Source organism: Vigna unguiculata, chromosome 6, assembly GCF_037176805.1.
Source record: "Vigna unguiculata cultivar grain cowpea cultivar isolate G323 ecotype 2 chromosome 6, ASM3717680v1, whole genome shotgun sequence".
Taxonomy (NCBI): Eukaryota; Viridiplantae; Streptophyta; class Magnoliopsida; order Fabales; family Fabaceae; genus Vigna; species Vigna unguiculata.
In genome coordinates, this window is record NC_140797.1 from 47,013,033 (window position 1) to 47,066,877 (window position 53,845).

At 35.0% G+C, this 53,845-nt stretch overlaps 8 protein-coding genes, 1 long non-coding RNA gene and 1 other non-coding gene across 14 annotated transcripts; 6 read left to right on the top strand and 4 right to left on the bottom strand.

Moving 5' to 3' along the window:
• The first annotated feature begins 396 nt into the window (after positions 1-396).
• Positions 397-7,097, top strand: LOC114187912 (putative ubiquitin-conjugating enzyme E2 24). Of its 2 annotated transcripts, XM_085674443.1 has the most exons (11): positions 397-754; positions 1,468-1,900; positions 1,982-2,091; positions 2,234-2,347; positions 2,492-3,939; positions 4,396-4,533; positions 4,827-5,246; positions 5,338-5,401; positions 5,772-5,911; positions 6,008-6,319; positions 6,626-7,097. In XM_085674443.1, the coding sequence occupies exons 5-11, from the start codon at positions 2,503-2,505 to the stop codon at positions 6,869-6,871; spliced, it is 2,757 nt and encodes a 918-aa protein (XP_085530569.1). In that variant the 5' UTR covers positions 397-754; positions 1,468-1,900; positions 1,982-2,091; positions 2,234-2,347; positions 2,492-2,502; the 3' UTR covers positions 6,872-7,097. The 2 variants fall into 2 exon arrangements, with proteins under 2 accessions (XP_085530569.1, XP_027932122.2); XM_028076321.2 differs by having other exon boundaries at positions 2,025-2,347.
• Positions 7,098-7,680: 583 nt separating this feature from the next.
• Positions 7,681-10,910, top strand: LOC114188619 (DUF2921 family protein, putative (DUF2921)). Its single transcript, XM_028077188.2, has one exon. The coding sequence runs from the start codon at positions 7,888-7,890 to the stop codon at positions 10,669-10,671; it is 2,784 nt and encodes a 927-aa protein (XP_027932989.2). The 5' UTR covers positions 7,681-7,887; the 3' UTR covers positions 10,672-10,910.
• A 1,218-nt stretch (positions 10,911-12,128) lies between these two features.
• On the bottom strand, positions 12,129-18,738 carry LOC114188199 (callose synthase 11-like). 2 transcript variants are annotated; one of them, XR_003605386.2, is made up of 3 exons: positions 13,227-18,738; positions 12,814-13,008; positions 12,129-12,392 (listed from the first exon to the last, which is right to left on the bottom strand). XR_003605386.2 is itself a non-coding variant. In XM_028076758.2 (2 exons), the coding sequence occupies exon 1, from the start codon at positions 18,545-18,547 to the stop codon at positions 13,241-13,243; it is 5,307 nt and encodes a 1,768-aa protein (XP_027932559.2). In that variant the 5' UTR covers positions 18,548-18,738; the 3' UTR covers positions 12,739-13,008; positions 13,227-13,240. The 2 variants fall into 2 exon arrangements, 1 of the variants encoding a protein (XP_027932559.2); XM_028076758.2 differs by lacking the exon at positions 12,129-12,392 and having other exon boundaries at positions 12,739-13,008.
• Positions 15,525-15,603, bottom strand: LOC114189318 (small nucleolar RNA J33). The gene has a single exon (XR_003605622.2). It is a non-coding gene; the product is annotated as a small nucleolar RNA J33 (small nucleolar RNA).
• Positions 18,739-20,110: 1,372 nt separating the features above from the next.
• Positions 20,111-24,259, bottom strand: LOC114187431 (putative 2-carboxy-D-arabinitol-1-phosphatase). The gene is made up of 7 exons (XM_028075691.2): positions 23,986-24,259; positions 23,181-23,335; positions 22,812-22,931; positions 22,632-22,731; positions 22,005-22,144; positions 21,845-21,924; positions 20,111-20,633 (listed from the first exon to the last, which is right to left on the bottom strand). Exons 1-7 carry the CDS (start codon positions 24,176-24,178, stop codon positions 20,507-20,509), a joined length of 915 nt encoding a protein of 304 aa, XP_027931492.2. The 5' UTR covers positions 24,179-24,259; the 3' UTR covers positions 20,111-20,506.
• LOC146885932 (uncharacterized) lies at positions 20,549-21,440 on the top strand. The gene is made up of 2 exons (XR_014995593.1): positions 20,549-20,667; positions 20,847-21,440. It is a non-coding gene; the product is annotated as an uncharacterized LOC146885932 (long non-coding RNA).
• A 1,197-nt stretch (positions 24,260-25,456) lies between the features above and the next one.
• LOC114187501 (DNA-directed RNA polymerase II subunit RPB2) lies at positions 25,457-32,934 on the top strand. Its single transcript, XM_028075764.2, has 25 exons — positions 25,457-25,849; positions 25,941-26,162; positions 26,276-26,566; positions 26,666-26,863; positions 27,277-27,341; positions 27,431-27,517; positions 27,597-27,717; positions 28,053-28,097; positions 28,177-28,314; positions 28,413-28,485; positions 28,698-28,774; positions 28,869-28,976; positions 29,059-29,175; positions 29,634-29,789; positions 29,871-29,975; positions 30,080-30,205; positions 30,290-30,367; positions 30,480-30,575; positions 30,660-30,775; positions 30,860-30,929; positions 31,037-31,090; positions 31,168-31,311; positions 31,518-31,817; positions 32,121-32,543; positions 32,632-32,934. The coding sequence occupies exons 1-25, from the start codon at positions 25,595-25,597 to the stop codon at positions 32,749-32,751; spliced, it is 3,585 nt and encodes a 1,194-aa protein (XP_027931565.1). The 5' UTR covers positions 25,457-25,594; the 3' UTR covers positions 32,752-32,934.
• Positions 32,935-36,184: 3,250 nt separating this feature from the next.
• On the top strand, positions 36,185-38,277 carry LOC114188981 (E3 ubiquitin-protein ligase RMA1H1-like). Of its 3 annotated transcripts, none has more exons than XM_028077671.2 (2): positions 36,185-36,343; positions 37,311-38,277. In XM_028077671.2, the coding sequence occupies exon 2, from the start codon at positions 37,363-37,365 to the stop codon at positions 38,053-38,055; it is 693 nt and encodes a 230-aa protein (XP_027933472.1). In that variant the 5' UTR covers positions 36,185-36,343; positions 37,311-37,362; the 3' UTR covers positions 38,056-38,277. The 3 variants fall into 3 exon arrangements, with proteins under 3 accessions (XP_027933472.1, XP_027933473.1, XP_027933474.1); XM_028077672.2 differs by lacking the exon at positions 36,185-36,343 and adding an exon at positions 36,364-36,876; XM_028077673.2 differs by lacking the exon at positions 36,185-36,343 and adding an exon at positions 36,364-36,613.
• Positions 38,278-44,238: 5,961 nt separating this feature from the next.
• Positions 44,239-50,058, top strand: LOC114186886 (S-adenosyl-L-methionine-dependent methyltransferases superfamily protein). The gene is made up of 12 exons (XM_028074949.2): positions 44,239-44,471; positions 44,812-44,884; positions 44,959-45,052; positions 45,161-45,210; positions 45,352-45,401; positions 46,127-46,235; positions 47,127-47,187; positions 47,446-47,498; positions 47,855-47,947; positions 48,619-48,682; positions 49,332-49,439; positions 49,636-50,058. Exons 2-12 carry the CDS (start codon positions 44,858-44,860, stop codon positions 49,875-49,877), a joined length of 951 nt encoding a protein of 316 aa, XP_027930750.1. The 5' UTR covers positions 44,239-44,471; positions 44,812-44,857; the 3' UTR covers positions 49,878-50,058.
• Positions 50,059-51,186: 1,128 nt separating this feature from the next.
• LOC146885933 (josephin-like protein) lies at positions 51,187-52,710 on the bottom strand. The gene has a single exon (XM_085674680.1). It carries the CDS (start codon positions 51,820-51,822, stop codon positions 51,463-51,465), a length of 360 nt encoding a protein of 119 aa, XP_085530806.1. The 5' UTR covers positions 51,823-52,710; the 3' UTR covers positions 51,187-51,462.
• Positions 52,711-53,845: the final 1,135 nt, after the last annotated feature.

The window sequence follows — 53,845 nt, forward strand, 5'->3', positions numbered from 1 at the left end:
CGTCTTTTTTCCCAATAACGGAGTCCTTTTGCTAAACTGGGAAAGGTTTTGGTACCTCTCTGTCGAAATGAAATATGCTTTAATTAAAATGTCAGATTATACCCTTTAACGTAATTTAATATTAAGAAAATATTTTTATTTACATTTCACAATTTAATATTAACTCCATTCAGTCGAATATAGACTTTTTAGAAAGATTATTGTGTTAATTTACGTTCAATTGAGTATATTTAGTTATCAAAATGTTAATATTTTATTATGGAAAGGTTTTTATTTAATTATTCCAGTAAAACATGGCAAAATGTAGCTTATTTTGTACGATAACAGTATCTATGTCTGACACTGTTTGTTCTGGTGTATTATTTTGCCATGGTTCGGTTAAATGATAAGCACTGCTATTGGTTAAAAGAAAAAAGGCATCAAGTACCACCCAAATCTAAACTAGTTCCCACATCCTCTGGAACCAAAGCATTTCCCAAGAGAAAAAGCATGTGCATGTGTCCCTGAAAAATGGTTCCAAAACTTGGTGGTGGAGTGGATGATGGAGGGACTGGCCGAGGAACAAGGCCTATCTGAACATCACCCACCTTTTCAAACTCAAACCAAGATTTGGGAGTGACCCTTTTCAGCTTGCTATGTTCACGATTCTGTTTCTTCATTTTGGAGTTTAGAGGCATGGTGTTTATTGGTCTTGGATCTTCTCTATGTGTGATATCTCATAATATGGGTTCAACCTTTCTGTGTAGTGCAAATGGTATGGTACTGCTCCTTGCATCTTCAAACTCACCGTTTTTTCTCTTATTACGCTTGGGTTGGATTACTTATTTATTGGGGTTAATAGATCAGGTGTTTCTCTGTCAATTTCTAAACTCATTCTAATGCTTGAACTTCGGTTTCTGATCGTGTTGGATTCGTATTGCTGTTTTTCATGTAACATGATTAAGTTAGTGAATCCTTTCATATTTTGAAGTGATGTTTTGTATCGTTTTTCCAATTAATAGAAGCAATAAAGTTGTGCTTTATCTGTTCTCCAAAAAATATCAATTGTTTTGATGAACATACCCTTTATTTGTCAATTTTTCATTTCTTTGCTTGCGTGTGATAGTCACCTTACATTTGACTTTTATGTTTGATGCTGGTGCTTACGCAGAAAAACTGACTTGCACGCACCTTATGTCTGTGAACCAATCTTCAGAAAATTATCAGTCATCATTTTTTGTAATAACTTATAGTCTTATTTAGTCAAAACACAACGATCCCTTTAGATTTCACTTCTTTCAGACGCAGTTAAGGATATTGATTCTTCAAAAGCAGTTCATTAATTTAATGTAAATCTCACATTTTTTTCTTGCCTCGTGAATTAGCATGATTTAATTCAAAATGTTGTCATCTTATTATATAGTTTTTTCCATTCTCTTTTTATATTGAAAGTGATTGGAGAAAGTACTCATTAGTCTACTTGTGCAGGTTTGAAATAAATTATCTGGCAATGTCTAGTGTCTTTCAAATCCGATGTTGTTCTTTCGGACGAGTCATCTGATAGCATCACCTTGTGGTAATCAAGTAGCAGAAAGTATGTGGTGATGCAACAAAATAAACATGTATTGATTGATTCTTCTTTGGAAAAGCATCCTTGTTAGACCAGACCCGTTGTTTTTAGCTTCACTGTTTGGGCAAATCTCCTTTGGCAGTATAGCTTCCAAGTTCCAAACTTGACGAGGCCAATTTATTAATAATCTGGAATTTATTTATGTTTGAAGACTCAAATATATTGGGCAACTCTCCTTTGGCAAGTTACTTAATTTCCTTTGGTTGGATTCCTGGCAGTAAACTTATTTTTCACTAGGAACTCCTCACTTTCACCAGGGAAAATCTACTTTGACATCTTTTAAATATCTTGGTAAGCATCCTCCTACTACCTTGATTTTTCATCCATACAATCACAAAGAAAGATCTGATAGCGGTTGTTTCTTGATACTAGTTTTGAAAAGCCTTTTCGAAAGTTCTTTCTGTGGAAATTGCAGTTCAACTGGGCAAATCTCCTTTGGCATTTTAGAGTCTTGGATAGACTCTTGTTACCCTAACTATCAGGTAAATCTCCATTGGCATTTTGGAGTTTTTGATCGACTCCTGTTATCATATCAGGCAAATCTCCTTTGCCATCAACTTTCCGGTTTCAGTGGTGAAGAAAACATTTTAAAGAAACTGGCTTACTATCTGTGACAAACATCAGTATCAATCACACACATTTTGCATTGTACACAATTATCCTTCGAAGTCAGTATTGACAAATCTGTCGTGGATCACAATAGCCCCTGGATTTCAATGTTTCTGTTTGTTTGAGAAGGTAAGGACCCTCTTAGCTCCTTATTTATTGTAAATGTTCCTTCATAGGTTCTGGTCGATTGACCAACAATTATTTCTCTGTTGTGCTTTGAAGTTATTTTTCTGCAATTATGTTATTGATGTTACCATGCACACACAATGACAGGCATCTAGTTGATGGATGCTCACGTTACTGATTTGGAGTGGGAAACTTCCAGTGACAGCAGCAGCAGCAGTGAGGATCAAGAGGATACTGATTTTCAATATGGTGGACAAGCCCGGAGCATATTATCGAGTTTAGAGGAAAGCATCGGAAAGATTGATGACTTTCTCTCATTTGAGAGAACATTTGTCCATGGGGATGTGGTCTGTGCCTCCTCAGACCCATCCGGACAGATGGGGAGGGTCACAAGTGTTGATATGTCAGTGGACTTGGAAAGTGTTCAAGGAAAGAAATTGAAAAATGTGAACTCCAAGAAACTTATGAAGATTCGCTCCATTTCAGAAGGTGATTATGTAATTAAGGGGCCATGGATTGGTCAGGTTCAAAGGGTAGTAGACAGAGTGACTATATTGTTTGACAATGGAACTAAATGTGAGGTCATTACCTTGGAAAAAGATCAGATTTTACCACTGACTCATAATCTTCTTGAAGATTCACAGTATCCGTACTATCCAGGGCTGAGAGTAAAGGTTAAGACCTCCACAGCTTCTAAACCAGCTAGATGGCTATGTGGCACCTGGAAAGGCAATCATGGTGAAGGAACTGTTTGTGCTGTGGAAGCAGGTTTGGTGTACGTTAATTGGCTTGCCTCTGTTCTCTTCGGTTCCAATTTGAATGTAAATGTTCCTCTATGCTGGCAAGATTCAAAAAACATGACCTTGTTGTCCTGTTTTTCACACACAAACTGGCAACTTGGTGATTGGTGCATGCTTCCACATGTGGACCAGAAGGAACAGATGATTCAAGATGCATCTCCATGTGATCCTCAAAACGAGCATAGTAAGGATAGAGGATGTAAGACGAGTAACATTGGGGAATTATTTATAATTGAGAAGATAAAGACAGAAGTTGATGTTATTTGGCAAAATGGTGAACATACTTTGGGATTGGATCCGCTTAACTTAATCCCAGCGAATGTCATAAACAGTCATGAATTTTGGCCCCAGCAGTTTGTGCTGGAAAAAGGTGCTTCTGATGATCCTCTCAAACCTAGCAATCAAAGATGGGGTGTTGTTCTTTCCATGGATGCAAAAGAGCATACTGTAATGGTTCAATGGAGAACTTCTCCCACATCCGGGACTGATAATTTCACTGGAGATGCAATGATGGAAACTGTGAGTGCCTACGAACTACTCGAGCATCCAGATTATTCTTGTTGTTTTGGCGATATTGTGTTCAAGGTGGCTCAAAAACAGCTTGGTGACCAAGCTGACAAAAATAATGTGAACTCGGCGACTGATGTAATTGTAGAGGCTCCTCTGATAAACCGGGACCAAATCAGTTATCAGAATGAATCTGTAGATAGCAGTTACCTCTCCTGCATTGGCAATGTTACTGGTTTCATAGATGGTGATGTGGAGGTCAAATGGGCTACTGGTTTAACAACAAAGGTGTGACATAATTCTTCTTGTATTCAATATATTGTAGTTAACGATGATAATGAGTATGCATGGAAATGTAAAACTCTTGAGGTCAACTTTTCCCTTATCTGCATTATCTATATAAACTGTTTAATGATACTGTCCTCTCCCCCAATCATGCTTCTACATGTAAATGCTTGGGGATAAAATCTTTCTTAGCTGAAAACAGGGTTTGTTTGTGGCAGCAGTTTTGTTTTGGGTAGTTAAGGTTGATAGAGAATGACCCTTTGTGGGATACAATAGGAAATTATTTCCTTTCTGTCAAAATCTTAATGTAGAGATAATTGGTAAATAGCTGTTAGTTATGACCACTAAACTTGAACTAAATAGTAGATAGTTGATTATCCTACTTTCTGTTGTAATTATACGCTACTTGGTTACCTTCATCTAAAGGAAGTTATGACAAACTTATTTGTGCCCCAACAGGTTGCACCTTATGAAATTTTCCGAATTGATAAGCACGAAGGTTCAACTGCAACCCCTGTTCCTTATGAAGCAAATGTTGAGCCGTTCTCCCAAGAGATGATTGATCATAGAAGTCTTCAATCAGACCAGAAGGGAAAGGTGAGGGCAATAAATTCTATGTATGTCTTGTATTTATGTACATCCACATGTTTCCAATGTGTATATTCGTATAGGAATCTAATATTTATTATGAGAATTATTTCTTGGGACGTTGAAATACAAAGGTCTCATCTTGGAAATTGTAGTGAAAAGTCAGGTAGCTAGTAGCAAGAGAAAATAGAATAGAACTTTTAAACTGTTCAAAATTATGGATCTATTATTGTCATCATAAAACTGCATTTTTGAATGACAATATAGTTCTAGTCATCAGCTGAATATCATTTTGATGACAGACCTTGTTAGATTGTAATGGCGATAGAGACAATTGTGAAAAGCATCCAGGAGAGAGCAGTTCCTCATCCCTTCCTCAAGCTGCCTTTGAACTTTTCTCCAGCATTAAGGCCAGCATACTCAAAACACTTTCTGTGGCATCACTTTCTGGAAAATTCTCCCCAATCCCTAGGTTTGAAGAGGGAAATGAATCTATCTGTCTTGATAAAAAAGATTTAGACACTTGTGACCCTGACACTGAATCATATTTGGCGAGGAAGCTGCAGTCTTCTTCTGATGAAGTTGTTGGGATTCATGAGAGGAAACAATTTCCAGTTTCTTTAGACAACGAAAGTTCAGATCAGTTGAAGCAGTTTGATGTAATTGATAATTGCTCAGACCACCACTTTTTTGATGAGGGGAAAGGGTTTTCGTTATCTCAGGTTAGAAATTGACACATCGTACTAACGGTAAATTCTACTTGCATTGAAAGGATTGGGGCTAATTTATTTTCCTATGTTTGTCCTTTGTTAGGTAAAAAAGGATTGGGTGAAGAAGGTACAACAAGAATGGAGCATCCTGGAAAAAAGTCTCCCTGGTGCACACTTCATCTTATTTATTTTGAGCCATATTATTCTGTATGCTTTGCAGCATACACTGTTATCTAATGGTTAAACTCAGGCTAGAAAATTATATTTGGACTGGGATTGATAGTGCTTTTATTTTGATGTGGAAGAAAAACACCAAAGTTTTAGGAAGACCAGTACCTTTAGATTGAGTATATTCTTTAAAATGGGAATTAAATTGGTGGTTGCTATATAGATGAACAAAAAGTTGTAAGAATTCCATTTTTCATAAGCTGGAATCCGAAAATGACTAGTATTTACTTGACAAGAAATCCTTATAACTGTTAATTTTCATGACACCCTTCTGCAGAATTCACTTACAATCTTTATTTGCACAAACAGAAACTATTTATGTCCGTGTCTTTGAAGAAAGAATGGATCTCATGCGAGCAGCCATTGTGGGTGTGTCTGGGACACCTTATCATGATGGATTGTTTTTCTTTGATATACATTTCCCTTCACAGTTTCCCAGCCAACCCCCGGTAAGCTTTTTGAATGTAGTTTTGGTGTGCTTCAACATAGCATTTACATTCTTACAGAGAAAGCTTCATATTTATGACTTGTGCAATCCCATGCAGATGGTGCATTACATTTCTGGTGGACTACGATTGAATCCTAATTTGTATGAATCGGGTAAAGTCTGTTTGAGTCTCCTAAATACGTGGACCGGTACAGCTGCCGAAGTTTGGAACCCTGGAACTTCAACAATTCTTCAAGTCCTTCTTTCCCTGCAGGCCCTTGTCCTTAATGAGAAGCCTTATTTCAATGAGGCTGGATATGATGAACAAATTGGTAGAGCTGAAGGGGAGAGAAACTCAGTTAGTTACAATGAGAATGCTTTCCTTGTCACCTGCAAATCCATTTTGTATCTATTAAGAAAGCCTCCCAAGGTAACATGACTGCTTCTCTACTTTGGTTTCTCTCTGATTTATTAGACTGGACTTAGTTATCACCAATACTGTTAGAAATTTCACATCGACTAGAAATAAAGTGAGTTTCTAACATATAGATTGGTGCAAACCTCATTTACAAGCCGGTTTTGTAAAAATGAGTTAGATTTAAAGTTCACTTTTTAACATAGTCTCAGAGTTATGGTTGGATGATATAGCTGTTAAGAAAATGGTGGCATCTGAATCTTTAGAATATATAGCTATGTAGATGGAACATTGACTAACTAAAAACGACTCTTGGTGCAGCATTTTGAGGCTTTGGTGGAGGAGCACTTTAGACAACGTTCCAAACATATACTTCTGGCTTGTAAGGCATATCTTGAAGGAGCTCCTATTGGATGTGCTTTTGGTGGTGGAAATACTGAGAATGAAAACCAAAAGGGAACTTCTACTGGATTTAAGATCATGCTTGCTAAGCTTTTCCCCAAGCTTGTGGAGGCATTTTCTGACAAGGGAATTGATTGCAGCCAGTTCGTTGAGATGCAAAAGTAACTGCTCTACCTTGTGTCAAAGATATCATCTAAATCTTATGTGTGATATTAAATTGTTTTCACTTATCTGTATAATATAAAATGTATGCTTGGTAAAAACAGCAATATCCTCTTGTAAACCAGCCCCTTCCCAAAATAAAACAAGTGTGAAGATGTATTGATAATAAATACCCTGTGGGGTACGATGATGTGAAACTGTGAAATAAGAACTTCTGTGATTGGAGTAATTTTCTTGATGTGCCCTTTGGTCCATTTGATAATGATTTCTAACGTATTTTGGAGAATATGGAGTTTGGTGAAGGTATCATTGATCACTTTACTAAATTAGTTTGTGTGGCTTTCAGAGGGTTGAAAATGTTTCTTTCAAATTTACAATGAATACTTTGTTTAGACTGACACGATGATGACTAGGAAGTCAATAGCAATGCAATATACATCACCTCAATTGGATGTTGCGTATGGTATATGAAATGTTAACCTACAATGGCTCAGTTTTAAAACCACGGTTTAGAGGATGTGATCATTTAAATCTAAAAGGGTTGGCAAATAAGTATTCATAGTTTTAACTTCGGCATATTATAATTATAATTTGTAGACAATTTATAGAATCACGTTAACTTTAGCATGTTATTACATTTTTAAAAAGTTTCGATAATTAGTCGGTTTTTTAGAAAATAGAATGAATAAATAAATAGTAGTAGTAAATAGATAATTAAGTCTAAATTTGAACCCGTGCAATTCACACGGAAACTTTTCCTAAGTATATTCTCTTACATAGAAAGAGTGTATACTATGAACAAGAGATTATTTTTGTTGAAGAAAAAAAAATAGTTACGTACAAAAAAGGCTAACAGACGTGAAAAACAGGAACGTGGTAATCATGTATGTCCTCGTTCTGAAGTGCTCCGTTCCTTCTACTCATCCAATTCAGATTCTTTCTTTACACGTAAATCCCAATTTGAATTTCTAAAACCCTAGAATTCGAATTCTCCATCCAAATGTGACGCAGATTCAGAAATGGAAACTGTATCACTCAATCCTCTCTTCATCTTCTTTCTTTTCTTCGGCCTTTTCTATTCCTCTGTTTCTATTAATCCTTCAGATTTAGCATTCAAGTCCACCTACAGCCGTCTCTGCAGCCACCTTGTCCCTGAACCGGCGGTGCATTCGGACGCCGGAAGCGTCCCCGGCGTTGCCGACGATCTCCGGTTCCAATCCGGATATTTCTCCGGCGGCGATCGTATCTTTAACCGATCCACCGCTTCGATGCACGCGTCGTTCCGCGTGAGCTCCGTTCGCCGAAGCGGGAGCGACGGCGTTTTCGAATTGCACGGGCAAATGCTTCTCCAGCAGCGTAGAGGAGCGACGCCGGCGTCGGGAAGGATGCTCCGGCGAGTTTTTTCGTCCGGGAAAGTGACGCATTGGATGCGCGTTTCCCTGAGTGGATTTTGGTCTCAATTTTCCGGTAACCTTTGTATGTTCGGAACAGGATCTCATGCTAACCTGCGGAATGCTAATGTTGTTCTTAAGCTACGTTACCCTAGAGATTTGAGCCTTTTGAATTGTTTGATTCGTGGAACACTAGAAAGTTTTGATGACAAGAATAGTTCGCAGTACTTTGAGCCTATTTCGATATTGGCTTTGTCTCAGAGTTCGAAATTCAAGTTTACAGTGGCTGGGAATGAAAGAGAGAAAGTTTGTGGAGGTGGAGGTGGATCAGATAGGGAGGGTTTGTCCCTTAGAAACCTAAACCGGGGTGCTTGCACTGCTTTTCTTGGACACACGAATAGGTTTGAATTGGAATATGGGAGTCAATGTAGTAATGTTACTTGCAATCCTGTCAGTGGTGATGGTGAAGAGCTGCCTGGTTATATGTTTTTTCACGGCACTCTTTGTGCGGAGAGGGAGAAGGTTCAGATGCTGTTGGGGTTTTCTGATTCCGGCTACCGGGATGCTATATTTCCGTTTCATCCGAATACCACTTTGGTTTCTGAGGGGAAGTGGGATGAGAAGGAGAATCAGCTATGTGCGGTTGCTTGCCGGATCTTGAACTTCACAGAATCTTGGCTTAGTCCTTATGTTGGAGATTGCAACATTAGGCTCACTTTAAGGTTTCCTGCAATTTTATCTTTGAGGAACAGAAGTACAGTTTTGGGGCAAATTTGGAGTGACAAAGCGGTTGATGAACCTGGCTACTTCAATAAAGTTGGATTTCAGGGTTCATCGAGGGTATCAAAAAACCTCCATGGTTTCCAATACAAGTATACTGAAACTGAGAAGGTGAGAAAATCTTGTGTGCAGATGATGAATGCTGGAGGGAAGGGAAATACATATCCGAGTGGATATTCATCTGATATGGCATTTAGCATGTTACTGACGAACAGCAAAGGGCAAGTGGCTCATGGTTACACATCACCACTATCTGTAAATGATCAAATTTATAATGGACAGTCGTATGGGGCTCCAATTGTGTTGACAGCTGAAAATTCAAAAGCACATGGAGTTCAATCAGAAAATTACAATAATTTGTTGAATATCAGCTATACGATGAGTTTTAAACCCCCTCCTGATTTCAAGTTTGGTGGAGGTGTCTTGTCAACCGAAGTCAAAATTGGTGCTGAAGGGATTTACAATAAGAATACTGGAGTTCTTTGTATGATAGGATGTAGGCGTTTGAGATCAACGGAAAAAGTACTGATAAAGAATGAGTCTCTGGACTGTGAAATCATGGTTAATGTTCAGTTTCCTCCTTTGAACTCAAAAGGAGGTGAAGCTCTCAAAGGAACTATAGAAAGCACACGACAAAAGTCAGAGCCTTATTATTTTGATCCCCTTCAGTTATCTTCGTATTTCATTTACACAACCCAAGCAGATGCTTCCATTTGGAGAATGGATTTTGAGTTAATTATGGTGTTGATATCGGACACACTTGCTTGTGTTTGTGTAGGATTGCAACTCCTCCACGTGAAAAAACACCCAGATGTGCTTCCTTACATTTCTGTTGTGATGCTTGCTGTTATTACTCTAGGTCACCTGATTCCCCTGATATTGAATTTTGAAGCTTTATTGACGGGGAAACGTAGCGTGCAGAATACTTTTCTGGGGACTGGAGGCTGGCTTGAAGTGAATGAGGTATTTGTGAGGATAGTGACAATGGTAGCCTTTCTTCTAGAGTTGCGCCTCATACAATTGACCTGGTCCTCAAGACAGGGTGAGGGAAGCCATCGAGGTCTATGGGGTTCTGATAAAATGGTCCTTTATATGATTCTACCGTTGTACATTGGTGGTGGATTGACTGCTTGGTCGGTGCACATATGGAAGACTTCTTACCAGAAAAAATTTAAACCATTTCGGCTTTCTCGGCACAAGTTTAAGCTTCCTCGTGGGTTCGTATACCGACCTCCTTCCCTCTGGGAAGCCTTCAAATCTTACACTGGTCTGCTCCTTGATGTTTTTCTGCTCCCACAGATTCTGTTTAACATAATTTTTAACTCAGAAGAGAAAGCTCTGGCCTCTTCCTTTTACGTTGGGACAACAATTGTTCGTACACTGCCCCATGTATATGATCTTTTTAGAGCTCACATTTCTGCATGGTACCTTGATTTGTCATACATATATGCAAACCATAGAATGGATTTTTATTCCACAGCCTGGGACATTATAATCCCTAGTGGTGCTATTTTATTTGCTCTTCTTGTATACTTCCAGCAGAAATTTGGCAGTCGGTGCATTCTTCCAAAGAGGTTCAGAGAAAGTTCTGCCTATGAGAAAGTACCTGTTATTGGCAATGAGGATTTATGAAGGCCTCATTGGTTGCGTTTTGTAAAATGATTTTTTATTTAGTTTTGGAATGCATAACTTGCAATAGAATGTATACACTTCAGGATCTAGCAGTAAAGGAGGATTTTGCTGATATCAAGAAACCGTCTGAACCTCCTTTCATAGCTGATATATATATATATATATATCATCTTTTTGTTTTCTTTGGGAACTTTTGTTGAGACACAAACACATGTTGAACAGCTGAGGACTTGTTATCATTTTGCTTAAAGTACATAAGTTTTGGCCGAGGTTTTTTCCTCCAAACATCACATTTTATGACTAGACAAGACAAATTCCTGCATAGCCGGTGTTATTTTTCACTAAGTTATATTTTACTTTAGTTAATTTGAATTAATGCTAAAAATCTTTTTTAATTTTTTAGTCATTAACTATAGCTGCTCTTTATTCTACAAATTAAATCTACCAAGCTAAATCATCCTTCAGGTATATTATTATTTGGTTATAACTATATCTTCAGCCTTCGTTTATTGAGAAATTGGTCTACAAAATTTCCAGACTCTTCATCCTGAAAAAGTATTTTCTAAGAGTGGCAGATTTATACAGAAAAAAAAAAGTCGAGAGAATAAATTTACGTAAATCTGGTCGAAAATAACAAGAAAAATTGATGAATTTCTCGGGAACAGTAGTTTTGAAAAAGAATATAATTTTCATACTCTATAAAAAAAATCAATCAATAGAAAATTTTCCTCTAACATAATTTTAAAAATAATGTATACCATTATATATATATATATATATATATATATATATATATATATATATAAAATACAAGTAACATTCTTTAATATCATCTCTCAGTTAGACAATTTTACATTTTGATGAACAAAAAATAATTTACTTAATTATATGATCAAATAAATAATTAAGTAATTTCTCCTTATTTTAAATTAACTAAATACCACTGCATAATTCTTTTAGTACTATTTATATAATATATATATATATATATATATATATATATATATATATATATATATATAATTGTACTATTTTTCTATTATTCAATTAGTTATTCATAAAAGTAATAAAATTATATATTTTTTAAGGTAATAAAAATATAAATGCACTTATGATTATCCGCTAGTTATTATAAAATTAAACAATCATATTCAGGACAGTTTATAAGTAAATAACACCATTCAAACTTAAACTATTAATATATCTAAATTAAGTTCTTTAGAAATGATTTTCCTTTTCTAATCTATTGGTAATTACGAACTATAATATGCGACATGGAATGAACTCTGTCAAAGTAAGTAGTTTTTTTTCTTAAAGGGAAAATCTGCCCGATCGCCAGAAGTAATTGAAGAAAAAGTGTAATAAGTTTTCCACTTAAGAGTCTCTCTTAGGTTATTTCCCATTTATATGGTCTAATTGTAAAATTTAAATTTAAAATCAGAACAGTGCTAGATAACTGACAATGTTAAGTCTTAAATATGGTTGATTCAGTGGCAATGTCATGTTCTGTTAGAGTAGGTTGCACTACATATGAACAGGATGTACAGCAAACGATAGACAGGCATAACATCTGATAATCCTCTAATATTAAACTACAGAGACTCAACCTGTGTTGCAGCAAAATTACAAGGCAACAATCCGACCCCTTCCTTAATAGATTGTGTCATGGAGTGTCACCGAAAGAAAACTAAACCTACTTTTACGTTTTCACATAACAATACCTGAAAATAAAAACACCAATTTGAATTAGAAAGAATTAAAAAGAATTCTATGAAGCATAAATATGAGTATTAAGACTATGGTAAAAGATAGTGATACTGATATATCCAACTAAAATAATTAAGATTAACATTAATCTGTATACGTGTCTTTAGGTAATGTGAAAGGCATGTGCATATTTTGTCTAACTTTCACAAATATTTGCGGCATGCAAAAGAAAAAAAACACTTTATAGTAATTAGCAAAGAGAGAACTTGGATGACCCAAAATGAACAACTTTTGACACACTCGATACAATATTGACCTTGTTAAAACAATAAAAACGTGACTCATCAAATATTTAAAGAGTTACATGGATGCAGCTTTAAAATTGTATTGTAATTGAGTCAAGAAACAAGTGTTCTGTTTTTTATGTGTACATACACGACATTATCTGTAGGCATCCATTTGCCACTGCATACAACGAGCTTTGACTTGCCATTAGTGGTTGGTCCTCAATCTTGTGTTAGATAATGGTAAGTTATACGGGTTCACTATCAATGTTGATACTACCACCTGGGAATATACAGAAACACATCTCAGCAACTCGGCATAGTAGCCCTTTTATTTTAGGTCAACCTGCACATGCGTGGAATGCATGGGTTAACTCAATAGCAAACTGTTTCAAGCATCAATTTCCCAATCTCTCTATACATACACCAGAGTAAATTGTAGTTTACTGGGTAAAATTCAGCTTCAGTGTTACTAATTACACAGCAACTACAAACACCCTGGTTTCTTCATATTCAGTACGGACTAAAATATTATAAAGAAAAAGAACATGATGTAAAAGTTACCTCCAATCACCACCTTAAACAGACTTCTTGCCACTAACTATTCGAGATATCTGGAGACCTCTGCTGAAAGCTTCATTAAAGAGAATTCTAGTTTGCATTGATTGGAATCCAGGTAACCATGAGAATATAGCCATTGGAGCCATAACAATTATGCCAAACAACAAATCATATAGACGAGCCAAAGAAACAACAGTCTCCCACACTTTGGTTGTCTGTAGAAATGGCCTAAGCACCTGGGCTATTAAAATCATTCCCCATCCTGTTGGAACGAATGCTAACAAGCTTGATAGGAGATCAACAAATTTTAAATGAGCGAATTCCAGTAGGAGGAAAACTACAAGAACTGTGACTAGGATCACAAGAAGCTGAACTGATCGGTAATATATGTGCTCCTTTGTAGCATATTTATCCCTGGCATATGCTATGGTAATATAAATGGCAACAATCACAACCATGACTATCCAAGACAACAAGTAAACAGCTATACTAGTATTTCCACCTGCAATACCTAGCTGATAAACAATGCCATACTGAAAGAAGAAGAATCGAAGGTCTAAAATGATTTCTAACAGCTTTCCCCATATACCGGTTGTTTTTAAATGATCTTGCTCCTCGTACCACCACGTTTCCCAGCTATATTCTGCCTTTTTGAAGGGCCCACCTGGATACCATATCCAATTCATAAAATCTTCAAAGTCGTATACAGTCTTCAACCAATCAAATCCAGAGGGGTTAAAGACAAAAGGAGACATTATCCATGAAAGGACAAGAAACCAGCATGAGATTGTCATAGCTATGTACACAAAAGTATCCTTAGCCAAGGGACTATGAGCAGCATACACAATTAAAATAACCCCAAGTTCAATACCCTTCACAAAATGGCTTCGAGCATATAGTCTATAGTTCTCAGCAAAACTCTTGTGTGCCACAACAAAACCACGACCAGTGGCTCGGTACTTAGCGCCACCATGAAGTATAGTCCGACCAAAGAAATGTGTGCGAGTTCCCAAAGAGAATGTGTAAAATAGTGATGCAAGCTGCAATTGCATCGTCAAGTAGTCCCAAAGAGCTGAAAGGAAACCGTGCTCCAGAGAGTTTTCAACGATCATTGGGAGTGCAGTGAAAATACCAACCTGGATTGCAAACTGTTGATTTAGAACTGCACCAAGGGCTTCATTGTTTGTTGCATTATCCGAGGCCGCACCCTCAATTCCACTGAGAGCCATATAAAGGCGGCCCCAGAGGAAGGCATAAACCATCAGTACAATAACCATTGAGTTAAAATAAAATCCAATGGTCGTGTAGAACACTGAAAGCATGCGAAAGAAGTCTAATCTATGGCCTAGACGGTACACATCTCGGCTCAGAACCTGCTCACCGTTGCCACTAGAAATCTTAGCCTCAAACATGGATATTTGATTCAAACCAACATCTCTTCCTTTGCCTACCTGTATATATTCGTGGTGTGTAACATTGCCACCTCGCAGGGTACAATTGAAACCAGCAAAAATATCTTCACTGATATTGATCACTCTGGAGGCCTTGCTAACTCCACCACGACCCAAGAACCAGAATCTGTCAAACACATCTGGATGGCCATAGTGCATTCGTACTTTCAAAGGGTTTGCCAGAACACGCTGACCTAGTGTCACAAAGCTTGTCTCTTGAGCTGACATGAACCATGCAAGCGACGAAACTGATCCTGTGAAGACATTTTCTCGGACCCCTAAAATGGTTGGTTTGCTAACACCATAGTTCGTATTGAACTCCTCTAGCAGATTCCGCATTTTGAGAGCTTCCTCAAAATAATTGTCTTGATTCATATCAATGGTCTGAACTGCATCACCCCGTGTAAAGATTATGGCATGATTCTGATTTTCTGGTTTCCCTTCTCCAAGTTTTAAAGGACCGGGCAACCGGATCCGGTAAATCTCAACCTCCCTCTGCAACTGCTGATCATACTTCACAAGAACAGAGTAATATTCAGTTCCCTCCCTCCCTAAAGAAACCTCATCAACATAAGCCACTCTAAGGGCCTCATTATTTTGCATCAAATACAATATTTCATCAGCACGGGGATTCTTGTCTGCCTTGTGGTGCCCATACATTTGGCATGCCACCACATACGAGAATTTCATCAGTGCACTCCCATATTCATGTCCCTTGAATAACGTGGACACACTGCTATCTGCTGGCCTGAGATTTGTCCGTAAAGATGAAGGCCCATTTGCGGATAGGCCATTTAAGCTGTTGTTTTGGTTTGTTGAACTATGTGAAACAGTATGTTCTGATTCATGTCTCACGTCCATTTCAGAGGCGGAGTCAAGGAACGCCAGCATCTTCAGGGCCCGATAATAATACATCATTCCTCTAACTGTGCGAGACAAAGTTTGACCTCTATGAGATACCCAAAGGCGGAGATCCCTGGCCTTTTCTGTAGTCCAGATATCATCCTCATCTTTCAACCCTTCTCTTTGCATCCTTTCCATAAAATTTTTCCATTCATCTTCATAAATCTTTTGCAGATAAAATAAGGTAGTAATACCATCCTCATTCTCCTTTCGGAGAGACTCTTTGCTATACAAAACTTCCTCATCATAATATGGGGTCAAAACACTGAAAGCCATCATTTTCTCAACCAGCGGAGCACGGGGCATGTTCATGAACAAAGAATTGGTAAAGAAGGCAATTCGTCGTCTTGCCTCAATATTCAATGGGACATTGTGCATAGAGTCTCTAGAAGTAAGAATTGTATCCAATCGTCTGAGCTGCTCAGAAAAGACTGCATCTCCAGCATCAGGAAAAGTTATAGCATTCTCAAAGAGCAATCCTTCATTAGTTGTTGAACTTTGTCGTGCCAAACCATCCTGACGTAGCTTTGCCTTTGGGAATTCTCGAACAAATAATTCATACAAAGCTTGCAATATATTTACAGCCTTATTCATGTCTCTATCTGGTTGTATCAAAAGGTGAACAAATTCACTCACCTTAGCATGAATCTGAGGTAGCCGAGACATCTTGAATGATTCTGTTAATTTCCCCATCTGAATGTAGTGGTCTATGACCCTGAATATATTAGTCACAATGTAATACTCTTCTTTTTTAGCTTTAAGAACCATGGGGAACAAATATTTAATGCTGTCATAAGCTTCAATAACCGCACACCTACGATACTCATTCTTGCATATTTTCAACCAAAGAGAAGAATCAGATTCATTTTCTAGCTCTTTAGCTTGACTGACAGCAAGCAGTAGCTCATTGCAAAGAAGGGAACATGGCCATCGAATAACTCTAATATTCCAGCAATTTGGCGGCAGTTTCAAGAGCTCAAGTTCTCGATAGCTGATGATATCTTCCTCCCTAAAAGTTATCATAATCTCATTCCATATTAAGGCAAATCTGGTAGCATCCACTTGGCTTGATTCAATCTTTTTGAAGGGCTGACCAAGTCCGTACCGCAGTTTCAACCTATGGATGGCTTCATAAAGCTTTTTTAACAGTGTAGCTTGTGGAGTTAGCAGTTTCTCCTCTGGCATCAGATTGAATTGCATAGCACTGGCAAAGAACTGAAATCTAAGTCTGAGTTGTGTTATATTCCGAATTTCACCCAAATGCGAGAACAGACCAATTATTGCACCATAAAAGGCAGAGAAAATCGAATACCATATTTGCAAATCCATGAAGTATACGAGCACAACTGGCAACCATAGGAAGACAACTGCTACCCTGTTGGTGTTGTTGAAAAACTCATGCCATTTATAAGGAATGTTCCTAAGATTCAAAAGAGCCTTTGTTGGAGCAACTAGAGGCTTGATCTGAACAAAATAACTGAATGAAAACTTCGAAGCTAATACTGCCACCCAGAATACAGTATACTTAACATTATCTACAAGTGATTGTCTCACACCCCGGCCCACGAAAATCCGAGAATGAAACCACCACGTCAACAAATATACTATACTCCAGTCTGATTCCTCAATGGCGTTCCGCAACCATGGTACCACGAACAGCACCAATGCCAACAACTCGGGAATAAGAAAGAAAAGGACAACTTTAAGAAATGTAATAATCCTCTGATTGGCTGCATCAGACCAGATTGAACTCGAACCCTTCTCGATCCAAATCATTCCATAAAACACCGAAAACAAAACAGTCCACGTTATGGCAACCATGCTCTTCAGCGCCATCCTCACTCCAAGCCAAGTGGTCTCTCTAGTAACCAAGCTATACTGTGTCCCGGCATCAAGCACAGATTGAAGTAACCTCAGAGCACTCCAAGTGATAAACACAGTCAACATCTTCACCTGCACATCCCTTCTCTCCAAGGCCTGCCACGGATAAGTGGTACCCTCCCAAGAGACAATAACCGCTGCCTGAAAGAACAAAATCAGCATCACCCAAAGCCTATCAAAACTCTTGTAAACATTCCAAAACGACCTCTGCTCCACAAAACCAGTCTTGCCTACTCGCTTCTCCTTCGGAGTAGTCCCGAAGAAATTACTCTCAAAATTCAAAGGCCACCCCAGCCTCTTCAAACACCTCCTACTCCAAAAATACTCATTGATGTCATCATAATTTCTCCATGCAGAGTGCGGAGCCTTTCCATTTCTGCTACTATCAACCTCAACCTTAATAGTATTATAAATTGGCATAATTACAGACTTCAAGAACCCTAATTCACCAGAAACCGTAGGCATAAAAGGACGACCAGTATCAGGATCAATGTGTTCATCGATAACATGATTAACTTCCTTCGCCATGAAATGGTAAATATAACATATGCACTCGGGAGTGAAACGAAGGTTACCGGCCTCTCCCCAGACCAGAAGGTACAGCGCAACGTACACCAACTCGCGGCGGAGATCGGTCGGGTCGCGACGGCGCGAGAGCAGCACGTTTGACTTCAGTCCGAGGAACGAGCACCACGCGGAGTAGTTGTGTAGCAGCTTCCGCCGAAAGCGCCGCAGCACGCCGGCGTCGAGCGCGTCGGCGATCGCTGGCGGCGGCTCGAGGCGCATCTGCGAGTTCGCGAGGTGGAGAACCAGGTGCTCCCTCTGGTTTCGAGCGTTGTCTATTTGGAACCCGAACAGCAACCGGAGCCAGTCCAGAAGGTCCATCTCCGGCTCCCACCGCATGAATTGATGCTTCGGGAGGTCTCCGACGGCGCGTAGTGCCGCCGCCGCCGCGCGTACCTCTGGATATCGGAGCGATGGGTGGTCGTTCCAGAGGTCGTGTACGGGAATAATGTTGTAGACAGAGTTTAACGGCGGAAGGTTACTAGTGCCGCCGCGCCCAGCGACCGGACGCTGTCTTAAACTCATGGTGACAGAAGCGGAAATGAAAACGACGGAGTTGAGATTAAACGGTTAGTCACTTACTAAACCGTTTTCAGAGCCATTCAGTTTCTTGAGGTAATCGCGTTTTATTGCTTTGACATCCATTTGCTCTTCAATTTCTCGTTGGGTTTTGCTATGTAAACAACTAGGTTCGGTTTCAGTTTGAGTACACTCCGAGGAGTTGGAGCGTGGAGGGGATGCAAACGAAGACGAGAAAGAACTGAAACTTTTAATCTCACTGTTTCTCTTTTTGGCTCTACGCGATTTGGAGCCGCGTGTGGCGCACGCCCCAATGATAGTGCTTTTAGCGGTGGATTCAAATGTCTGACCCACAGTACTAATGTTATGCATACTATAATATGCAGTTAATTACCATGAAACGACGCGCCTGGGTCTGGTGGGTCCCACACTGCGTTCGGGTCCCTTTTTGTGATGATGAAAAGACGACGGCTGTGATGTGTCCCACGTGGATTTTGAATTTATCTGGATTCTAGTAAAACGACACGGCTCTGAGAATCTCTGCTTGCAACTTTTTTTATTGAGATGCTGGCTAAGAATGTATTACTATTTGTGTTCTGCACACTGGCACGTGCAGCACGTGGACTGCTTTTAGCTCAAATGGATTGTGTTGTGTCCCTTATGCTATTCCCACTTTCTTTCATTTCCTTTATGTCAATCATTTATTACAACTTAGGTCTTAATCAGACTCAAAAGCAATAGAATAACATTTGCCATTTTCTAATTAAGAATCTTGTTTTCATTCTTATTAAGTTTTCTTCTTTTTCTGTAACTCAGGACCTACCACATCTCACTTAATCTAATCATAAGGCAAACAAGTTAAATTATGTACATCTCCCTTATAAGTATCTGAGTCTGAATTTGAAAAATCTTAGCATGCCATATCACACACTATTAATAAGACTTTAAAAAAAATATGCAATCACCAATTATAAAATTAGCAACTATCTTAGAAGTTACTAAACTTGTTACTATATTTACTCTTATAGAATAAATCCAAGCTCTTACGATTAGGGCATAAAAACCAAACAATGATGGTGTTCCATTCCTAGGGCCAAAGTTGCTCTTGTCTCATTCTGGTAATGCGCATAATGCAAATAAGATACTAAGAAACGTTATCTTGAGTTGGCCCACATGCTCCAATTTAAAGTTGCACACATTGAATACCGTTTGATTGAATAACAAACATTACAGCTGCGTACGCAACCATATGATGTATGTAGTCCCCCACATACACATTAATTCAATCTAAAACTAAAACGGCTGTATCTGCTCATTTTACCTTATCCGCACGCCAAAATTAATTAACATCACCACCCATGTTTATTCTTATTCTGCCACCAGATGTTATAAAAAAATAGCTTCAAATCAATTGCAGAAATTCAATCATTGCAAATATCACCCCCATCAATAAATCTTCATTATTAACCCTACTGCAACACAAACATTGCTTGCAGTTCAACATTCATTTTGATCCCCATACAAGATATCTTTATACAACCCAAAACATAAATCTTCATGCAAAATATATTATAGAGCATTAAACAGTACTCCTCGTAAAAAATGATGAGTTCCCTAGATTTGCACATCGTGACATCAGATAATATTTATTGAAAAATGAGGAGATTGAATAGACTCCATACATACAACGAAGGTTGGAAATCGCGTAATTAGTTTTCTCAAATTATACTTCAAGTTCCATTCCTATATGTCTATATATCAAAGGGAGAGAGGGCTGTGTGAAAATTCAAACCCCCTACTATAAAATCAACCTGCTTTCTGGTTGGATCCACCCACTTGCCAAAGATTCGGAATTTCAGATAATTAAAACTAAAAATTCCACATCAGATCTTCACTGTTGTTGTTCCATGGTACATTCCAGTTACCGATAAAAATGGCAAGTGTTGTTTTCGCATGTAGGTTGAACTAACCAGGATAGACATGATCACTGTACATGTGAGCTGTCATATTTAAACCCTTAAGCATTGCTTCTCCTCTGACATTGAAGTTGAAGACACATAATCCGCCATTGTTGATATCAATTGAACGAAACCTGAACATTATGAGCAATGTTAATATTTTCTAAGGTATGGTTAATATCTTTTATCGCCTATTACATTTATGATTTTCTGTTTTATGTTGCTTCTGTTTTCCTTTTTTTATGGGTTGAATATTTCTAAATTTCAATACCTCTCTTTTGTAAAGATGCAAAAAACTCTCATTCTCATACTTTCAATAAAGTATTTCTTTTCTAACTTTCTCTCAGTTGTGTTTTATCAAACACCAACAGTCATGCCCGTGAACTAAAGCAGGAAGCAATGAACCAAGACAAGAACACCTGGACAAAATGTAAATAAAGAGTAGCACACCTTAATGTGACTCAAGTTTTTGAAGGAAACTGCAATACCCCAGCATGAAAGAAGGGACACATGAGACACCAGGATAGAGCATGGAGCAATGACAAACGTTGATGACCATGGTAAAATCACACGACGAAAGCAAGACTAATAAAATGACTGGTAAGAAAGCTTGTGGTTGATGGAATGTATATGACAGGGAGATTGGAAAACTTGTCTGAAAAGAAAGTTATACAAGACTGGTATTGCCCCGGTGGAAAAATAGTGTTTGCAAAAAAAGAATGTATAATACAACTTGATGAAGGGTTTGAACCTCAAAATGTCTTATGTGTGCCAAAGTTCAAATGCAACCTGATGTATGTGTCACAGTTAACAGATGAAGCACAATGTTTGACAATGTTTACTGATAAACTGCATTTTGCACAGGTCCTCTTTTGGAGGATGATGATTAGAGTGTGTGAATGAAAATATGAGTTCTATGTATATTGTGGCCAACAGCAATACCATAATAAAATTACCAATGAACTCATCAAGCCTAACGAAAGTCATCAAAACAGAAAGCTTAACTAGAAGAATAGCCGGTAAAATCAAAATCATGAGTACTTTTTTATATTTCATAATCAACACTTGACATATCAAGCAAGCTATACATGGCTGAGAATTAATGTCAACACAGTATTGACAGTGAATAGATTTTTATATTGCCATCAAATCACTGACCATTGTTATGTATAGTAAGTTTGTTGACTTTTATAATAGTTATGTAAAAGTCATACTGAAGATTTTTTTTTATTGGTTAATAACTAGTAACAATGCATGTTAATGGAACTAAATTAGAATCAAAGTACATTTTTTACTAAATGGGTCCAAAATCAGTTTAAATATTTAATTGCTTAGCCAACATTACCTCTCTGGGGTAAGGCCTAAAGCAGTGCAGATTAATGCCCTCAATATAGATTTGTGAGTCACAACCAGAAAACTTTCACCCTGAGGAATAAGATAAATATTGTACTTCACTTCCAAATCATTACTAGCCAAACTATGTATCAGCTGCAAAGAAATCTTACAGGCGACAACAACATTTCCTTCCAACAATCTCTCGCAGTTATCCAGAGATCTCGTGCAGGATATCTACCATTCATGACGAAATTGGCTGGATCTTCTCTCCAAATTGTATACTCTTTGGGATATATTCGCTTAGCATCCACTGCCTCCAAATGAGGAACATACTGATTTAGTTTAATTATAAAGAATGGTGGGAAAGATACAAATAGAAACATGATGTAAAATAAAAACAATTTCAAAACTCGGTAGCATTAACTTTGACAAGTGCAAAGTTATTTTTCCTATAGAAAGAAACAAAAATTAACAGCAAATAATAATTATAGTGATCAACTGAAGCATCTCAAGTTCTAAACAGTCAACGTTGATATGAGAAATGCAATGTGAAATATAGATTTTACTCCTTTAAATTGAAATGTGTAAAATGAATAGTAAAGGTGCATCCACTTTTGATTTAAAGTGGCTTAAGTTTATGTAGGACTTCAATTTAGATCAAGGATAGATATACCAATATTTTTACTTTCTCATTGCTTTAGACATGCCAAATCCATGTCCCTATAATATATATTAGATCCACAAAATATTAAAAGATACTTTATTAGAATTTTCAAGTTGAGCCGAGGCAGTCTCACCATTTGTCATGCCTTCAAGGTGATATAGAGGTATCTCTCGGAGAGAATCAAGATAAACCAATGGCTTTTCCCTGCCTCGCCATACAATTTCAGCAGTTTGCTACATCAAACAACCCAAACCATTTTAATAAAATGATGAGCGGTATTAGCCAGCAACATTAAAATTTTACTGGCGCCAACCTTGGCACGAGAGATTGGACTTGCAAAACACTGGTCAAAGTATATATTTTCCAAGGCTTTCTTGCACCTTTCTGCTTGCTCTTTTCCAACTTCAGTTAATACAGACAAATCTGAGCTTCCCTGAGCACATATAATCAATTTAATGACAGTGGATAGCAGATGCAATAAATGATGTTGAATGCAAACATCTAAACAACAAACAAAAACTTCAGTCCTATGAAACAAGGAGCTCTCAGCACCAGTTTAATGACCAACAAGGCATTTCAGAATGAGAACATAAAAGAGAGAATAATCACCCATGCATTTACAAACCAAGCCCACCATTCCCCCAAACCTCAAAAGCAAATGAATTAAAAGTAGAATGCGAACCTGAATCCTACTTTCTGCATTCCAAGTGCTAAGACCGTGCCTTAAAAGAATCACTTTCTTTGGTGAAGAGATTAACTCATTCGTTAGTGATGTTGTTGCTTTTTCGAAATCATATGCACCACCAGTTACAGAAGAATCAATTGTCGGAAGTTTATCTGCACGAAGGCAGCAGAAAATCAACTCTAATCAAGTTGGAGTAAATGTCTAGAAAGCTTTCTGGGGATATTTTAGCCACACACTTGATATCCAAGAGAGTTATTGAAAGTTACATCTAGAATTTTTTTTACTCTTGATACCAAGTTCCAAGGAAGGATAATTTAGAAGAAAGGTTTATTTTTTTAAATAATTAATAGATTAAATGTCATTAACTTACTTTCTTAATGAACATAAAGTTAGTTAAATATTCTAACATTTGGGTGGTAAGACTACAAACTAATAACATAATCATTCTGCACATTCCCCTCGTAATAGTTCCCCGTGCCTCTCCTTCACCCTCTTATGCCTCACACTGCTAAGATTCTCAAGATGGCATGAGCCATTGAGTTATAGGCAAAGCAAATCCAACTTGTAGAAATACAGAGAGAATAACTAAGCGAACGCCCCTCTTCCTCTTCCTAACCGCGTCCTATCATATAATAGAAATGTGAGAAACACCCAATTTCACAAAAAGAGGCAAAACTGAACTGAACCCGTTATACATTAGCAAGTATAAAACTTGGCAAAGACCCGCCATTCTGTTTGGTGGGTTTTGATGTATTAGTACGTGGACACATTATAAGAAGTTGAAAACTCATAATTCCTTCACCTGGGGTAAGCTCTGAAGTAGTGGTAGTAGTAGTAGAAGATGAAACTGAGGAGCGAATTCGGGTAAGAGGAAGAGCACGTGACGAAGTCCGAAGGTGAGGGAGAAGTGGCCATGGACATGGGCTAAGGAAGGAAATAGAATTGGAAGGTGAGCACAAATGTGTGGTCAAGAAGATAATCCCTGAAGTACCCATTTTCCCTTAACTGACACAACACAAAGCAGGGAACGGTATATAGTGTGAGTAGGAGTTTGAGGTTGTGGTTGTGGTTTTCTTTAGTGGAGATACTATTGTAAATAAATCATGCAGTTCCACTCTATTCTCCTCCTATACTCCTTCAATTCAAGGTGTTAAAGGATTCGGCTTGGTTATTGCTTAAGCCACCCCCAACAATTACTAATTGTACTCCCACAGTAAGAGAAAAATATTAAACCATCTTTCATCGTCGTGACAGGAAATCTCATTTTAAAATTTCCGAAAAACTTATTTCATAAAATTTTCTAAACATAGAATTGAAGTCAGCCAACCATTTTGAAAATTTAGAGGTGCATGAAGAAACTGTAGGAGTGCAGGAAGTAAAAACTAAGACTCGGCTTAAATGCACTATCTTTGGACTCAGGCCATCAATTTCCGGCCCATATGCGTCGTGATAGAGCTGTCAAAGTAGATTGGAACCCGCGAGCCAATCCAGCTCATCACGAGTTTGAGTTGAAATTTTTTTACAAATTTTAATACGCAAATAAAAGGGTCACACAAGTATTTTTTTTATTAAGTTGAGCTTTACATTTGGATCATGTTAAGTTTTTTTTAGCCAACACATAAATAATTTGTATCTTTTTTATTTTGGTTTGTATTTTGATTGTATTAAAGTTTATTTAGATTTTAATTATAATTATAATTTTATTTTGACTAAAAAAATAAAAAAATTGTATTTTTTTTAATTAAGTGAATCCGTGAGCCAACCTGTTTAACCCGTCAATCCGTAGTGGGTCAGGTCGGATTCAAATTTTGTTGACTCGCTAAAAAGTGAGCCAAGTTGGATTGGCTCACTAAATTATCAACTTCTTGATAAGTTGAACCGGGTCAGCCGGATTACCCATTTTTATAGCTCTATTTTTGTTTTGAATTCTCTTTTTTGTGGTTGATGATATAAATTTTATTTAAAGAAAATAGGTCCACAATAATCTAATAATATGCATGCAACCAGTGTCATTCATGGGTTGGATTGAAGTGATGTTGGACATGGTATTACTAGACTTTTACTATAATATAAAACTTATTTGAATTTAATTTTTTTAGAAAAACTGAATTTGTTTAGATAATTTTGTTATGATTTATTTGAATTACATTTTAAAATTAATTTTGTATTTGAGTACATTTTAAAAGTTATTTTTAAGTAATTTTATTAAAAAAAAAAAAAATCTTTTAGCCGCTCCTCTCCCTTATATAAGACCACACCCTACCCTTTTTCTCGTTTGTTCAACCCAAATCCCCTCAGCTAGGGCTTTCACTCTCCGCTTCTTTCATTCTCTTTGATTCCAACGAAAAAAACGAAACTTCAAAAGCTTAATTAAACGTTAATCTTTGGAGAGTGAGTGACAGAGAAGAAACATGGATTTGGAAGAGGAACAAGAGTACGATCAGCAAATGATGGAGGAAGACGACGACGAAGACGATATCACGCAAGAGGATGCGTGGGCTGTCATCTCCGCCTACTTCGAAGAGAAAGGCCTCGTTCGTCAGCAACTCGATTCCTTCGACGAGTTCATCCAAAACACTATGCAGGAAATCGTCGACGAATCCGCCGACATAGAAATTCGACCCGAGTCGCAGCATAATCCCGGTCACCAATCTGATTTCGCCGAGGTACCTTTAGTTCTGTTTTACCTTCCTACTGCTGTTCTCTCTTATACTCTGTACTGTTTTTAGGTTAACGAGTTGGTTGCGTTTTTCGCAGACTATTTACAGAATCAGCTTCGGCCAGATTTACTTGAGTAAGCCCATGATGACGGAGTCTGATGGAGAAACCGCTACGTTGTTTCCCAAGGCTGCTAGGTTAAGGAACCTCACCTATTCAGCTCCTTTGTATGTTGATGTTTCCAAAAGGGTCATCAAGAAGGGGCACGATGGTGAAGAAGTCACCGAGACTCAAGATTTCACTAAAGTTTTCATTGGCAAGGTGTGTCTCTTGATTGTTCTTGATAAGGCTAAGTTTAATTTTGTTATCGATTCTTAAACCCGATGACTAACTAATTAGTGATTGCTCTTGTTTTTTGTTGCTGTTATTTGTAGGTTCCTATAATGCTTCGGTCTAGTTATTGCACGTTGTACCAGAATTCGGAGAAGGATTTGACTGAACTTGGAGAGTGTCCATATGATCAAGGCGGGTATTTCATTATTAATGGGAGTGAGAAGGTTCTGATTGCTCAGGAGAAGATGAGCACCAACCATGTCTATGTTTTCAAGAAGAGGCAGCCCAACAAGTATGCCTATGTGGCTGAAGTTAGGTCAATGGCCGAGTCTCAGAACAGACCGCCCAGTACTATGTTTGTGCGGATGCTCTCTCGGACTAGTTCCAAAGGGGTAAAATGCTAATTCTGCAACGTGGCTTTCCTTGGGGCAAGTTGTTTTTCATGGTTATATGTTGCATGCAATGTCTAAGTTTATGATTTCCTCCTTCAGGGTTCTTCAGGACAATATATACGTGCCACACTTCCTTATATTCGAACTGAAATTCCCATCATTATTGTGTTTCGAGCGTTGGGGTTTGTTGCTGACAAAGATATACTTGAACATATATGCTACGATTTCTCAGATACTCAAATGATGGAGTTGCTTCGTCCTTCCCTAGAAGAAGCGTTTGTTATTCAAAATCAACAAGTGGGTTATGCTAATTTTGTATATTACATGATTGCAGCCACCGTGATCCTGGAATTTATAATATTTTTTATGAGAGCATTTTACTATCTCCCAGCCCATTTCAGAGTCTGACTTGTTTACTTGCTCGGGCTCAAATTATACGGCTTTTCTTCTTTTTCACTTTTTGTCATCCAATTTGGTGGAGCCTTCTGTTTCCATATTCTACCATAAATTTCTCCCTTTTATATATGTTACATTATTTTTTTTTCTTACTGTACTCAATTTCATATTCTGTCATCTATTTTGCAGTAGAATGTTTATTTCTTTTTAATTTCAGATATTTCAAACTTTTGTTATTAGTGAAATATGGTGTGAATCGATAAGTTTGTTAATTATACTCTATGCACTTAGATTTAACTCAATCTCAACTGCAGGTTGCACTTGACTATATTGGGAAAAGAGGTGCAACTGTTGGTGTAACCAAGGAAAAGAGAATTAAGTGAGTTGAATTAGATTTCTATAAAACATGAGGATGATCTGTGTTCAACCTTTATTGAGTTAGGGTTACACTTGTATCATAATCTGCAGGTATGCTAAGGAGATCCTCCAAAAGGAGATGCTCCCTCATGTGGGTGTTGGAGAGTATTGTGAGACCAAGAAAGCATACTATTTTGGGTTAGTTTACTTTTTTTAGATCCTATGTTTTCTTGCTGATGACTTAGTAAGTAATTATTATATTATCATTGTCCCACAGTTATATCATTCACCGGCTACTTCTTTGTGCACTTGGGCGGAGGGCTGAGGATGATAGGGATCATTACGGCAACAAAAGGCTGGATCTGGCTGGCCCTCTACTTGGGGGTCTTTTTAGAATGGTTTGTATCTCTAAACATTTATATAATTGATACTAATTGTAAAAGAGGCACTTGTTGCCTTGCCTTTGTAGTTGTGTGTTTTTTTTTAATTAGATGTGAAAATTGGTGAAGAGATGTAAATAACTACCATGATTAATAGGAACATTTTATAATGATTGGTGTAGTTGAAGGTTAGGTTTTAGAAATAAATTGTTGGATAAACTTGTCCAAAAGATGTGTACATGGATACATATCCCCTTTATTATTAGTTTAGATTACCTAATTTTGTATGTCCTTTTACGTAGTTAGTAACTTTCTAATTAGTCAATTACAGGCTACTGTAACTTGTGATGCAGTTATTCAGAAAGCTAACGAGAGATGTCAGGGGATATGTACAGAAGGTTTGTGCCGACTTCAAGTTACATCTATTGCTGCAGTCATTTTGCGTTGGCTAAATCCTTGTACCCTGTGAATGTGTAGTGTGTTGATAATGGGAAAGATGTTAATCTACAATTTGCTATCAAAGCAAAAACCATCACAAGTGGACTTAAATACTCACTAGCTACCGGTAATTGGGGACAAGCAAATGCGGCAGGGACCAGAGCGGGAGTTTCACAGGTATGAATATAAATTATTGCATTATGATTGAAGAAAAAACTTTTTGCTATATCTTCCATAGAAGAAATGTGGCAGATCATTTTGATATTGTGCTTCAGGTGCTGAATCGTTTAACTTTTGCGTCAACTTTATCTCACTTGCGAAGACTAAATTCCCCAATAGGACGTGAAGGTAAAATTCCATGGCTATTCAAGCATTATCCATTCTTCAATCTTACCCTCCCCACTTGTACATTGCTTGCATAAGTTAATATCTTTAAGGCAATATGGTGATGTATTCTCAGTTATTTATTTATATTCACTCAGGTTATGCAATGTTGCAATATTGTTTATTTGTCTAAGTTGTAATTTTTAACGTTTTCTTCCTTCCCCATTTTATTCCAGGGAAGTTAGCTAAACCAAGACAGCTGCATAATTCTCAATGGGGAATGATGTGTCCAGCAGAAACACCTGAAGGACAAGTGTGTATTTTGCTTTCCAAGCACTCTGCTATTAGTACTTGTTAAGAACTTGTCTTTCTCTATGGTACTTATGAGTGTGATTGGGCTTATATAGGCTTGTGGACTTGTGAAGAATCTGGCATTGATGGTCTACATAACAGTTGGTTCAGCAGCATATCCTATTCTGGAGTTTTTGGAAGAATGGGGCACTGAGAATTTTGAGGTTAATGGCTTTCCTGTTAAGTTATCTTGTTTCCCTATATGATATCCATCTTTAAGTTTGTGTTCATTTTCTTTCCACATAGGAAATTTCTCCTGCTGTGATTCCCCAAGCTACTAAGATTTTTGTAAACGGTTGCTGGATGGGTATCCATCGTGACCCTGATATGTTGGTGAGAACTTTGAGGAAGTTGAGACGTCGGGTAACTATCATTTTGCTTTTTGATTTTGTTTGAGAACCAATTCTTTTATTGTTTGAATGAATCTGTCAGTAAACGGCCAATGGTAGATATCTCTCATATAGGGATGAATCACTTGACAGATGAGATAAATGATGATGGTGGTTGATATGAAAATCCAGAAGCATTATTTTCCATTTTACTATAATTGTGGCACTGCAATTTGTTACTAACAACACCAGATCTGCCTGCTTGTTATGAAATCCCACACATGTTTAAGGTTATTCATATTATATGATTTTGGAGACCATAGGATGGGTCAATTTTCAAATATATGCTTTCTTGATAACCTCATTATAGAGCCATCTGAATAGTCATTGTTTATTATCTTTTGGGATTTGATTGGTTCAAGTTGGTTAGATGTAATGTTGTTTTGATTATGGTGCAGTTTCAATGCCTGATGGGCTCTTCATGTGATGTAGGTTGATGTTAATACTGAAGTTGGGGTTGTCAGAGATATTCGTCTTAAAGAATTGCGAATATATACTGATTATGGTCGCTGCAGTCGTCCTTTATTCATTGTGGATAAGCAAAGGCTTCTCATAAAGAAGAGGGACATTCATGCTTTACAACAGAGGGTGAGACAGTAGTAACTATAGTTTCTCTTAGGAGCTGGTATTGTTTAAGTAATTGCTTGACTTGCTCTTCAATTGGTTCAGGAATCCCCTGAAGATGGTGGATGGCATGACCTAGTGTCCAAGGGCTTTATAGAATATATTGACACAGAAGAAGAAGAGACTACAATGATTTCCATGACAATTAATGTTAGTACTATAATTCTTGTTTTGAAAAGTATACCCTTTATATACCTCAATGAAAATAAAAGGTTATAAAGCAACGGAAATTGATTCTTGAATAAATGTTACAGGATCTTGTTCAAGCTAGGCTCAACCCAGAAGAGGCATATTCTGATACATACACTCATTGTGAAATCCACCCATCTCTGATTTTGGGTGTGTGTGCCTCTATCATACCATTTCCCGATCACAATCAGGTAAATATGGTGGTCTTGCTTTTTTGTACTCATTCTGATTAATAGACCCTATTCATCTCATTTACCTTTGCTTGGTGTAATCAGTCCCCACGTAATACTTATCAGTCTGCAATGGGAAAACAAGCAATGGGAATATATGTTACCAACTACCAGTTTCGAATGGTACTTCTGTTATTAATGTTTGCTTTTTTGTTATTAATGTGTGCTTGCTTTTCTGTTTGTGTATTTGACTTGACACTGGATTTGACTTTATGGTTTTTTCTCCATTATGTAGGATACCTTGGCCTATGTTTTATATTATCCACAAAAGCCACTTGTCACTACAAGAGCGATGGAACATCTTCATTTCCGCCAACTCCCTGCTGGAATTGTAAATTCTTGCTTCTTTATTTATATCTTCTATCATTATGTGGATAATTAAAACATTCTAACATATTTATGCTTTGTGTATTAGAATGCCATTGTGGCCATTTCCTGTTATTCTGGTTACAATCAAGAAGATTCTGTCATCATGAACCAATCATCAATAGACCGTGGGTTCTTTCGATCTCTTTTTTTCCGATCATATAGGTATGTTTGTTGCCCATAATTTAGACATTTTTTCCATTTATGTGTTTCTGGATTTATGATACGCTGCATTCCTCACTTTTATAGAGATGAAGAGAAGAAGATGGGAACCCTAGTCAAAGAAGACTTTGGCCGACCAGATAGAACTAGCACCATGGTTAGAAATTTTGCCTTGGTGGAGAATGATTCTTCTCGTTTTGCAGTTTTTATTTGACAAAAGATATTGGTTATTTTTGTGGTTTCTTACCAAGTTTCATTTCGCAGGGCATGAGACATGGTTCTTATGATAAGCTGGATGATGATGGTCTTGCACCACCAGTAAGCATATCTAAGTTTATGCTTTGTTGCCTGTCCCCAAGATATTTAACAAGAACTAATTTATTGTTACGAAACAGGGCACACGAGTATCTGGTGAGGATGTTATTATTGGGAAAACCACCCCAATATCTCAGGAAGAGGCACAGGGGCAGGCTTTACGTTACACGAGGCGTGATCACAGCATAAGCTTACGTCACAGTGAAACTGGAATGGTTGATCAAGTATGTTTATCGTATCCATATAATTTAGTGTGCTACATGTTGAGTTGTGTGAATGCTTAACGATTGGAGGTTTTAAATTTTAATTACTGAAAAATTAGGAGTTGTTATGCCAAAATCCGGAGATTTGAGCATTTTTTTTTCATTGGTGGATTTTTGTTTTTTTTTTTCTTTCATTGGTGGATGATAATATTTTTCCTATTTTGTAGGTTCTGCTGACTACAAATGCTGATGGATTGAGATTTGTGAAAGTAAGAGTGAGATCTGTTCGCATACCACAGATTGGTGACAAATTCAGTAGTAGACATGGTCAGAAGGGGACAGTTGGTATGACTTATACACAAGAGGACATGCCCTGGACTGTGGAAGGCATCACCCCTGATATTATTGTCAATCCACATGCTATTCCATCCCGAATGACAATTGGTCAGCTTATTGAGTGTATCATGGGTAAGGTGGCCGCTCACATGGGAAAGGAAGGAGATGCAACTCCTTTTACAGATGTTACTGTAAGTAGCATTCTTCCATCCAATTTTCTCTCGTCTAACAATTAATACTTGCTAGAAATTGGAAGTGCTCTCATAAGTAAGCTCCTTCCAGTTGCTCCTATCCGATCTTGTAACCGATCCATTTACACCATAATAACTTTATGACTGTTTTTTATTTGTGGTATGTATTGTGAGTAAGCTGTCATACATGAAGAGCATTCTGCTCAGAATCAAGCAATTTGCCATTCAGTATTTAACTATGTACTAAATGTGATTGATATATATTGTCTATGTTTAAATTTGATCTTTACTACTGTAACTCAGGTGGACAATATCAGCAAAGCTCTGCACAAATGTGGGTACCAAATGCGTGGTTTTGAGACTATGTACAATGGTCATACAGGGAGACGTCTGAGTGCAATGATTTTCCTTGGTCCTACATATTACCAAAGACTGAAGCATATGGTTGATGACAAGATCCATTCTCGTGGACGTGGTCCTGTGCAGATCCTCACAAGGCAACCTGCTGAGGGACGCTCACGCGATGGAGGTCTCCGATTTGGAGAGATGGAACGAGACTGCATGATTGCTCATGGAGCTGCTCATTTCCTAAAGGAGAGATTGTTTGATCAAAGTGATGCATACAGGGTCCATGTGTGTGAGCGCTGTGGGTTGATAGCCATTGCAAATCTCAAGAAGAATTCTTTCGAGTGCAGGGGGTGCAAGAACAAAACGGACATTGTTCAGGTGAATGATCATTATCTTATCTGTTACTACAGTCAAAGTCCAAGGTTTTCCTTGTGCTGAATTCTTTGCCTTTCTATTGTCCATACAGGTTTACATCCCTTACGCATGTAAGTTGCTTTTCCAAGAGTTAATGGCCATGGCCATAGCGCCAAGAATGCTTACGAAGGAGATCAAATCTACAAAAGACCAAAAGAAGAAAGGAGCCTGATTAACATGTTTAGCATGAGCCACTACTATTATATCCTCACTTGAACATCTCTAGAATATGGAACACGTTCATGATTTCTGAATATACCAATTTTATTTTATTCCATTTTCCAAATCTGAAATTAGAGAGATCTTTCAATGTTGGATTCTTCAATTCATTGATTAGTGTGTTTTTTATTTACCATTTTTGCTTTATATAAAGCTCAATTCTTGTACCATTTTGACCAACATCGTTTAGATACATAAGTTACGTTTTGTATCAAATTATTTGTTATTTTATTTTCTGTTAAAAGTCAAGTATCAGTTGCTTATGAGCTCACATGAGTTTTCAATGTACCAATAGACATCCATTGCAAGTTAGGGTTTTATAACGATATTTGTTCGATAAAAAGATCATTTGAGTTCTTTTAAATTTCAAATTCAGTCATCCTAAAAGTAATAAACATTTCTTATGCATATTTCTATACTTACTTTTATATCTGCTGGTTACTTCTCTCGGTACTAGTTATGTCTATCAACTCATATCCTTGTCCGCTATATATAAACAATTTTATTTTTTTCTTAAATATTCAAATTTCTGATGAAATTTAAGCAAATCATGGTATTTTTTTATGCGACCATGAGCATGGTTTGCAAACATGTTTCTGGTGCTGCTGGTTACTTACCATGATGGGTTTCTCTTGGTTTTTCCACATTAGTAAGTGGTGCAAGTAAAGAACACATTTTTATCATGGCTTCCAGACTTTCGTTGAAACTTTTAAGATAAAAATAAGTTTTTTAATCTTTATTGGGGATAAGATCACTTCTTCACTTTATTCCGTGAAATCACACATCGGAATCATTTCCATATCTTTATTGATCTGCCTTTCTTTTCATGCTAAACAGATACGTTAGATCACATTATTTTATTTTGTTTTGTTGGCAGGTTCAAACTCCTTAAATTAATTTATTACTTGAACCATATCTTAATAATTTACCTACTCAATATTTAACTTAATTACTCTTTAAAAATTTAAATCATGCATAATTTAAAAAATAAAATTGAGACTTTCAGATCTTGGGTTGAATAACTCTTTACATTCCTTTTTCATTCTCTCATTAAGCCCTAAATAAAAAATCCTATTAATTTATAACATAACATTCTATATTCTCACTGTAAACATTCTATGAAAAAAATTCAGATAAACAAAGGGGCAAAGTTGGCACTTAGTTCGAACTAAATTCAGGTAAACAAAGATTTAATTTAGCATACTTAAAAAATATTAATTCAAAATTACCTTTTAACGAAAATAATCCAAAATTAAGTTTATTTTGTTAAAACTAACTAGAGAAATTTCTATGAGAAACTTGAAAAGGGTAGGGTTTCGTCTAAATTATTTAAATTTTCTGTTCTTTAAAGAAAAAAAAAATGGATAAAATGGAACATTAAAATTAAATTTTATAAAAACAGTTTTCAAAATATAAAACTTAAAAAAAAATTAAATTTGACTAAGTTGAAGGTCGAGCTGAATGTCTAACCAGGTTGGTCCGAGCCGAAGATCGAACTAAGTCAGTTTGAGTCAAAGGTTGAGTTGAGTCGGCTCTATCTAAATGTTGAACCTAGTCAATCCCGATCAAATATTTATCTCAGTCGACCCAAATCAAAAATAAGTCGAGTCGAATCGAATTGAATGTTGAGATAAGTCAACTCATCTTTAACCGTGGAATTGAATTTATCTTAAATTAGAAATTAAATTACTTTATCTAGACAAGAAAATTAAAATCCAATATATTTTAATTATTCAATCTAAACAAACAATTTAAAAAATAAAGATAAGTTCATTTTAAGACCTTTATTTATTGTTCTTCTTTCTCCTTTATTTCAAACTTTATGATACTAAACATTTTATAAACTTAAACTATATAAATCCAATACTTTTAATGTTAAAAGCAAAGTTTCTATTTTTGAACTTTAACATTAATATCCTTGCTAAAGTCTAAAAAATTAAACCTTCATGTTTGGGATGTTCCACTAAGCCAATGGACAATCACTTGAATTGGTGGATTGTAATTGAAGACATAATCATGTAACTTTAATATCTTTATTTGCGTGACCAACTTTTTATTCATATTGTCGTGTGAATATAGTCATAAAAAGTTCATATAATTAACTTTAAATTAATGTTTGTTCTTGAAATTATTCTAATGCAGTTACAGTGATGCCTATGTAGGGCAAGTAATAAGTTATGATTTATTATCTTCTATAATAAGATAAAAAAAGTTATCAGATAAAGCATAGGATAAGAATGTCACTAGTTAATAGCAATGCTTAAAGTGTCTTGCACAAAAATACAAAGCAACTTTGAATTTTGATAAGGTGTTAGTAGGGATGTGAATCAAGTGGATAGGATACTCGTAGTAGCTCTCCCGTATCTTATTTGCTGGATAAATATTTGTCTTGTATCCGTATTTATATCGGTCGGGTATTTGTTATGTAGGTATATGCATAATTTTTTAATATCTATAAATATACACGGGTACCCGTAGATATTTACAAAAAAAATAAAATAAATATTTAATAACATATTTTAATCTTAAATTCAAATAAAATACAATTCATAACATTCATAAATTTTAGATAAAGTTCAAATAACTTATGTAAATAATGTTGAATGATAATTTACAAAGAAATGAAATTTGTTAAAACTAATTGATAAAAAATAACACATTTAAAGTTAATATGTTAATATTTTAATCATAATTTTTTATGTTTTAAAGTCTATGATATTTGTACCCATTCTGTTAACATACAAATATTAAAAACACATGTACTCATTATCCGTGAGTATTTATTTACATTATTTATTTTCTAATCGTAATAAGTTTTATCCGCAGATACTTGCAGATATGAATTTTCTTTAATGTTATGCATTTTAAGTTAATTATTGAGTGTTTAAAACCAGGTATATTCAATTTCATGGTAATTGTAATAATTACTTTATATAAATGTTAACGCATATGTGTATTTTCACTTGAAATTATTATGTAATAATAATAATAATAATAATAATAATAATATACTGTCTCTTTAGAGTAGATGTGGTGCACACTTATTTTTTATAGTATTTCCTTATCATAACTATTTTTCTAAAATAATTTACAATTATTATTTTAATTATCTAATAAATTAAATGTATGTTTATATATTTATAGTCTATTTTATTCCTATAATTACCACCTTCAATATTATTTTTCTTTACAATCTTTTTTACAGTATTTAAATCATTCATATTCCTAGTTACATACCATATCAATGTCAATGGACGATTAATTATTTATTATTCAACTTTCATAGTCAATTTTTTGTTTTATTTTAAAAGAATTATAAAAGCCACCGAGTTCTTTTTTTTTTGTAGTTATAATACTAAAGATAATAAAAGAAGCTTCCCACTAGAATAGTTTTTGAAGAAAAATATCTCAAGTTTTTGACTTTTTGATCGAAGAAAAGCATATACATATAGTACTTCTTCCAAACCGGCGTACGCACTTACACGCGGTCTACATCTCCATCCAAACGTCCCACAGAACCAAAGCTGCTTTCTTTGAACTTCTGGGTATGTACTTTCCTCTTTCTTTTTCTCTTTGCTCTTTGGGTTTGTAAAATACATGTTCTTTCTTTGCCATCACCATTCACTTCTTGTGTTTGTGCTTTGAAATTTCTTCCTTTTCAATTAATGGGGTTCTGTGGATGTTCTCCTTTCATATAACTTGTACTGGGTAGATCTTGTGCTTTTACTGACTTTTGAGCATTAATCTTAAAGTCAATCATTGTTGAGATTCTTTGACTTGATGAAATGTCTCAAATATTTTTCCAGTGATACAAGGTGTGCCAATTTTTCCTTTTCCCCCTCTTCAAGCCCTTTTGCTTATCATTATTAGCATCACTGTTAGAAAATATGCAGAAAAACATGTTGGGGCTTCCTCTTTCTGGGTTATGGACATCCCGCCGCACTTGGCCTGAATATTTAGTGAATCCTTGATTCTAGTGTAGATATTAAGATTGAACCAGGATTCGCATCTTTATATGATGCAATTTAGCCTCTGGATTTTCACTGCATCTGCATACCTTGATTGATTTCCAAACAGGGTAATTTTTCTTGCACCTTTGTGGGTTTGGTGATTTTGTCTCATAGCTTGTATTCCTATGTGCATAATTTTTTACCTTTGAGCTTTGGGCATCTTTGTTTACACTTTTGGTAAAAAGAAAAGTGGTATATCTGTCTGATTGCAGAATGATGCATTTGAGTTGGTTGATTTGTTGCTTTTGAAGTTTTATGTTTTAGTTATTAATTCAATCAATCTGATCACCCCTCCTTGCTTGAGTGAGTGGATTTCCTAGTTACCAATAGTCACCTTCAACTGCATTTATCTCATAAATTGCTGTTCCAATACTGTATTGACATTTTCTTTGCTGCACATCAACTTGGTTTCACTTTTCTGTCCCACTGTTAGTTTCAATTCCCCACTTTTTGGGTGTTTTTTGTTGGTTTGTATTAAGCTGTTTCTTCTTGGTGTTTCCAGGGCTAAAGAAGCACTACTGACCAAACTTGTGTGAAGAAGTTCCTTAATTTTCATGGCACTTCACGAATACATTGCCGGGGATTTGAAAAGCATCGAAGATGCTGTGACCGAGACAGAAAACTGCAATGGTTGTTTTGACTGTAACATCTGCTTAGACTTTGCACATGAACCAGTGGTGACCCTGTGTGGCCACCTCTACTGCTGGCCGTGTATCTACAAGTGGCTTCTCGTCCAACATGATTCTCTTACAACCGCTGAGCGGCCTCAGTGCCCCGTTTGCAAGGCTGTTATATCCAATAGCACAATGGTTCCACTCTATGGGCGTGGCAATGCCACAGCCGAAGAGAAAACATCATGTGATGTTTTGATACCTCCAAGACCACCTGCTTCATGTGCTCAAGTTCTTGTGGCAGCACCATCTGGAAGGGGTCAGCGTCTTCCATATCGTAATCCTTACCAGGGTCACTATTTCAGCTCTCGTTCATACCAACAAGAGGACGCCACTTCTCAAACGCTCAATCTTGGATCGCACCACCACCACCCTGTGACTGGGATGTTTGGGGAGATGGTTTATTCCAGAGTGTTTGGCAACCCAGAAAACTTGTATGCATACCCCAATTCTTATCAGCTCATGGGAAGTTCTACTCCTAGATTGAGAAGGCAAGAGATGCAGGCACATAAATCTTTGAACAGAATCTCTATTTTTCTCTTTTGCTGCTTCCTTATCTGTCTTCTTGTCTTCTAAGTCAGTTCCCTCTATATATCTACTCTATACGTTGTAAAATGCAAGTTTCAAAAACTTGCTATATTCATTGAGTGAATTATCACAGGCTCAAGTGCTTGAGTTTATATTGCACAAAACTCTGCACCTAAACCTCTCTTATACCATCATTTTTTCAAACATATTGCAGTAATATCTATCATCTTTCGTCACTAGACTCAACTTAATGAAGTTACCCTTTTGATCTGTCGGCAAGTACCACCAAATTCTCTGCATATTTTCTGCAAGTTTGTGACAATGATTTATTATTCCTTCGTTCTTATAAGCCTCACAACAAATATACATCCATTGCATTGTATGCTCCCACTTTTGCTTTCGCTGTTTTTTTCACGGTAGCATTGTATGACAACACTGTGACAGTTGTATCAGTGTCATTGTCATGTCATAAATAATTTAAGTAAATCATTTAAGTACTAAATTGAAAAAGTGTATTCAAAGAAAATAATTTCGGTTTCAACTAATATAGTTTGAGCTATAACATAGGAGTCTATCGGGCAAGTATTTTTTTTAAATTTCACAACTTTTTAAAAGGTATGATTTTTGCTTTTGATCTATTTGAAATATAAAAGAAGTATTTTATTGTTTTGACGTAAACTTTAATTTATCATTCAAATGAAGTACTTTAATTTTGAAAAGCAAATAGAACGTTTCTCGTTTTTTATCATCATTTTTCTTCGATGTTTCTATGTTATTTAGACAATAACATGAATTAATAATAATAGAAAGAAAAAGAATCCGCAGCGGAGAGTACCTAATAAATATTCTGTGTATGCCGAACTATCCGAACTATAACATGTAAGACAAACTATGATTCAATGAATTTACATAAGACCACGTATTAATTCTTATTTAAAAATACAGCGAATAATAAAGAAAGAAAGAAAAATCCTTGTTCTTGTCTAGACAAATTCTTGTTCCTATAATACTCATTAAAATTAAAGGAAAAAAAAAAGATATGAGAAAATTAACATGACGTGTTACTTTCCCTAACGACAAGAGAACTCAAAATAGAATTGTATTGAACTCTCCCAATAACACTCGATAAAATTAAAAAATAGAAAAAAAGGGAATGGATAAGATAAGGAAAACTCGAAAGAGAATATGATCTGAAATCCCATGTGACGTGGACCCAAAAGTTATATTAGAGACAAATACAATCGAATGTCGGTTTGGAAGAATAGTGAACAGTTTCTACCTGTTTTTGAAGAGGAGTAATGAATAAGAGAAGAAAGAAAAATAAATAACTAATGTAGTAAAAAGAAGAAAATGAATATATAAAAAGTATGGCAAAAGTGTGGTGTGTTGTGTTGTTGGTTAATTTTGAGAAATCGACATGAAAATAATAATGTCTTTTTCAATAGCAGAGCAGCGTAGTGGCTTTCTCTTTCATAGTATACTTGCCAACTACTCTAAAGGCGACATGGAGGAGGGTGGTAGCAAAACGATAAGGACGATAATGAAAAATTAGGATGTTTTGTTTTTGTTGGAGAAATAGAATGAAGAATGAAATAAAAAAAAAGGTATATGAAAGAGATGATTGTTTATGAAAAATGTTAGAAGAGGAAATAAAAATAGTATTTAATGGAACATAAAATTATGAGAGAAAGTGAATGTTGTTGAGACGTAGATAGAGTGGAATCCTTATCCAGATGGTGCGAAAAGTATATATGTATGCAGAGCCAATCTTATCCTGAAACACAGAAAAAACGTATTTCAAACCAAGATAGTAAGGGACACCAAGTTTAATGATGTAGGCGCCACCGTCCTGTCTGCTACCTATGTACAAAATATCCTATGATATCTTTCCTTTGTTAAAAAAAAGGGAAAAAATCGTAACTTTATCCATAACTTATTTTAATTAATTAATTAATTATATATATATATATATATATATATATATGAATAAAAGTAGAGTTAATAATTATATAAGATAATGATATTTTAATTATTTATTTATTTATTTTTAATTTAATATTTTAATTAATTTTAGATTATTATATCACACTACTAAAAAATTAAAATAAGTAATTAAAAAATAATCGGATTAATGGGTCAAAATAAATATATGTATTCGTTTACTTCGACTCCGTACTGTGATGTTGCACGCAGTGTTGAGACGCGCAATTGTGTATTATTGTTCTTGGTGAAATGTCGTTGTGCAGGTTCAAGTTAACATCAGAACGTGAATTGAAACGTTTATTAAAATTAGAAATTGCTATTCAAATGGAAAACGTCAATGTTAAGTTCAATTTCATTCTAAAATTGAATTCAGTTTTGAATGGAAAGCATCAATGTCAAGTTGAATGCAGTTTTAAGACTGAATTTAATGTTGTATCACAGTGTATTACATTATTTTAATTAGATATTGATTTATTTTATATTTGTAATGTTGTAATTATTAAATAATAAATATATTAAAGTGAATAGAGTTATTTTAAAATATTTAAATTATTTTTATCTTTTTTACTTTAGTAAAGATACTATGATCTTTTAATAAATTAAAAAATTGTCATCTTTCCTTCTTTCGTAAGAGGAAGTTTCAACATTTACTAAGATAAAAACCAACATGTTTGCTCTTTATATATTTATTTTTCTCATAAAAAAAAAAAAGAATTTTCTATATACGATCAAGCAAGTTATTAAAGAAGGTAACGAAAGAGAAAATATCAATTACTATTAAAAATATATCGTACAATGGAGATAAGTTCTTGAAATCTTCTAACTCTAGACAATAAACTAAACATATTAAAAAATTTCCTAAATATTTTTCTTTTAGGAATGTTTTAAATGAAAGTTTACTTCTCATTTATCAATGTTTATCTAGTATATATATTACAATTCCAGTTCAGACAAAAACAAAAATAGTAAAATTACATTAAAAAATTGGAGACATTTGTTTTAACTTAAGACAATACTACTTTGATTTATTGTTTTATTAAGGACTTTTATTACATTAAAAAATGGAGACATTTGTTTTAACTTAAGACAATACTACTTTGATTTATTGTTTTATTAAGGACTTTTATTTCACACATTCATCCTCAAGTTCAAATTTCTATGACAAAGACATAATATAGAAATAAAGAGTTCACAAAAAAATGAAAGTACATTTGAATCCATTTTAAAATAGATGAATATGTATATAAATCTATCGTGATGATAATTAATGGTTGGTTTTAAACATTGTATTGTGGTCATAGAAGATAAAATAAAGATTTTTGATAAGAATCTAGAACTAAAAAGGTTAAAATACCTTTTTGGTCCCAATTTTCGTCAAGTTTTTTCAAATAAGTCATAATTTTGGTATTGTGTTCAAATAGGTCTCACTTTTCGTCAATTTTGCTCAATTGAGTCCTTTTTTGCTAACACCGTTTAAATCATTAACGGCCATGAACAGTGACTGCCACGTGTCACTTTGTGGTTTTTTTGAATTTTTTTTTTTATTTTTAATTTTTTTTTAAATTTTAAATTTTTTTAAATTTTTTAATTTTTTTAAAAATTTTTAATTTTTTTTAAAATGTACACGTGTCAACCCAGGAGTGTGACAAGCGTCACTTCGTGGTTTTTTTGAATTTTTTTTAATTTTTTTTAAATGTCCACGTGTCAACCGATTAGCGTGTCACATGTCAAAGTCAACGTTTTAAATTCAATTTGGTCCCTATATTTGTTATTTTTGTTCAATTATGTCCAAATTTTTGTTAACATTAATCAATTTGGTCCCTCTCCAAATTAAAACCAAATTTAATTTTTATATTAAAATTCATATTTTTTATTAAATATTTTTATATGATATCTTAAAATTCACATCATTATAACTTTGATATAAAAATTAAATTTGGTCACATATTCGATAGGGACCAAATTGGTTAATTTTAACAAAAATTGGGACCTAATTGAACAAAAATAACAAATATAGGGACCAAATTGAATTTAAAACTTTGACTTTGACACGTGGCACGCTACTGGGTTGACACGTGAACATTTAAAAAAATTTAAAAAAATTTATTTATTTTTTTTAAAAATTCAAAAAGAAATAAAAAAAATCACGAAGTGACACGTGGCACACTCCTGGATTGACACGTGTACATTTAAAAAAATAAAAAAATAAAAAAATAAAATAAAAAATAAAAAAAATTCAAAAAAACCACGAAGTAACACGTGGCAGTCACCGTTCATGGCCGTTGATGATTTAAACGGTGTTAGCAAAAAATGACTCAATTGAACAAAATTGACGAAAATTGAGACCTATTTGAACATAAAACCAAAATTAGGACTTATTTGAAAAAACTTGACGAAAATTGAGACCAAAAAGGTATTTTAACCAACTAAAAATAAGGATAATTTAAACTTTATTATATGTCTTGAAATATTAAAATCGAAAATTGAGTGTTCAAAATTAATTATCGTGACAGTAATAGTTGTAAATAAAGAGATGAAATATAGACAGGATTTTTTATTTTTTATTTTAAGAAATAGGAGACACGTCGTCCTTTTTCCCAAAGGAAACATATATTTTAAATTAAGCATATATAGGATATTTTTTTTTTTCTGTAAAAGTATATATTTTAATATTCAAGAGAAGTTATTTCGTATAATTTGACAGCAAAATATTGATAAAAAGATAATTAAATAATCATTTTCATAATTACATTCATTTATTACATGGATAAGTGGAAAGACATACACTTACACATATTTCTTGTGAAAAACAATATTAAAATAAAAAATACTACTAAAATTTATCTTAAAATTACAAGAAACACATTAAAAAAACTAGTTATAAAATTAAAATTAATTTATTAATTTATTTTCAACAATTTTACTTGTACAGTGGCTAGCTTTATAAGGAATTGTGTCCACCAAAGAAGTAGTAAGATAGAATCTCCTAAAGTAAAGAAATCATATGCATGTGTGTCTGTATATTTATTAATTAAAATAATACAATTTAATATATATATATATATATATATATATATATATATTAAATATATTCAAATAACACTATTAGGAAAAAAAATATTTTATAATAATAATATTAAGAAAATGTATGTAATACTTATTTTTAAATAGAAAATGTATGTAGTAAAATAAACATTCATTCAAGTGTGTAAAGTTTATGTTCCGTCTAAATCCATATTTAAAAGGATAAAAAATTTGGATTAATAATTTTGTAATTTCATTTTAAGAAAAATAAAATTATGTCAAGTCATTTGATGACTGTGTTTTATTTTTACACGTGTAATTATTATTAATTGACCATTTTATAAAATGCAACAAAGACAATGCATCTTTAGTTTGATTTAACTTATATATGATGAGCAGATGAGTAATATCTCACATAAACTACGACAAATCAATAATCTCTAATCACTGAGTATCATTCATACGTATATATTGACCTCTGCTCTTCATATCTTCTTGATGGCTCATATTTCAAAATAAAGTAAACTGATTTTTTCAGTTTTTTTATAAAATATGGGATTTAATATATGATCTATTGTTAAAAATATTTACTTAATATATTTTATATTTAAATTAATTTTAGAAAATATTTATGTTTTTAAAAATAATTTTCAATTTTATAAATTAATTATTATTTTAAAATTAAGAAATATTATATATTTTATAGTCTGTTACATTTTGTTATATATATAATATAAATAAAATAAAATAATAAATTTTTCATATAATATATCTATTTTATTTATCATATATCTTATAATTTTATAACTCTTACAAATTTTTAACATTTATAATATTTAATACTATAATTACATATTTTATATTTTAATTATATAATTTTTAAAATTTTATAAGTTTCGATCTTGACTAAGTTCATATCAAACTCTTATAATCAAAATGATTCGATCTTGACTAAGTTCATATCAAACTCTTATAATCAAAATGAAAAACTTAAATAGTAATTATTCCGGTACGCAGAAGTTATATAGCTGTATTTTCCGCATAAAAAAATTGTTTAATTACCTATTTCATTAAATGAAAAATATTTTTCATTTATTAGAGAATAAAATTCTTTAATTAGAAGATGAACAAAAAAAAATTAGACAAGTGTTATTGCAGGGTGTTTTTTAGGTGTAACAGCCCAATGTTTTTTCACATTTTCACACACATATTTTTTTTTTTATTTGAACCCCTCTATTTACTCTCCATACAATAAACACTACACCTCGGTACTCCCGGTCCATTCACAAAGCACAGGGGAAGCAGATTCATTACCTCCATTTTCCAAGCTTCCTTTACCGCGCTCACACTACCACACAGCCCTTTCCACTGCAACCAACGCGTTTCTTCCACTCACCATTTTTCTCTCCAAGAGCACAAGCACATTATCGCATACGTTGGATTGTTCAAGTTAAAAGGTGCATGGTTTTCTTTTCAATATTAGGATTGTAAAATTCTGGGGCTTGGTAGAGTTTTGTAAAATTCTGAGTCCATGTAAGTTGTAATTTTCTGGGAATTAAAATTTAGAGGCTTTTAAGCTACGTAATGTAAATGCGAAAGGAGGATTTTCTGTATGTGCACCAGGTGTTTGATGAAATGGCTAAAAGGATGGAAATATACTTATTTTATTCTTTATAAATATGTTTTTACTTCAGGTGCATTGTTCTAATTTGTTTTGACAATTGTTGGTGTCAGTAAACTTCTTGTATTAATTTCAGGTGCATTGTTCTAATTTGTTTTGGCAATTGTTGGTGTCAGGGACTTGTTTTGCGTAATTTGAGGCAGGGCAAGTGAACGATAGAAAATGGGGAGAGCTTCAAGGGATAAGAGGGTGTGTGTTTGATTTTTATCCTACGGAGTGTTCTTTTTTAGGGTGCATTCATGCTTAGCTAAATTGGTTTTCAGGATATCTATTATCGGAAAGCAAAAGAGGAAGGTTGGCGTGCTCGAAGTGCCTTTAAACTCCTTCAGATAGATGAGGAATTCAACATTTTTGAAGGTGGGGTGTCTGTCTTTCTCCACAAAAGCCTATATTTGACCTTTTGGGTTTGTGGAATATTTTTTCCGCTGAGACACTGTTTCGAGATTAATTTTTTATTTTCTGCAGGAGTGAAGCGTGTTGTAGATTTATGTGCTGCCCCGGGTAGCTGGAGTCAGGTAATTGTGATGAAATTGTAATTGCCATGTCATACAAACTCTTAACAAACAAGCATGTATTCACAGGGGGAAAGCAGTCTAGTTCATGCATTCGCATGTCTTTTTTTATAGCCATCACAATACTTAAGTTCTTATATGCAGGTTTTGAGTCGTAAATTGTATCTCCCAGCCAAGCTTGCGCCTGATTCAAAGTAAGTTGGCTTTCTTTGAAAATTCTACAGTGTTTGCTCTCACATAACAAATATCAGGGCAGTAGCTTTTCTTCATTGTTTCTCACCTGCAGATTCATGCCAAGACTTGGAATTGAAATTAAGCTCTATCAAACTCAATGTTTACATTTTTGTTAGTCATTACGTACAACTGATAACTGTATTTTTATTGTTATTATAAAATAAGACTTTCATCGAGACAAAGGAAAGAAATTAGTAAATCATCTGTTCTTGCATTGTTTTAATTCTATTTCTTTATGAACTCATATTTTGACATTTTTGGTGAATATAGTGTGCACCCCTTGGTTTTCTTATCATATATTTTTGGAAGCTTAAATTGTTTTAGTTGATGTAAAGAAGCTAAAGCTGTGGTAACAATGTATGCTACAGTTTGGGGCACTTGGTTGGAGTATAACTCATCTTCTATGTAGCTTTTATTGGATCAAATGCTGACATGGGATAAATTAGGCATTTGGCTTCTTGATGGTTTAAACCTTTGGATTTTCAAGGGACTTACAGACATGCTGATGGATTGAGTAGCTCTCCTTCAGTGATTTCTTCTTTTTTTCTTCTCTATCCTCCAAACTCAATTCTTCTGTGCTTAAATAAATTATTTCTTTTACAGAAGAGTGTCTCCTATTTAATCACTTATATTATGGCTCTGTCTCTATCAACATCATCAATTTCTTGTTGCATCATGTATGCAGGGGTGAAAATCTTCCTCTTATTGTTGCTATTGATTTGCAACCAATGGCTCCAATTGAAGGTGTCATTCAGGTGCAGGGTGATATAACTAATGCTCGAACAGCTGAAGTGGTAAATATAGCAGTATTACCATAATTTTTTCATGGATAATTTTATAATATTTTGGATACATGTTGAGTAAGCTACATATCTTGGCTGAGATAGAAAATATACCTGTCTCTTTCAGTTTATTGCCTCCTCAAATTTCATCGAGACATTTCATAGTTTCCTTTTAAATATTTTACGTAAATGAAACATATGTATTACGAGTTCCATTTGTTATATTTGTTTCTCCATCATTTGAATTACAACTATATATGTTGTTTTCTGTTAAAGGAACACCAGTCCAAACCATAAACCAGAATCATACAATGAGAAAAGCAAGGAAATGGAAGAGAAGAAAAGAAAAGCACTACATTTTTTGTTTAAAGTGCTTAACCACGCTATAAATCATATTTTCCACTCGTGTAAAATAACAGCTAGACATTATTGTTGTCTGTAAAGCCTATGTATCCATTGTCATTGCTTGGGCATATATTTCCCTAAAATCAGAATAAACCCAATATACTCAATAAAACATTATCAACAGAAATAAGAAAACATACTACATTACCAACAAAAATAACATTTGCTTTCTTTTTATTCTTTTAGCTAGTTACATTGTGGTCTGCATATGTTGCATGTTTTAGAGAGAATGGTAGGAGTGCATAGTGGATATTAAGGAGATTTAGTTTCCAGCTTTACAAAATCAACTTAGTTTGTATGTATGGATTCAAAATGCACAAGTATGTCTCATGATGCTCATAACAAATCGTTTCTGCTGGAGTCTACAATTTGTTGAAACTTGAAAGAATTATAAAGAACTGGTTCATTGGAGGCTATTTTTTTCCCATCAATTAAATTACTTGAATGACCACTGGAATTAAGTTTGTGAGCCCCTCTTCCTTCTCTTGATTTATTCAGGTCATTAGACATTTCGATGGCTGCAAGGCTGACCTGGTTGTGTGTGATGGTGCTCCTGATGGTAAAAAATGCGCTCAATTGAACTGATTAATTTCTTCCTACACAATATTTATGTTTAAAGTAGTGCGATTTGACATGAGAACTAATTTTATGAAATGCTACATACAGTGTTACATTTTTGTTTTTAGCCTCAATCGAGGACCCAACCAAACCAGCATTGTTTTGTCTCTCGTTTGTTATTCTATGTCAATTGTAATACATGCGTACAAAATCTCTTAATTTATTTGTAGTTTAAGAAATCAAGCTTTGGCTTTTGCAGTTACTGGGCTTCATGACATGGATGAGTTCGTACAGTCCCAACTCATACTTGCAGTAAGTATTTAATCTTTGTCCCCTTCTAATTGTTTGCGCCTTTTATTGTTTTTCCATCTGGATAGTACATGTTCACATTATCTCTACTGCAAACTGGCGATGAGAAAATAAATTTGAAGGATATATAAAATCAGTGATTACTCCATCTATTTCTTTTTGCCCTGTTGTGAAACAAGGATTAATTGATTCTTGATATCTATTTTCAGTCCATCTACTCTCATGTCTAGTAAGCAACATACACAGGATATGATCTATATTAAATTGTATAATCCTTGATTCGCAAAGAGTTGCATGGTTTTATTTGCCTCTCTTATTAGGTTTTTGTTACAGATTGATGCTTATTGGTATCCTTGCAGGGGTTGACAATTGTTACTCATGTACTTAAGGAAGGAGGAAAGTTTATTGCAAAGATATTTAGAGGAAAGGACACGAGCCTTCTGTATTGTCAGGTATTTGAAGTTTCACCGTATCATGAGATTTTAGAAATTGAAGACTTGTGTGCTTGTGCATAGTTGACATTACTGCAAGTATGTTTTACGTTCATGTGTTGCAGTCATCCAACTTTCAGTTAGCTTTTGGCAACTATAGAGAAGTGATATGATTAAAGATGAATGGGGGTTGCAAACCTTTGAAAGCAATATAAGTAATTCAAATAGCACATATTTCTGACTTTGGCAGTTAGATCACATCATATAATATGTATTCTTTTGTGTGAGAAGGAATAACAATTCTTTTCGAAGAGTTACACCAAAATTCTACAAAATGATTGTACTTTAAAAGAAAAGAAACACCATTAAGTTACTTCCCTGATAAACAAAATAATTGCACTTGCATAAGATAAATTTTGTGAACCGATTCTACCACGGAGTATGCCTTTTGTCTGGCTGGAATTTGATCCTACTCATTACCCAATCTAAAATTTTAGTTGAGTTATGAAATTGTTTCACAGTTCCACTTTCTGCCAAATATTCATAACGAAATAATTGGAAAGTCGCAAAGTTTTATCATTGTCTCTCAAAATTACCTGGTCTTGTTTTGTTACATAGTTCTTCTGAATTTTATTTTTCTATAACCCTAGAATCATCATAACAACCTGTGTCGTCTCGTCTCTGCTTTGCAGCTAAAGTTATTCTTTCCTGTAGTGACATTTGCAAAACCAAAAAGCAGCCGCAATTCAAGCATTGGTAAGGATTTTTAGTTTCTCAATGCTTGTTACTTTTTGGTATGCATACTTTTTCCCCTCTTTATAGCTTCTTTTTTATTATGAGAATTACCGTGTTTAGGAATTTGCAGTCATGACATTACAAAGGAATTGACAGTCGTCACATTAATTAGATTTAACAGAAGCTTTTCTATCCTGTAACAAATGTCTATGAAGTTATGAACTTCGAAATACTACTTGTTTAATATAGCTGTTGCCTCTTTCGGATTTAACTTCAAAAATACTACTTGTTTAATTTAGCTGTAACACCTTGCAGTTGCAAGTGTCTAAGCTAGTTTTTATCACACTAGCATTGACAAAGATATGGTTAAAAATGTTTGGAAGTGGGTAATTCTATTTGTAGGGAGTAGTCCAAGTGTGAGTCAAAGTTCCACATTGGATAGAAAAGACAAAGTTAAACACTATATAAGAATAAAGACCCATAACACCATTGTCTTTTGAGGTTAAAGTGGTGTCAAAGGCCTTATATGTGTAAGACTCATGTCATATAACCTTATGGAACCACAATCTATTATAATCATAACCCATATATAACTAAAACATATGAAAGAATATATAACTCAACATTATTTGACTAATATTTGAGCTAACTCTAGGTTTTTCACTCTCAGAGGCATTTGCAGTCTGTGAAAACTATTCTCCTCCTGAAGGATTCAATCCAAAAGATCTGCATCGTCTTCTTGAGAAGGTTGGAAGTCCCTCGGGGGTAGATGATACAGGTACATGTTCGTCCTTATAGTAAATCTTGTATGTAATTATAGATTATAAAATTCAGCCTCATAAAGTCAATCCTGAATACTCTATAATAAAATAATAATGACTCTAAGAAATATCTTTTGTTGTTTTCATTTTATCACCAGGAGACTTATTTTTCATGGCTTTGGTCTCGAGTAACTAATGCATGTGGTTTTTCAGATTGTTGTAGTGGATGGTTGGAAGGCCCTAATAAGGTGTATATCCCATTTCTAGCTTGTGGTGACCTCAGTGGGTATGATTCTGATCGTTCATATCCACTACCTAAAGTTGATGGGGGGACATATCAGAGCTTGGATCCTGTACAACCCCCAATTGCTCCACCTTACAAGAGAGCTCTGGAGCTAAAAAAGGCCTCCAATCAAGGAGTTCGAGATCCTGAAAACCTCTCATTGGATTCTTGATCGTGCTATACACTGTTTATTCATAATGTCATTTGGAACTGTGTTTTTCGATTCTAAATTATTAACGTACGTGTGAACTTTAACACTTTCTTTTCTCTTGTACATCATTGCATGCCTGACTAGTCTCTTGTTGTAACAATTTTTGAAACGAATACAGATTATTCTAAAGTAATCATCTAAACATGTAAACTGTTCACTGGCTGATGTTGACCATGTTGTTACTTTAAATCAGCAAGTTTCAACAAAAAACAAGGCAACGAGACAAGATAAACAAGATGTCGGTAGCAAGCACTTGTTTGGTCAATTCTTTTGTGATCTTTTCCAAAGGGGATTGCACATCGCACTTGACCCTGCTAGTGCAGGGGAGTAATCGAACTTTGCGTGCTCGTGGTGTACTCATTACATTTTTAATCTATCCAATGGCTGATATTAAATGTTGCCGCTACTCGTCATTTGTAAACTGTTGATCTAAGCTCATTTTCATGCTTAAGAACAATGATTAGCATGACTTGCAATGAATAGAATGTGGATGGATTCCTTGGACAGTGTGGGGTGATTTTGTAGTGCTCTGGTCAAAGCATTGTTGAAAGTTGATAGATTGGGATATTCACAGATTTTTTTCAGCGTATGGTTACAATTGCTTTCCTTTCCAAGTGTGTTATACAACAGAAGCCTAGAAAGTGGAAGAAGCTCCGGTCTTTGGGATGTGGGGTCTGGCGTAATTAATTAATAAAGTGTTATTTATACAAAATTTCTCATGCAAATAAGAGAGGGGTGCAAGATAAGATAATGCCATAAAGTAAGTATATCTCCAAAATAATTATTGATATGATTATTTCAATTAAATACAAAACGTCTATTAAATACATGGAAAGATAAACGTTTCGGCAGATGTATTAAAAATATTTTATTATCGATAATTTTAAGTTTAACTTTAACAGTTAGTTGTGTCAGGAAAAACTTTAACAGTCAATTTAAGTCGGTCTTTAAGTCGTCTTTTTTTCTTTACTGGGTCCTTTTTCTATTTCCATCAAAACCATCCTTTTATTAGATATTGAAAAACACAATGCAAAAAATTGAATGATGCATAAATCAAATTTGAATGTTCGGAGCAAGACCAAGTTAAAATCGAGAAGCTTGTTCAATTTTGGGAACAACCAATAATTTATTTGAGTATGGACAAAAAAGAACTGACCGCTGCCATATTCAGATTCGGTTAAACCATGTTGGGAATGAACTATTCTGAGAGAGGGAAATATCCAATATCATGGTTAAGAAAAGGTTTTCATTATAATGGTCAAGAAATAAATGAAAACTGAACAACACGTTAATGTATTCCAGTGAACAGAAAAGACTTCTACAGTCTGCAATTCAAACTTTGATTTGAACCGATGTTTTATTCAAATGTCTTCACTCAAACCCCGCTGCTAAAGAGACAACAAAAGGATTGACCTCTAATTTTGAACAAATGAACATGACACGTGAAATCAAGAAAGCATATCCTTTTTAATATACATACATGATACATCTCTTGCATGCAGCAACCTCGAGAAGACTTTCCAAACCGTGATTTGCATGGAGAGACTCAACTTGGTCTCTCCCTAGACGAGGAAGAATGTAAAAACTCAATGCAATCTTCTACAGCCTTAGCACGATATGATGAGTCGTTAGGGTCGGATAGTGAACGTGACCTTACCAAAGTGGATGAAGAAACCTTTCTGGAGGATCTCCTTCTCATAGAAACAACTCTAATGGAATTTGCTACCTTTTCTCCAAGCCGTAGTAGAAATCTCACTGGTGACAGTAAAGGGTCTTTGGACATCCTTGAGAAACTCCAACTTCCAATGACCCTCTTCCTGTTTCCTAATACGCTATGTTTGAGAAACATGGTTGGTTTCTCATTGACATCAGGACTGAAGCTTACCCTCTTACTTTTTCTCAACATTTTTGATGAACAATACGAGACTTCCAATTGCAGAAAAAGCCAATATTTCAATTTTTTGTTGTCAGGCAGAGAGGAGAGGCAAAGAACAAGTAGCTGCTAGAGGAGACAGTTGGAAAGGTTGGCAAAGGAGTATATATAGACAAATTATTTTAAGGAAACATGGTAGCTAGAGAAATAGAAAGAGGGCGAAGTAATTAGTAAGGTTGAAGTTAAATCCTTAAGAAGGTGAATATGTTTGAAGAAGTTTTAAAGGCATATATACGTGCATGAGACGAGCACACATGGGCATGTTCTGTGTGTGAGGTCTACCATTACGAAGCAAAGGTGAGGCAAAGTCTGAAGTGTGAACAGCAGCAATATTGGGATGGAATTGGGCAGAGAAAAGGGAGTTTGGTCAAAAGACAAAGTGGTGGAGCCATGGAGACTGAAGAAGGAGACAGGAATGAAAATGTTAAGGTTAATGTAAAGAGGTAGCAAAGAGAGAGAAAGAGTTGGGAGATGATGGATACTCTTCTAATCAGCATTGCTTTTGAGCTGTGTTGCAGGACCTACACCTGCTTTTTGCTCCCTCTTTGTCTTCGGTTATGTTTCTAAAATCTGAAATTTAGATACCACAGCCCCCATATGTTGTGCAATGGGAGAAAGAGAGAGAAGCAGGAAATTTTCATGTGGGGTTTGCGTGAACATTGGGGAATTGCTTCATCTTCTTTTTCTTCTTCCTTTTTCTGTTTATCAGGAAATTCCTAGAGAGAAAAATGTTACTCCATTATGGCCTCACTGCACTTTTATTTCCTAGGTCATAACTCTCACTTTATGACTTTGTTGGATGCACTCATTCTGTCAGCGATCAATTTTTGCCTCTACAGTCCTCAAAATTTTTAAAACAATCAACAAACTAGAAACTCCGAGGAATTATTATTATAAATTTAACTGTAAGAGATTATTTGTAAGGACAACTAGGAGATCACATGTCTGAACTACACATATGTTTTGAACTTTTAGAACATTTTTTATTTCATGTTTTGTTCATTTGCAATTACAGAGATGCAGTGCCCTCAATAATTTTGTATTTTCCTTGCTGGTTTGCTGTATCGTACAAATCCCAAGAAGGCTTCTATTTTTTTTTGACAAAGATCCGTGTAAGCCATCACTGAGTGTCATTATTCTTCATGACATTGATAGGTATGGTTACTGATAATTCTCATTTCTTTCTTAATATATAGCATTCTTTTATTTCTGTATACAGTGAAGTAGATTACTACTGTGTGGCCATTGGTGCCCAGTTTTCAAATGTCATTTATTTCTGACATTATTAATCCTTATCAAAAAGCTTGCTCCAGAGGTTTGTAATTGTCCTTGCTCTAGAGTTTACGGCAAAACCGACAGAAATAAATTAGTATTCATTGGCAGATTATTGAATTCAACATCCTTTTACTGCTAAATAACTCAGCCAGATTTTCTTCAACATACAACAGCTAGGTCTGCTTCATAGGTATTGTAAGGTTTGTGTATTTTAATGTTGTGATGCAAACAGTATTAGTTTTTTAACCTCTTGAGACATAATCTCTACATGTTTAATTTTTTCACATGAAACAAATATTGAAATGCCATTGTTTGATAATAAATCAATAACATTCAAACATTTGGGTGAGTGAGTATCAGTAAGTTGTTGATTCGAGTGGTGTGAAGCTTGATTTTTTAAAACCAAATTTCAAATTTTAAGCTTCATAAATGAAAGAAACATAATTGGGAGAACGAGAGACTCTAAATTAATTATTGACAGACATAAGCAATAAAAACTCTGCACTGACAACAACAAAAAAAACCTCAAGGTTACTTACTGATACAAGTGAACTTTGTGGAGAACACTAAATGAGTTGATTCTGACCTTGAAATTTAAGTGAATATAGTACTTGATAAAACCAAATATGGATGGGTAGCTTAATGTGTTTCATGATTTTATAGAACATTGTGTTTTATGTTTAAATTTAACATTGGATGTGTTGGAATGGTGATTGATTTG

Coding starts and splice junctions, on each gene's coding strand:
- LOC114186886 (XM_028074949.2), top strand. CDS start 44,858: ATGGGGAGAGCTTCAAGGGATAAGAGG. Junction 45,402..46,126: donor AAGCTTGCGCCTGATTCAAA/GTAAGTTGGCTT, acceptor TCATGTATGCAG/GGGTGAAAATCTTCCTCTTA. Junction 48,683..49,331: donor CAGCCGCAATTCAAGCATTG/GTAAGGATTTTT, acceptor TTTCACTCTCAG/AGGCATTTGCAGTCTGTGAA.
- LOC114187501 (XM_028075764.2), top strand. CDS start 25,595: ATGGATTTGGAAGAGGAACAAGAGTACGATCAGCAAATGATGGAGGAA. Junction 28,486..28,697: donor TTCCCCAATAGGACGTGAAG/GTAAAATTCCAT, acceptor ATTTTATTCCAG/GGAAGTTAGCTAAACCAAGA. Junction 30,776..30,859: donor CTTTTTTTCCGATCATATAG/GTATGTTTGTTG, acceptor TCACTTTTATAG/AGATGAAGAGAAGAAGATGG.
- LOC114187431 (XM_028075691.2), bottom strand. CDS start 24,178: ATGGGTACTTCAGGGATTATCTTCTTGACCACACATTTGTGCTCACCT. Junction 22,932..23,180: donor ATGCAGAAAGTAGGATTCAG/GTTCGCATTCTA, acceptor ATATGTGCTCAG/GGAAGCTCAGATTTGTCTGT. Junction 20,634..21,844: donor TTAGGCCTTACCCCAGAGAG/GTAATGTTGGCT, acceptor CATAATGTTCAG/GTTTCGTTCAATTGATATCA.
- LOC146885933 (XM_085674680.1), bottom strand. CDS start 51,822: ATGTTGAGAAAAAGTAAGAGGGTAAGCTTCAGTCCTGATGTCAATGAG.
- LOC114187912 (XM_085674443.1), top strand. CDS start 2,503: ATGGATGCTCACGTTACTGATTTGGAGTGGGAAACTTCCAGTGACAGC. Junction 3,940..4,395: donor CTACTGGTTTAACAACAAAG/GTGTGACATAAT, acceptor GTGCCCCAACAG/GTTGCACCTTATGAAATTTT. Junction 5,247..5,337: donor AAGGGTTTTCGTTATCTCAG/GTTAGAAATTGA, acceptor GTCCTTTGTTAG/GTAAAAAAGGATTGGGTGAA.
- LOC114188619 (XM_028077188.2), top strand. CDS start 7,888: ATGGAAACTGTATCACTCAATCCTCTCTTCATCTTCTTTCTTTTCTTC.
- LOC114188981 (XM_028077671.2), top strand. CDS start 37,363: ATGGCACTTCACGAATACATTGCCGGGGATTTGAAAAGCATCGAAGAT.
- LOC114188199 (XM_028076758.2), bottom strand. CDS start 18,547: ATGAGTTTAAGACAGCGTCCGGTCGCTGGGCGCGGCGGCACTAGTAAC.